Source organism: Diadema setosum, chromosome 4 (genome assembly GCF_964275005.1).
Source record: "Diadema setosum chromosome 4, eeDiaSeto1, whole genome shotgun sequence".
Classification (NCBI taxonomy): domain Eukaryota; kingdom Metazoa; phylum Echinodermata; class Echinoidea; order Diadematoida; family Diadematidae; genus Diadema; species Diadema setosum.
Genome location: NC_092688.1, coordinates 38,422,948 through 38,495,036, shown reverse-complemented (window position 1 = coordinate 38,495,036; position 72,089 = coordinate 38,422,948). Strand labels below are relative to the sequence as shown.

The 72,089-nt window shown below is 36.0% G+C and overlaps 4 protein-coding genes across 4 annotated transcripts; all 4 read left to right on the top strand.

Moving 5' to 3' along the window:
* Window positions 1–2,827: 2,827 nt before the first annotated feature.
* Window positions 2,828–12,896, top strand: LOC140227235 (sulfotransferase 1A2-like). The gene is made up of 6 exons (XM_072307661.1): window positions 2,828–2,978; window positions 5,911–6,170; window positions 9,297–9,429; window positions 10,261–10,358; window positions 11,561–11,753; window positions 12,787–12,896. Exons 1-6 carry the CDS (start codon window positions 2,828–2,830, stop codon window positions 12,894–12,896), a joined length of 945 nt encoding a protein of 314 aa, XP_072163762.1.
* A 9,083-nt stretch (window positions 12,897–21,979) lies between these two features.
* LOC140227234 (sulfotransferase 1A2-like) lies at window positions 21,980–29,592 on the top strand. Its single transcript, XM_072307660.1, has 6 exons — window positions 21,980–22,130; window positions 23,143–23,402; window positions 25,634–25,751; window positions 27,979–28,076; window positions 28,786–28,978; window positions 29,483–29,592. Exons 1-6 carry the CDS (start codon window positions 21,980–21,982, stop codon window positions 29,590–29,592), a joined length of 930 nt encoding a protein of 309 aa, XP_072163761.1.
* Window positions 29,593–34,000: 4,408 nt separating this feature from the next.
* LOC140227233 (sulfotransferase 1A2-like) lies at window positions 34,001–51,739 on the top strand. Its single transcript, XM_072307658.1, has 7 exons — window positions 34,001–34,084; window positions 44,274–44,459; window positions 46,217–46,476; window positions 48,786–48,903; window positions 50,014–50,111; window positions 50,821–51,013; window positions 51,520–51,739. Exons 2-7 carry the CDS (start codon window positions 44,309–44,311, stop codon window positions 51,627–51,629), a joined length of 930 nt encoding a protein of 309 aa, XP_072163759.1. The 5' UTR covers window positions 34,001–34,084; window positions 44,274–44,308; the 3' UTR covers window positions 51,630–51,739.
* Window positions 51,740–60,336: 8,597 nt separating this feature from the next.
* LOC140227232 (sulfotransferase 1A1-like) lies at window positions 60,337–66,743 on the top strand. The gene is made up of 6 exons (XM_072307657.1): window positions 60,337–60,487; window positions 61,583–61,842; window positions 62,464–62,587; window positions 64,418–64,515; window positions 65,251–65,443; window positions 66,634–66,743. Exons 1-6 carry the CDS (start codon window positions 60,337–60,339, stop codon window positions 66,741–66,743), a joined length of 936 nt encoding a protein of 311 aa, XP_072163758.1.
* Window positions 66,744–72,089: the final 5,346 nt, after the last annotated feature.

The following is a 72,089-nucleotide window of genomic DNA, read 5'->3' as shown; positions in this document are numbered from 1 at the left end:
CTGGATGCACACTACGTATTACCTTGATACCTTGATACATTAATCCCTTGAAACAGCTCTTACATTAAGCTATACTGGGATGAACTCGAGCTGTGTGTCGTGAGGGGGTGTCATTCACATTCAGTGTAAGATGTACAAGTGTCTCACATACAATAAAATGGGTCTAGGGCAATTACCCCCTGGGCAATTACCCCGGACCCTTCCCCTGTCCCTAATCCTAATCCTGAAACTAATCCTAACCATAACCCAAACTCCTAACACTAAACCCAACCCTAACCCTAATCGTAACTCTAACCTTACCACTAACCAGTATTTAGCCGGAGGGTAATTGCCCTCTGGGGGTAATTGCCCGGATACGCTATAATGTGAGTATGAGTGCTCAGTGCGAGTAAAAACAGTATTGTACATTGCATTATGTGTAGCTGTACTTACCTGATGTGCCTGAACTCGAATCACTAAATTCTGCATTTTTTTTTTTTTTTTTACACAACGACTGAATCACATCTATCTCGAGAGTTTTTATAACAATCAGGAGTTTCGATTTCTGTCTAGTGACTTTCTTAGTATCCTCCGAAAAAAAAAAGAAAATATCGCTGCCCAGGCAACGGGCCATGTAAGACGGCGAAACACTCCTTCAAAATATGGAATACTAGTATCATTGTCGTGGTGCAATGTGAAAGAAAATGGACCTTGATCAGGTACTCCTTCAGAATGCGAACAGTTCGTTTGTAGGCCGTTCGTATAGAACTCACATTTCATTCGCAGAAGTGAACATAGGAAGTCCCATATATCGACAGGTAAGTTTCAGGACAGCCAGGAGATACCAATATGCTCATATCATGTCTGTCAGTAGACATTATCGTGAGTCTACAATTTCAGAAAAAAAAAGCCAACATAATAAATTGACGTGATATTACTTTAAAGAACGCATCCTTTTTAGGCAGGTTGAAAGGTAGGAAACAACGCGATGGATATCTCGCGTAACACAGATGAGAGCCGTTTCCTGTACACATGCTTGCGCTAACATGTAAACTTCGCAGTTGCTTCTTATCCTTGCTTTATCCCTTTCTCCTGTATTTTTGCCCCATTCCTAAGTTTTCGACGGTCAAAAATCCGTCAGCAAATCCCTCCTTTACCATGAAACATTTCTTGCCACATGTCAATCCACTTTAGAAATGTTTGCCTTCGCTGAAATATAATAGATTATAAGATTTAAATCAAGTACACTCTACAATATTACGTATGTAATATTCATATGCGTGTAATTCATACCCTTTGGACTGTTGTAAAATCTGTGATTTCAAGTTCCGGGCTCCAGAGATAGTGTGAATATGAGTACCACTTACTTTTATAGTATTCGATGGCGCTTGTGTTTTTGGTGTTTCATTTAGTGTTTCTAATTGTTATCATGGTTATTGCAACATTACTTTCGGGACAACGCATATTCTAGTGTTCCTGTTAGCCTGGATAGTATACTCATCCAGTTTCAGCGGGAATATGGAAAGGAAATGCGTATTTAAAGTAGTGTCGCCTTTGAGAATAAATTAATTGATCGAGTGTTAATGATAGATTAATATGCGTCAGGCGGTGCCGTATCCCGTTCAGTTCGAGTCTACGTAGAGTGTATACAGTGCACCTCAAACTCTGTAAAATGTCCTACATATGTCCACGATGACACATCCCAAAGCACGTTTAAGGATATCGTGAACGCTTCAAGCAAGTCTTGATTTGCAGAAAAATGAAGAAATTAAGTTGAGAGAGAAGAAAACTATTAAACTATACCTGTGAATATACCTACGAGGTTGATATTTAGCAATTTTTTAGGTTATGTCGAGACTTTGTGCTGTTCACTTCAAATATAACTTTGACAGAGCTGAAGATGGGCGAAAAACTGCTAAATCTACTCTCACACATAGATTTATTCACCCCTGTCACTAAGATTTGAAGGGGAGAGCAGCTGCTGTTTTACTTGCACTAGCATTGCACATAGAGTAGTCCCTATATTTCTTTATCTTGCTTGAATGCACCGTTATGTACTACACTGACGAGCCAAACAGCACGTACATGTAATACAGAAGGTTGACTACTTCACAAGAAGAAGAAGAAGAAGAAGAAGAAGAAGAAGAAGAAGAAGAAGAAGAAACTTGTATGTTTAGATTAAAAGCAAATATTTACGTGGAAATTGGTGTCAGATAGATTTAAGATGAGGTACGTATTAAGGGTCCAGACCGGGTGTGTTTTCATTTCCCTGTACATCTCTTACTAGCTTTCAGTGGCATCGTGAATGAAAGAAATTCAAATATGATTAATATCAGTGGGTCCAAAGTTTATTTACTTCATCCCTGGTAGTACTTACAAAAACTGGGTTTTTGGCTGAGTCATGATACGGTAGATAAAAAAACCCCGATATTTTTGATTGGCAATTTAAACATGTAGATGTGATTTACTGTTTGACATATGGGTTTATGCCTATATATTTATATCTGTCCTTTTTGTTCAGAAAAGAAAAATAAACCAATTTGTAATTTACATTCCAAGTCTAGCATTTGAAAAACAAACATCTTGTAAATATCATTAAGATTATTCGCAAAATTAAAACAGTTTAAGATTTGAACGACTTGTTAGTTTGTACGCCAATATGGTTTGTCAAGAATGAAGACATTTTCTTTCGAAATCTCTTAAATGCTTGGTGAAACACAAGATTAATATTATGATGAGATATAAGATGGATTATTTCAATATACTTTCCCCTCATTTTCAAAATCATCTTCGACATTCTCTCTTTTGTTCAGTTTGCGTGATACAGAACTGAAGGACACTGACCAGAATGGCAGGAAAGGAACCTTCATATGCCTTAGGTATGCACTTATATAAAGGGATATTACTTCCCAATATTGTGCTGGACTCCAGTGTAGAAGCGCTGCAGACCTTTGAAGTTCGCCCCGACGATATCTGGCTCTGCACCTATCCGAAATCAGGTATACGATTTTTGTGATTCCATTCCATTTTACCTCCTAACACGATGAAAAATGTAGGTATGTCAGGATAGTGACTCTATGATGACGAGTTTCATTTGTTTAAATAAGTAGTATCCAGCCAAGACTTATATATTTTTTTGCTACGCATTTTTCAGGGTTATATGAAAATATCAAATCTTAATTTGACATTCTGGTGGCATTATGAGCCATTTCTGGAGAGGCCTCTGACCACAGGCATCATTGATGATAACTCATGTGCTCACTGTCAATGTCAGTTTTATTCCTAGCCACTCTCCAGCCAGATGAACCTTATCGAGGGACCATATGAGTGCATCCGACCTGGTGAAATCCTTTTACATTTTACGACAGAGAGGGAGAGAGAAAGAGAGAGAGAGAGAGAGAGAGAGAGAGAGAGAGTGTGTGTGTGTGTGTGTGTGTGTGTGTGTGCACCGAGTAATATCCAGCGTGCGCCATTGATGCACTACAATGAATCACAGTGATGGTGGCTCAATACGATATTGATCTTAAACAAAGAGGGATCGTGGGATAAGAGGATAACACCGATGACGGAAAGATCATTCTTTTTCATAGTCATATTCTTTTCAGGTGCACTGAACCATGCAAACATTTATTAGGTTTTGATTTACTCTATTGTGCAATGTGATTGAATTTCAATGAGTTTGACTTTCAGGGAGCAAATTTTTCAATTCTTTTCTTTCGCACATTGGAACACTTATATGACTATGTTCACTCATGCTTATACTTTGAATCTGAGTTCACCTACCCAAATAAAAGACAAATAAATTACCTTGGATTTGATTTATGATTCATTAATTGTTGTTAAAGACTTAACAAAAGCTGAACTTATGCTTACTTTTTTCATCTTCATCTTCTTTTACTTTTGCTGCGTCCTCACCAGTGCTTATTGTAAAAATTAAAAGAATGTGTGATCAGTCAGGCGTAAAATTCCTTTTTATGTTACCACAATACAATTTTCGTTGATTTGATATGCATTTCATTCGAGTTTATTTCAGTGTGGTAGTGGTGGTGTGAAATATCTCAACTCGAAATAGTGTCTACTTTCCGTTGCTTTCTGTTATTGCCGAATATGAGTATATAGTGGGATGATGCTGACATTTTTACCGAACGCTTCTGTCATCTTGGGAAGATTCAAGATTCAAGATTCAAGATTCAAGATAATTTATTGTCATGTATAAAATATACATAAAATTTGTTTTCGGACATACATAAAGATAGAGGTGCATAAATGAAGAATATAAATCATGAAATAAGTTAACATAAGTTTTATACCATACATACATAAAATATATACATTTAATACAAAAAAAATGAAATATTGCAGGAGAAAATAAGCGTATATAAAGTATGCATTTTTTTTTTCCCCCTTCGCCCTATTCACCCCATCCAGGCACTTCCATATGCTAGAGCACTCCTCCAGTTGAGACTTTAACACATGTTCTACACACCACTACCCCCCCCCCCCGACTCTCAAAGAGTACACTTCCACATACACACCCACACACACACGCACACACACACATACACGCACACACACATACCCCACACCCGCGAGTTACACCCATATAAACTTATACATACACACACACACATACACCAAAACTATCACCTAATCAACGTGAAAGAGCGCTCCAGCACACAAAAAGCCTGGGCAAGGATAGGAGACAGTAAATTATCTCAAAGAGAATTTGCTGCGTGACAAAGGCTATAAAAAAAAAGAGACATTCATACACCATACTAAAATATAACAGGCAGTGTGACGTATTGCAAATACTCAATAATGTTATCATATTTGTATTTTGTTGAAAAGTTCTCTTAATTCTTTTCCTTCTTTCCTTTTCTGCGTATGTTCCAGTAACAAATACAATATATAATAAATTAAAAATGTTTCATCACAAAATCTAAAACATTCAATTCAGTCATAGGTCATAGGGTTGGCAAGACATGCAGCTCAAAACTTCCCAGGTGTACTGTTGGCTCATCCACAATTACACTGCTGCTGTTTACAAATTTGTGTACAGTTATTTTGCAATGAGTCAAAAATATGTAACAATTCAACATAACTAATGAACAATACAATTGTCATCAAGTGCACACATACTGGACTTTCACACCACAAATACATTGCACAAAGGGTAGTTAAGCTCAACACATACAATCCATGTAGATAGGTCAGAGCCCTGCTTGGGCCGAGTCATCTGGCACTTGTCTTAAAAATACAACTCATGAATCATTAAAACAGTTCACATATTTTAAACATATAACATATACTATAAATAACAAAAAAAAAAATAACCTCATCTGTTAAATCTGCTATTGAAAACTTTACATGCTGCGATCAGAAATGACCGTCTGAACCTCTCCGTCTTTACTTTTGGAAGTCTAATTCTACCTGATCTGTTTACAGTCACCTCATCATGAAGCGGATGTGATTCATCTTTCATTACAATATCAAGTCTAGACACAAGAGCAGAATGATATAATTGAGACAATGAAGACAGTTAGATGTCGCGCGATGCCGCCGCGGCACGCCCGGGCTGACACGGACAGCCACAACACAACCCAGGAAACTTATACGCGTCTACCTATAGCAGACAAACCTGGCGAAGACCCGAGGTCGAAGGCTTCTACCACCAGCCGGCATCGTGCGGACTGTCCTCATTGTCTCAATTATTATCATTATTATATACATATATCTATGTATATATATATATATATATGTTCGTGTGTGTGTGTGTGTGTGTGTGTGTGTGTGTGTGTGTGTGTAGATGCTCTGTATTAGACATGTGTGTGTATTAAACAATATTAGAAATTCAAAAATCCATTTAAAACATTACAAAGAACACTCACTTTTTTATGTTCCTCTGAAACTCTTTTGTGCATCCTTTCGAAGGAACCCATTGGATGGGTGAGATTGTTGGTCTAATCCTCACCAGAGGAGTGCCAGAAAAGATCGACCGGTCACTCGCCACCAGTTGCGTGGAGATGATCGACATGAAGCAAAAGATGCCGGCTACTCGCGAGGAGGAGCTGAAGAATCCTATGGACCTTACTCCGTATATGGATAAGATTGCCGCGGCGCCGTCCCCGCGTCTCATCATTACCCACCTTCCTCTCCGTTTCTTACCACCAAAGCTGGAAGAAAGAGGACGGGTACGTCAGAGGAGGTCCAGTCTGTCAATTAAGCTGTTTGTTCATTTTCCATCTGAGTCCATCATAGCTGGTCTTCCATGAGGTCCATTTGGATGTGAGGCGGGACCACTTTACCGGGTTAAACACCCAGCTCTTTGCGATGAATGAATCAAGCCGGATTTGTGTGTGTGTGTGTGTGTGTGTGTGTGTGTGTGTCGTGTGTGTGTGTGTGTGTGTGTGTGTGTGTGTGCGTGTGCGTGTGTGTGTGTGTGTGTGCATTAGTTGTGATTCACTCACACACGGAACATCCATTTTATGTCCTATCCGAGGGACAGAGTGTTTTGCCTCTTGCTAGAGGGGACGGTATAGGATTGCACACCACGTTGCTCAGTGAGACTCGGGTCTCATTAAAATCTCAAAAGTCAATTTCTTAATAGCTTATGATTTATTGTGGTATCCTGATCACTGGAAAAGTTTATCTTTGTGCAGTCACAATGAAGTCCCGTTCAGGTGACTAAACATATTGTGGTTTTGTTTTGTTTTGTTTGTTTGTTTGTTTGTTTGTTTTAATAAATAGTGACTAAGCTTTGTTACCTTGGGTGAATCATCACTGTATATTAAATGGGTGAATAGTCAAATACCGCTTAGTGATTGGCTAAACACAGTCACGTGATGGAGGAACATTGGTTATGTTCGCCCATGGGAGAACATTTTTGCAATGTTCTACCATGGGAAAACATTTTCACGTAACAAATGACAGAAAGATCCGCTCACAGTGAATTTGGCTCTGCGCGATCGATCGAGTGCGTTGTGCTGGTGGTTGACGTTGACGTATTTGACTAACCCTTTTAATATTGCAGATGATGACTTTTGTCGTCGGGAACATGTACCAAACGTTCCCTCCTCAGGGTTTGAAATGCTATTTCGGGAGGCTATAAGTCCCTCAATAGCATTTCAAACCCTTCGGGTGGAACATTCGATATGTTCCCTCCCCCGCCAGTCATCATCTATTTAATAATTTTTAGGGCATCGTGTAATTTCATCACATCATTGACATTTGACTTTCATGCAATATCCTCCTAGTGAGAGGCAAAACACTCTGTCCCTCGGATAGGACATAAAATGGAGGTCCCGTGTATGAGAGAGTCACAACTCATGCACGCAAAAGACCCCCACTTCATTTATTCATCGCAAAGAGCAGGGTCTTTACCCGGTGAAGTGGTCCCACCTATCACCCAACTGGACCCTATGGAAGACCTGGTATTGCAGCTAAATATTGGCTATCCAGTCATCTTTTCAGACGAAAGTGAAACAAACAAACAAAATATTTGTTTTATATACATTTGTTTATGTTCATCATTTTTTTTTTGTTAAACTTCTCTCTTTCTCTTGTTTGTTTGTTTGGTTTATTTCTGCATTTTCTTTCTCCGAATACATTGCAAATGAAAACAAAATGATACAGATACATACAAATCAATACAAAGAAAAATCATTTGCGTAACAACATTCAGTCTGAAGTGGCATAATTATGAATCAAAATAACATATTAAGGCATACTGTATCTATTAACAAAGGAGAAATCAATACAGGGGACCGTCATCATAAGCAGAGCTTGACGTGGATGAGGCCCTATCTGAATATGTGATACCAATGTAATACAACACCAATTATATATGTACTCATAAAACTCTTAATCTTAATACACAAAACACATTTTGCTACAGAAAAAAAAAACAGAAAAGAAAAATAGTGACTTGGCGCTTTAGAACAAGAAAAGAAAAAAAAAACAGCACGCAGCACCATTGACTGCTGCATGGTATAGTAGACAATAAAAGTGTAGGTGTGTGCGAGTGACAGTGCGTCGTGTGTGCAGGTGACAGTGCAAGAGAGAATAAAGGCTGTAGCATGCCTATTTTGGGGGTAAGGTATACGCTTTAATGAATGTATGCAATATCATTGTCAAAGAAAGGAACGGGAGGGAATGAAAAAAAAACACTTTGCATGGATCAGGGCTGACTGAGACTTCAAAAAAAAAAAGAAAAAATACATTGATCAAAGACTACTAACTGGAAACATATTTCAATAATAAATACTTTTTTAAATGAGCTTTAAAGGAAAACAGTGAAGTACACTGGTTTAATTGATCAGGTAGGTTATTCCAGACATCGGGACCGTAATGTCTAATTGATTTCTGAGCTAAAACAGTTCTGGGGTTTACAAGGTGAAAATCTGTCGAACGGCGAGTTGGATATGTGTGTATATTCGAATTTAAGTGAAAAATATTATGAAATAAAGAGGGAAGTTGATTTGTTGCATACTTGTACATAAATATACCTGTTTGTAAGATGTGGATGTCTTGAAGCTTCAAAGTATGCAAACGATGAAATAAAGGATCTGTATGAGATAAATATGTGGAATTAGTAATAATACGAATAGCACGCTTTTGGAGTAAATACAATGAATTCAGTTTAGTAATACTACAATTTCCCCATACAATATTTGAATACAATATGTGAGGCAAAATTAAAGAATTATATAAAATAATCAGGGATCGTTCTGATAAGAGATCTTTCAACTTCCAGAGTACACCAATATTTCTTGATAGGGTCCTTTGTAAACAGGATATATGTTCGTTCCATGTCAAATGAGAATCGATTGTAATGCCTAAAAATCTAATAACCTGTTTCTCGCAAAGAGAAAACCCATCAATTGATATGTTGACATTAAGATCCTGTGAGTAGGTTTTTCTAAAATGAGCAAAATTTGTCTTATTAACATTCAAAGATAACTTGTTTGATTTAAACCAATTCAATATATTCAATAATTCAGTATTCAAACGATTAACAAGTGTCCCTATATCATAATCTGATGTAATAATGGATGTATCATCAGCAAAAAGTATAAAATTCAAAGATGGAGAAGAACCTATAATATCATTTATATAAATGTTAAACAACAGAGACAATTCTATGCCTTAAAATGACATAGAATTTCAAATATTATGTAATGTGGGATGTGGAACAATCATGAAACAGAAATGCCTTGCGCATCATAAAAGGAACATGCATTTTATGATCGTTCATGGAATTGCAAATGTGGCAGAGTAAATCTTCAGACATTTAAGACTCTTTTTGTTATTATTTACAGGTTATCTACGTGGCCCGGAACCCGAAGGATGTCCTCAACTCACTCTGCAGCATGATGGTGAAGGGTGATATCAACCCAAACATGCCAAAGGACGCAGGATGGATGTTCTTGCTGAGTTCATTCATGGAAGACAGTAAGTTTTAACACGGTGTTTTTCCCGGGCAACCTTGTAAGATGGCAACCAATGTCGTTTGCTGCCCTTTCGGCATCTCATTCTTCAAAGATCTATGACAGCATTACACTCAAGCTAAGTCTATCAGTGCATGACAACTGAGTACAGTCCGTGTGACACACTTTATCACGATCGTCCTCCGGGAAACTAGTTACATCTTGATTAAGAATGATTTGAATACACTGCGTGGCAATCGTCGTTATAACAGTCTTTTCCAACGGCTTATAAACGCTGGCCTAATTAAAATCAATCTTTGATCTTCCTATTTTGTCATCATTTCGCAGTTATATACTGTCAGACGAAAGGCGTTATAGTTGCTGATTTTTCAATCAAAACAGGATTCATACAATCTACACAATGATAATGATGATGATTATAAGAAAGACATACATACATTTGTATTTATTTATAAATACATTTGTAAAGACATATGTGCGTGTATTGTAAATAAAATAGGAATGTTCTAATGTAATCATTGCTTTCAAAAAAAAAAAAAAACTTCAACCACAGCACGTTTGCTATATTGATAGATGACATACATTATATTGACATTTTCTATTAGCATTTAATTCATAATGTTCACTTGTCTTTATCCTATAGCATATTATGGCTACAAATAATTATCATAGTGACGGCAGTAGGCACTACCTTAAAACGTTTATCACTACCCTTACCAAAGATATCAATTGTTAAAGTTATCTTACTTTAATTAGGTTTGAGAAAGTACCATTTATTCCTGGTGACTATTATTACAGTGTTTGTTTCATTTTCTTCTTCTTTTTTGTGCTGCAGAGGCCCATTTTGGACCCTGGCGTGATCACGTCAGGGAGTTCTGGAAAATCAGGGGAAAGAAAAACGCTGGATTTTTCTTTTATGAGAGTATGAAAAAGGTAGAAAAACAACTCGATCACTGTCATATCTCTAGTCCTCAATGGTTTATATCATATCCTCAAATTGTACCTTTAAATTATTATTCTTTATCATTAATGTACCGTGTAATTTGTATCAAACAATTGTCAGTATTTTGTATTCATCAAGTTTATCAATTCTTTTTCAAAAATTCTATAGCTTGTATGTATGTAAAAATGTATTTGTTTGTGTATTACGCTCGTCATGCTTGTCATGGAATTGCAGAAATGAATAAATATTAAATCAAATCAAATCAACTGGTGAGGAAATTGTGGACAACCGCTTTCCAGTTGGATATCGGCAAAATAAACAACGGAAATGTTTGCTGCGATGGCATAGATAGAGCCTAATCAAAATGCAAAACAACCACAAGCAAAGCGTTAATTGCGTTGAATAAATTTTGGACGATATTTAGTTATTACGTTTTGAGTGATCCACGTTTGATAAGACCTGCTTTTCAGTTGATTGCTTTTTCCATCGTTTTACATACTTTTCTGTCAAACTTGGAAAGTATGTATTCCAATTTAGTTTATTCCACTAAAGTGCACATTCGTTAGATGTATAGTTCATGATCTACACTGCAATATGTATTTCGTAACAAATTGAGAAAAAAGCGGTTTGTGTAATAAATGATTTGGGTTTTGTTTCACTCTTTGGTTTGATGCAAATAAACGAAAATGAATTGAATTGAACTGAATTGAATGTAAGCATGCAGTGTGGTACATAAGTATGATACTCCACACTTTAAGGCAAAAGGTTCCGGTTTAAATCTTTCTCATGTTCCATCCTCGAAAAAAAAAGTATTTTACCGTATTCATGGCCCTTGTAGAAGTAGGCTTAGATATCTGGCGTATACATTCGAGCAAAACAGGAGACGAGCTATCAAACAGCGAATATCAGAATTTCAGATTGTACCCACAAGTATAATACATTCCTTACCACTGTGGCAGTTTGGAATCTACCTATCATGCAATTAATCTTGAAGTAAAGGGATGGCAGCATTCAAACAAACAGTCAACTTTACCATGTTTACAATGTTTACCCTGTCACGACAAAACTTCATCTCTTTTCTCGCTTTTTGTATGTTTAGTTTGATCTGATTCGATACAGTACAGTAATTCTATAGACGAAAAATAAAGACAATAATTGAGGACATGCAGCAATGTGTTCATTTTGAAAATAGGATCCAATGGGCAGTGTCCGAGACGTGGCCGCCCTTATCGGCGTTGACCTGACCACGGAGGAGCTTCAGAAGGTTGTAGAGCACAGCTCGTTCAAAGGAATGAGTAAGACGTACGCGACCGGTGGGGCTGGCGCGAAAGAAGGCAACAAGGACTTCTTTGAACAGATCAAAACTTTGCCGTTCTTGGGCAAAGGTAAGCGCAGACCCCCATTACTGCCATTTCCCTAACCCTCTTCTTATCACCTCCTATGATGTGGCAGAGTTGATAAGACTCCCGTCTCCCAATCGGAGGACCACAGTTCGATTCCTGCCCAGTGCTCCTTGGACATGATGTTTTTACCCACTATGTCCCTCTCGACCCAGATGTATAAATTGGTATCTGGCAACGCTAGGGTAATAGGCCTAATAATGGCAGGGCCCTCTTGTAGAGCAGTGGCAACACTGAAGAGGCTTCCCTGGACAAAGGAGATCCTATTATGGGTACTGTTCGTTATTCCGATGGTTCGCTATTCCGAAGGTTCGTTATTCCGAAGGGTCGTTAATCCAAAACACGCAAATTCCCTATACCTAGAGGTTCGTTAATCCGAAAATGAAAAAGGGTTCGTTAATCCGAAAATTTGTGGCGTTATTCCGAAGGTTCGTTACTCCGAAGATTGGTTAATCCGAAAATGAAATTCGGAACAATGAACCTTCGGAATAACGAATCTTAGGAATAAAGAGCCTTCGGAATAACGAACCTTCGGAATAACGAGCTGTAACCCCTATTATTATCCCTCCCTTCTCTACGGCGTTGTCCACTTCTTCTTTTACCCTTTACTTGACACTACGCTTGTCTTTTCCCTTTCCTAATATCATTTTCTTTAGTATACTTGATCCTGTGTTTCACCTTATTCTCTCCTATGTTTATTGATTGTCACCTCTTAAAGTTGTTCATTATCTCTTCCCTTATTTCTGCTTTTCCTCCTCCCCTTTAACCACATTTCAGATATAAACAAACCTCTGAACAGAATCAATCTTACATAATGCTCTTTCTTCTCCTGTATATCTCTATCGTACTTTCATAATATCATATTTTCACTTAGATTTATCATCACCTCTCCAGTTTCAAATTTGTCTAGTCTTGTTATGAATTTAATGAGTTCAAAATTTCTCATATTCTGCATTTGTAAATCGCTCATGCCCATTGGAATTCACTCTTGACAAAATGTATTTCGTTACTCTTACAGGCTATGCTGGTCAGTGGAAGGATCGCTTCACTGTGGCTCAGAACGAAATGTTTGACAAATTTTACAATGAAAAGATGACAGCAGAAGACCCTACGTTTGAGTTTGAATGAATGTGCAACCTCTGTCAAAGTTAAAGCGTCTTGCGTCCCACGAATCTACAACATTGAGTTCCTGGCATCCGAATCATATGTCTTAGGCCAAAGACCTTTTCTTTTCTAATCTCTTTCTCTACTTCTTTTACTTTTAACTAATCATAGTCGACACATTCCAATTAATATCGAGTATTTGCATTCTTTTGACAATGGTATATACAACGCCAACTTTAGACAGTTCAGTTCAGTTTATTCGGCATTCCCTTTTCAATACAAGAATAACATATTGCAAAATTTGACAATATGTAATGAATTATATGAATAGTACCAACGCATTGATATACATTATAACTTTAAACGTTACAACCATTTAACATTGTTATTATAACATGATACATCTATAACCAATTTCATAAAACAAACAAAAATAATAAGTTCATCGGAGTCTCACTGTCTTATATAGATGGCTGGATAGCCCCAATTCAGCTGCAGTAGCTTGTCTCCAGCGGGGACGCAGTCGGGTGTGAGGCAGGGCAACTTATGCACCCTGCTCTTTCCGACGAATGAACGGAGCAGGATATCTTTTACATGCATGAGTTGTGACTCTCTCACACACGGCACTTCCATTTTGTATTCTATCCGAGGGACAGAGCGTTTTGCCTCTTACTAGATGTGACGGTATGCTTACACATAAATGCTCCTTTAAATTCGGGAATCGAACCCGAATCTTTTAGATCTTCATACATTCCATTTTTATTTCACAGAATGCATTAATCTGTTTTTATAAATAATGCCTCATTTTGTAATGGCTGCAGACATGAACATGTTATTCCTTGCTATCTGTGTATCATTTAGAATCAAAATGCCTGTTAATATATAGTAGATTTACGTATTTTTCTACATTCTGAAGTAAAAAATAAAATTTTGAATTTAAATTTAGATTTGATCAGGAGGCAGGTTAACCGAGTCAAATCACCACAGAACTGAGTGAAGTAACAGAACTGATATGTTTGAATATAGTTTTGAAGAATTTCTTAATAGGATATCTCAAGAAATTAAATTTACCTCATGGGGATTACAACATACCATTTTGTCTTATGCTTTTCATTCTCACATTGGTAATCTGACAAGAATATCTCAGATTCAAGGCTTTTTGGGATATTTTCCCCAAATAAATTGCAGAGATGCATTTTTAAGATAATGTAAATTTTGTTGATGATAGGATTTAATATTATGATATATCTAACCATGTACTTATATTTACTATTTTACAGTATCCAGCAGAGAATGTGAAAAGTGCTTATCAAACGAGATGTATTATGCATAGAAAAGAATCAGATTAAAGTATTTCATTCTTTTGACAATGATTCAGCACAGACTCGCAACATACATGTGTTCAAAAGATCGGAGATAAGTGTTATGATGTATGATATTTCTCGGTAAGTTTTTCAGTTTCAGTAAATTTTATTTCTCCACTTGTACATAACAGAAAATAAGTATGAAAATGTCAAAGATATTATTTACAAGTCGATCATGAAAATATAAACAAGATTTCACATTACAAGTATATAATCATGTGAAATAATACATGAATTTAATTACAAATCTTTAAGTGTACAGGTGCGGGAGACCGTTATCAATAAGCAAATTGCTTTACTCGGACAACGGCCTCTAAACATATATGTGCCGAGTAACTACCTTTTTTTTAAAACTAAAGGAACGGAACGCACACACGTAGAACACATAAGTTAATCTTTAAAGTATTTTAAATGTCATTTGAACAAAAAAAAAACAACACAAGGTGGAATGTATGAAGACGAACAAAAAAAAAAAAAAAAAACCGAGAATAGGGGACCCAAATAGGAAGAGTAGAGAGAAGAGAGGAGAAGAGAAGAAAAGTGATGAGATACAGTGTTCGGAAGTTGGGAGCTAACGAAAACGTAATTTCTTATTCGAGTGGTACATTGCGAGAAGAACTTTTTTTAGGATGATTTAAAACATTGTAAAGAAGAACTGCTTTTAAGGACATTTTCTTATAATGATTTTTAAATTGATATAAGAAAATGCTCTTAATAAATAAATAATGTTATTATTACAATAAATAAATACGGTTGGATCACCAAGGGAATTTGGTTTATATGTTACAGAGACATGGCCTTCATGGTTTAATGTTCTCATGGATTATCGATTACTTATCTTGTAGAAAGCAATAAAAGCTATGTATTATCTAAATCTTCGGAATATAACATTGTGTGTCTTGTTCCTCAGGGATCAATTTTTTGGCCCTTTCTTGTATCTTATGTAAATCAATGATATCGTAAAGTACTCCAGCATCCTTGGGTTTTGATTACTTCCCACTGATGCTAATATGTTTTATTCTCATGAGGACTTGAAACGTTGAATAATATCTTACAAACGGAAATAGATAAAGGTTCTCAATGGTTTGCATACAATATACAGTATGTCCCCCCCCCCAAAAAAAAAAATACAATTGGATTTTCGCATTAATAACATCCAATAAAATTAAACTGTCTAAATGCTACTTCATGGTCTTAAAACATAACATCTTAGCTCTATTTTTGCAGAATTTCTTCCAAGTTTTGATTACTTCCCACTGATGCTAATATGTTTTATTCTCATGAGGACTTGAAACGTTGAATAATATTTTACAAACGGAAATAGATAAAGGTTCTCAATGGTTTGCATACAATATACAGTATGTCCCCCCCCCCCCAAAAAAAAAAAATACAATTGGATTTTCGCATTAATAACATCCAATAAAATTAAACTGTCTAAATGCTACTTCATGGTCTTAAAACATAACATCTTAGCTCTATTTTTGCAGAATTTCTTCCAAGTTCACTTGGATGCTCTTGTGTGTGAACACAATGGACAGAACTTGGAGGGAAGAGATTCCTGGGGGGGTATTTCACAAAGCTGTTCTTAAAGTTACGAAGGACTTAAGAATGACTGGTGATCAGTTCTTATGTGCTATACTTCTCAGAATTTCAATAATTCAGCACAAGAACTGATCACTAGTCGTTCTTAAGTCCTTCGTAACTTTAAGAACAGCTTTGTGAAGCACCCCTGACATGCTCTACAAATTCCTCATTTCTCTTTGACTACTGAAGCAAATCGAATGGGGTTTTCTGTAAGATGTGGGCAATGAGTTATAGTTTCATAACCTGAAATTGTATTTGGATTGATTCAATATTTTTAAAGTTATCATTGCTGAGGGTCCCGCTGTAATTTTCTTTTGGGACATACGGTATTGCCCTAGAATATTTGCACAAGAAATTGTATGCGTTTGAAACATAATTTTTCACAAATCGATGATAATACTTATTATATTGTATGTATTGATGGAATCCCTTTAACTGAAGTGAAATTCAGGATTTTTTTTTTTGATTACAATTGACTCTAAGTTAACTTGCAATGGTCATATTCACAATATTCACACATCTTATTCAAAAGCACTGGGCAGTGATGGGAATTCTAGAGAACCCCCCCCCCCCTCACATTCAATTCAATTCAATTCAATTCAATTCAATCATAGTTTATTTCCATTCAACGAAAATCAAGAAACATAGTACAAATTTCCAATCAACAGAAATCAAAACATAGTACAAAGTATACATGTCATGAAATGATATTGTTCGAGCATTTGCAAAAGATTCATGTAATATGAATACATATATATATATATATATATATATATATATATATATACAATAATACATACATACTTCGTGGACGTGCGAAAAATAAATTCGGTCATGGAAAATAGTGATCCACTAAAAAGCAAAGCTTGTGGAACGTGGATCGCTAGATAAATAATGAGTAAATAATATATTATTCGAGGGTTTTTATAGCTATTATATTTGATATAGATTATTTCATAATTCCGGTATTATTTCATATAATGCTCTAACATTACCATAGCAAACTGTGATATTGCACAGGAAAACTGTGGCTCAAGTAGAATAAAGTTTATTTTTGTTCTTCAGAAACGTATTTTCCGATTAATCACTAAGTCCCTTTAGTCTCATCCCATTCGTTCCCATATTTTATCAATTGAACATACTGAAAATTAATGATATACATACTTTCGGACTTCAAACTCTGTGAAAAAAATACACAAATAACCGTCTTCCTTGGTGGGTTTTCACAGCAAATCCTGCAGTTCATTCATACCCAACTCGTCACTCATCAGATCGTCATCTCGAAAACCCTAGAATCATCATAGGTCAAAAATCATTATCAAACATCATGGGGCAGACATCCCGAATTCTCTGTCTCTAAATCTAAAATAGAGTTCGTTATGGAATATATTCTTTTTAAAAAGAATTAGAAGATATCCCTATATCTCAATATAAGTTTTTTGCTTTTATTAATTTCAAATAACGAGTTAAAGGTGATGAATCCGGCAGAAAGATTGTCTATCACCATATTTTTTTTTTATTGGCCTTAGAGATTTTAGCGTGTTTTGCGAGAAAAGATCTCGTACCGATTGATTGTTTTTCTTTTGATTAATCATGATAATGATGGCTGACTGTGTATTTTTTGCATACATTCGGGATGAACTTTTTATCATTTGAAATTATTGAAATTCATATAAAGATTATTTAAACACGAATATTGTGTGCATGCGTGTGCATATGTGCAAATAAATGTATGTATGTATGTATGTATGTATGACATTACATTAACATTTAATGTCCAGATATACTTCAGAGCAGTTAAAAAATACCATGGGTCATCTTGAAGTATGTATATAACTCTTTGATATGGCAGTATGGGAGTCTGTGGTTGAATTATTTTGGCATCTTTTCAGTGTGGTTGGTTTCTATATATTGTACCATGCTTTCACAGAGTGAGGGGTGTGTGATACTGATCCATATAGGCCTATATAAAGATTAGTAAATCTACCTATCAATGGGGGACAATGAAGCATACCAGCCGCCCTCGAAACTTCTTCAGAATTATGAAATCGATATTAAGGAGTCCGCAAACGATAAAGCAAACAATCAAATGGACAGTGTAAGACGGCCAAACACTATTTCCAAGTATGGAATTGTCGTGGTGCAATGTGGAAGAAACTGGACCTTGATCGGGCACTCGAGCAGTTTGCGTACAACCCATTTGTACTGATATACAAGCATTCGCAGAAGTGCAACACACGAAGTCATTCGCATCGACAGGTAAGCTTCGGGACAGTTAGACAGAGAGAATAGCATGCTGATATTATGCCTTTTAGGAGATAAATCTTGAGTCTACAATAAAAAAAAAAAAAGAGCCAACGTATAATCGGATTAAACAACGCATTCTTATTGGACGGGCGGAAAGGTATGAATAAATGTTATACAAGGAGAGAGCATTTGCAGTGCACACGCTTGCTCTTACAAGTAATCTTACCCCTTTCTCTCTTATTTTGGTCCCATTCGTATCTTTTACCCAATTTTCCTTCTTCCCTTTTTTATATGCTTACAATGGGTAAATTCATACCGATGTATAGCTGAAAAGAATCGCATGCTATGTGTATAGCCATTAGTACACTACGTGGTTATTTTCAATGGGAGTTGCTGTAAAGTTGAGAGGTACTTTAGTTGTTTGTATATCATATCTATCATGACATGGAACACTGTTCGCAGAGACAGCAATGTGACGAACTTTTATGGCAGAAATTTAGCAGCACTTTGTCACTTTTCGACGCCACCTCGTCAAGAAGTCCCTCATTTGCCGTGTAACATTGCTTACCACATACCAATCCATTTTCATGAATCTTCGTCAAAACTATGATCATGACGATCACAAGATCAAATTCAGGTTCTCTTCAGACTATGTGTATAATGTATGTATATAATGCGATCCATACCCTTTGGACTATTGTAAAGTGTGTATTTCATGCTCTTGACTCGGATGATATGAAACTCGTATAAGTGCCGAAAGGAGCTTAGTATGGTAACCTTTGTTCGATTGTGCTTGAAGGTTTGGTACACGTTTGGTGTTTTTCATCGCTATTGCACGAACTTTCGGGATAACGCATTCCTTCTTGAGTTCATATTGGCCAGGATAGTACACTCGTCCAGTTTTAGCAGGAGTATGGAATGGAAACTAAAATGATGTCACCTTTCAGAATGAACTGCTTGATTGTGCATTCACAACATTATCAGATTAACCTGCATCAAATGGTGATGTTATAGTTCGAGTGTACGTAGAATGTGCAGTGCACCTCAAATTCAATATAAAATTCCCTACATTTTATTTTGTCTGTAATGTGTCTTTTCATAAATACGTGGTTTTTTTTTAAGATATTGATATTACGACGATTAAGATAAGTGTTGCTTTAAAATGATATGAACATTATTGTTTATCTTTACTATAGAGATAACTTGTCATTTTATCCCTGACAAAGGGGGAGACCGCCGAAAATTTGGAATTTACAGTTAATGCATTTCTCTGTCGTGTATGTGTTATATTAATAAAATATGATATATAAATATATATATATATATATATATATATATATATATATATATATATATACATACATATATATATATATATATGGGCCGTGACGCCAGAAAATGGCCCTTAGCGCCGCTGCGCGCAAACGCTAGAAAACGGCACGGAAGTTTGACAAAGCAATACGCGCAAAAAAAGATCAACTAGCTAACTGCTCGCACATGCATAGACGCATCAAAAAGTGAAAAGATTTGGACAAAACATGCTGATTTGAATATCGTAATGGGGTCATTTAGGATTGGATTTTCAGAAAAAGGTTTGCATATCTAAGCACGTCAGAGTTCCTTCTACAACGTGGAGGTGAAAACTCATTTTCGGTATTTAATGCCCTAGGGGCCCTTTTCTCGCGTCACGGCCCATATATATATATACATATATATATATATATATATATATATATATATCCATTAAAAATGATAGAGTTAGCGCCTTTTGGAAGCAAGCTCTTCGTATATGAAATGAAGAAGCAAACTGAAGAAGAAGAAGAAGTAGGCGTATGACGCCGAAAATTTGAGTCGATTAAACTCGTGCTTTATTGGCCAAAAATGCATTACCGGCTTGATTCTTCATTTCTTTGTGGAGCCAATACGTGAAATGTCAACATGTTGATATGTATATATATATATATATATATATATACTCCTAGATGGGTCATTTGGAAGACATTTCCATTTGTTTCATATGCAAATTTTAAAATACATGTTCAATGGCAATTTACGCAATGGAGACACAAAAATTGTCTCCTTAATGACCAGTTGTCTCCCTAATGAAGACACTTCCCCCCAATATGTCTCCCTAAGGCGCCAACCAGGGATATATATATATATATATATATATATATATATATATATTATAATTGCTTGCATGGAAATTGATGTCACGTAGATATGGGTTTAGGGTTGAGGTATAGAGTACAGTTGTGTATACAGGGAGTGTTTTTATTTACCCTATACATCTTGTACTAGTGAGTAGCTTTCATGGACAATCTGTTGTAAAGGAAAGAAATTCATATATATATATATATATATATATATATACATAATATATATATATATATATATATACATATATATATATATATATATATATATATATATATATATAGGATTAATAGTAGTGGGTCCAAAGTTCATTCACTTCATCCCTAGTAGCAATTTGACGAGTTCAGAGGTGAAGTGTGTCCAAAATTTTAGCCCTTGCATGGACAGGAATATGCTGAATATACCAGAGAAGATGTACCAGAGGGCATGTAAATGTTACACGTCTGACACATGGGTGTGCGCCTCTCTGATCTTCCCCTTCGAAAAGGATAACAAACCAATTCGTCATTTACATTATGGGTCTATCATTAAAAAATGGAAAAAAAAATCAGTACACGTTAGCACACGTTAAAACTACGTCAATAGAGGGAGGTGAGTTTCCTCTCACCTCCCTGGTCAATACACGTTAAAACGTAAATACACGTTAAAACTACGTCAATATACGTTAAAACGTCGATACACGTTAATACACGTTAAAACCACCTCAATACACGTTAAAACTACTAGAATTTTTAGCATGTCTCCTCCATTTTCTGCAACTTTAGTTTTAATTCAATTTTCATTTGCTTTTGTAATGCGTAGTATTGTTAACTTCACGTATTTTTCTTTGTTACTACATTGTATTAATATTGTGTTATTTTGTGTCTAAAATGTTTTGCAAGGTTGGAAATGAAATAAACGAAATGAAATGAAATGAAATACTAGCGATCATTCACTCAATCAAAATAACTTCATATGGTTTAAAAGGGTTACGTGTTGGTAGACCAAAATAGGTTGTCAAAAATTAAGACTTTTTTTTTTTACTGAAATCACTTACTTATCACTGTCAGACGTGTAAAAGTTTGGTGAATATTTTGAAGGACAATTAATGCTCTCGAAGGGGATATTATTTTCCGGCCAGTATTAAGTGAAACGGCATTAGCAGATTTGAGAACATTTTGAAAGAGCTGTGGCAAACGTAAGTTGAGACAACATCTTAACACTGCATATATTTTCTCCTTTTTTTTTGTCATTACATTCAACTTATGCTTTTATGATTTTGTTATTATACAACAGATAGCAAAAACCTGAGACATTTACCTTCTTTTGCAAACGTTACTTCTCTCTTTTTCTTAGTATATCTATTACTATCAACTTGAACATGAGGCGGAGTTCATCTAAATATGAGCTCCATTTAAAAAACTTACTTGAATTTTTTCTATTGAATTGACGTAATTTCACTGGTAAAAGCGGAGTGTTAATGTGTGTAGAGCCTCTAATTTAAAAGCAAAGGAGCTTAGTATAGCAATATTAGGAATAAGGTAAGTTAGGATAAGATTTAGTTACAGTTCCACTTTGAATTAGTTTAGTATTACAGCTGCTTTAGATTAAGGACCTCAGGTAATTTTCAGGTTCGTGCCCTTTAAAGTACATATATCCACAATGAGACATTAACACAAGATTGATTGCAATGATGTGGTATACACACGGATTTTCAACATTCTCTCTTTTTTATTTTCAGTTTGCGTGATACAGAACTGAAAGACATTGGCCAGTATGGAAGGAAAGGAACCTTCATATGCCTCTGGTGTGCACATATACAACGGGATTGTGCTTCCCAATGTTGTGCTGGACTCCAGTATTGAAGCAATGCAGACCTTTGAAGTTCGTCCAGACGATATCTGGCTCTGCACCTATCCAAAGTCAGGTACAAGATATTAATGCGATTGCACTCCATTTGAACTCCTAATACAATGAAGAATTCAGGTGTGTCAGTATTCAAATTCTCATGACGAGCTTCATGTGTCCAGATTGATGGCAGCCAGCCAAGACTTGCTGAAGTATAATTGAAGAGCTTGCTTCCAAAAGGCGCTAAATCCATCATGTTCCATGGATTTAGCGCCTTTTGGAAGCAAGCTCTTGTATATCTACGTGTATATATATATATATATATATATATATATATATATATATATATGTATATATATATATATATATATATATATGCATCTATATGATTATATATATATGAAGAGTTTGTTCGCAAAAACCGATAAGTCCATTTTTGAAGATTTTGAAGTACGGTCTCTGTCATAAAGTACAAAATAATACCTTTTAAATAATATATTGGTCACTACATATAAAGGTACATTTTTGAAGTTATGGTCAAAAGAAGCAAAAATTTTCTTATTATTCTCTTTATTTTTCTTCACCTTTAATCGCAAATATCTCCATTTGGCAAATATGGACTTATCGGTTTTTGCAAACAAACTCTTCATATATATATATATATATATATATATATATATATACATGATAGAAAAACTTGTGTGATTATTCAGGCGTAAAAGCCCCCTTTATGTTATCAATATACCAAATATAAAAGACAATAAGATTTCCTTTGATTCACGCTATTCATTTCAATCGATTTCATGGTGTGTATGAAATAGTTGAATTTGAACAATTAGTGTCTACTACCTTTTTCGATGATTACCCGGTAGGGCCTATTACACAATGTTTGTGTGTGTGTGTGTGTGTGTGTGTGTGCGTGATATTTTAATTCAGAACATTACATTAAACACACATTTCTTTCATTCCTCTGAATCCCCCTTTTCAGCATCTGTTCAATATAGTTTATTTCCTTTTAAAAAAAAATAACATGATTCAAAGCAGTTCATGTGGTCAATTTGACTTTCATTCATTTGTGCATCCTTTCGAAGGAACTCACTGGATGCTCGAGATTGTAGGTCTGATCCTCACCAGAGGGGTGCCAGAAAAGATCAACCGGTCACTCGCCACCGGCACCGTGGAGATGATCGACATGAGGCAAAAGATACCGGCTACCCGCGAGGAAGAGCTCAAGAATCCTTTGGACCTTACTCCCTTTGCGGATAAGATTGCCAAGGCGCCGTCCCCTCGTGTCATTGTCACCCACCTTCCTCTTCGTTTCCTACCACCAAAGCTGGAAGAAAGAGGAAGGGTACGTCAGGGGAGGTCCAGTCTGCTAATCAAGCTGAACCTCTCTTACCAAGCATTGCTCATCAAAAACACATACAAATTCAAAGAAAGGCTACTAGTGGATTGGCGTGATCCTAGATATAAAGTGAAAAAAGCGTATTATTATCATAGTTGTTGTTTTTATTATTATCATTATTAGGGAATGACTTTATACGATATGTTGTCATTTAATCAAGTTAAGAAGGGAATGAAAATAGTCAGCCACTGAATTTCTTATACCAACAAATACCCTTCATTTTGGAATTGAATTAAATTCTGTTCTGATCCAATCAAGCTCTCTGAGGTCCTTGAAGCAAAATTTAATAGGCAATTCCTTAAAATGTTATGTCTCATTGTCCTACCCTGATCGATGGAAATATCTTCGTGCACTCACGATGAAGTCCCAATCGGGTGTCGAAATTTATTTACCCAATTGTGTCTAAACATTCTTACCTTAGGCTAATAATGTACACTATTATTATTAGTGCATTACGTAATTCTATCATATTATCGACATTTTTCGTTCTCGTATATTCCCTTATTTTTTGCCGTTAAAACTTTCTACTGAACACTTAAATTACCAATCATTACTTTAGAGCCTACATTCTACAAACTTCTGCTTTTAATCAGGTTGTTGATATAGGTTTTCCCGGTCAATTTCATACTTTTGTCATTCAAATTCATTTAACATGTTTAACGTGCATTCAGATTTACACAGCGCACGCCCGCGGAAATATTCGGACATTCAAATTCAGAATCCGAGCGATCAATTTCATTTATGGGCGTTATATTTCGTTTTCGTGAAATCAAATTCACGATTGGCCGTTCAATTTCCAAATGCGACCATTGCATTTCATACTCGTGCATTCAAATTTACGCGATAGTCATGTGATAGTCCCGATGAGCTTGTTTGGATCGTTTGATTCCATTTTCACGCGATCAAGTTCCTACTTCGTGCTATCAATTTAACAAGGAAAATGTAGTAGACTTTTTTTTAGAAAGGAGAAATGGCATACACGACCAATGAATGCTTGCATATAGTGTAGTGTTCTACATTGTTCTCTGTTCATGTAATCTTTGTTTTTCATCACAAACAATTCTCAATTTAAGGTCCAATTAGCAGTGCATCCAAACAACACAACGACAAACAATAACCACATAATGGCAATGCATCAATTTGAAGACAAACTGACACACAATGACCAGACATATTCCGCAAAAATTAAACCAATATGATAGTAATAAACAACAAATAAGACGTATACATTGTTCATGTTATCATTTTCAATGTAGGCCCAGTCGAAATTGCTTTTTTTCCTAAGGTGTAAACCAACCTTCCGTATCATGTTCGTCTGTAGGCATATACATGGCTTAATGTTTGCATGTTTGTTTGTTTCATTTTCCATCTAAGAAGAGGGCTGCAACAGCTGGTCTTCTATGGGGTCCAGTTGGATATAAGGTGGGAGCACTTCACTGGGTTAAACATTCTGCTCTTTGCGATAAATAACACATGGGACCTACATCTTATGTCCTATTCGAGGGACGTGTGCCTGTATATTATTCCTTTTCGTGAAGCCCGAGGTCAAATTTTTCAGTGAACAGGTGGACCTCTATACTGGTTTAATAACCTTCATCATAAATCCCAATATATTCAAAGCTAAACGAAAAAGACACACATGCACGGCCCCAAACGTACTAAAGCCAGGACTTCTTTTAAATTGAATGCACTTATTGGGAACATGGTTGCCTATTCACGAATTGCTGAAATACGTGCTCCTCTCTTAATTTGAATGCTCCCATAGTGAATTTGAATGATCCGACAGTTAATTTCAATGCTCCGATAGTGAATTCGAATCACCTGATTTTGAATATGATTGCTGATTCAGTGCTGCGAGCGCGGAATGCGTGAAATTGAATGCTCGGAATAGGAACTTGAATGACAAAAGTATGAAATTGACCGGGAAAATCTATATGTAATGCACGTCATCAAATCTGTTTTGTATTCATTTGTTTATGTTCATCTTAAATTGCCCATTTTGGTTGTACTTTTCTTTTGAAAGCAAATGTAATGTAAAATTGTATGAACTGTGCCAATAATATGAATAAAAAAGAAATAATATGCTTGTTTAAAAAAAAGAATGCATTTTATGATCATCCATGGAGTTCCAAATGCTGCAGAATAAATCTTCTGACGCTTTTTGTTTTCATTCACAGGTTATTTACGTGGCTCGCAACCCGAAGGATGTCCTAAACTCTCTGTACAACATGAGGGTTGAGACCAGGCCACCGGACTTCAGCTGGGAGTCCGTGCTGGGTTCATTTCTGGAAGACAGTAAGTGTAGGACTACTATTAGTGTCTGTCTCAAGCGACCTTATAAGATGGCCTCCAATGTTAGTGGTGCTCTTTGACCATGTCCTTAATTATCACCATCTTCTTCCGTATCATCTGTACTCATTAACAATCATTTCTTTTATAGGTTTTCCCGGCCAATTTCGCACTTTTTTCAGTCCAATTCCTAATTTGTGCATTCAATTTAGCACAATTTAGCCTAGATGGCATGTTCGGTATTTCAATTTTATAATCTTTTCATTCAAATTCATTTTGGAGCATTCAAATTACCTTTAACATCATTCGAATCAGCACTTTTTCAGTTCAAATTCGTAAGACAAGCACCATTTCGCAAATCGTTCATTCAATTTAGCATGATATAGTCACGTGATCACGTATACGCTGCGCTCGGTCATTCGAATTCATTCTTGGGCATCCAATTTCGCATTTACTGCAGTCAATTTAGCAGACACGTTGACGCTTTTATTCCTTTTTTCCATTTTCATTCATCATTGGTATTGTTTGCAAGCATCTTAAGATTTCATATTTCGTATTCATTCTTTATTCTGATATCACCTTTGCAACAGTACTGTCAAAATATGTGTATGTGTTTATAATGTTCGATAACATTATTTCATTCACAGATACATTAATCTGAAGTTTGTTTGGACATTAATTGGGAGGAGGTTTTAATTTACATCGTGGTTATTTCTTTCATCTGCATGTTTCATTATTTTCATTTGGTGGGTGCAATATTGCGTTAATCATCATTAAGAATAAAGTTCTTGGATCAGCTCTAGCCATCAGTTTGTAAAGGTTATTACCCTCAAATGGTTCTATGATTCTTTCAATGTCTTCTTGAGAGATACACCTGTATCTGACTCGTACTACCATGACTGGACATAAGAAAGTGAAGTGAATCTATGGTACTGGTGCATGTATAGTTCTGATGACGTGTATAAAGAAGAGGGGCGTGACAGAACAACAAACTTGAATTATTTATGGTCAAAGATACCTTTGCTATATACTTAACAGTGTGTGGATGAAGCAAAAATTCACATTTAAATACATATAAATTACAGTTCTCACCTTTTCAAAATAGAAATAACATTACGCCAATTTGAATGAACATGTTTGGAATTTGACTGCCCATACGCGAAATTGAATGACCGAAATACCATTTTCCGCTAGTGCTGGCGAATTTGAATGACTGAAGAGCACGTGCCAATTTGAATGCCCGTTTTACGAATTCGAAAGGCACATGTGCGAATTTCATTGATCGAAATGCTAAATTGAATGAACAAGTTGCAATTTTGAATGACAGAATGTGCAGTGACGAGGATTTTCGCTAAATTGAATGAACCTTTTATCAAATGGACTGACAAAAGTGCGAAATTGGCCGGGAAAACCTATATTTTATTTTTTCACAGTCGAGTTTACACCTACGATCATTCGTAATTATGTTACGTTTTGTAGGAAAAAGAATGAAAGGAAAATGGATCGCATTGAATTGAATCGAGTCGAATGCAAAGATATATGATGGCATAACACTGAAGGTAAGTTTGTCACGGCGGCGTGATGGTGATAAGACAGCTACAGTCTTTGTGACTAATTATTGCGATTGTTTATTTTGGAAACTTATTGTTATCCTTAATCTAATTCAAAACTTTCTTTCATCAACCTGTTTTATCATCATTCTGCAGTTATGACTAAAAGACGGAAGCCGATGTACTATATATATATATATATATATATATATATATATATATGTCATTTGTATATTGTATGTATGTATTATATATATGAGTTTTGAAAGAAAACTTATATATATATATATATATATATATATATATATATATATATATTTATATATATATGATCAAAAAACAAAACTAGTACAAAGTTCATGGTATTCACCAACAGTTTATTTCTGCACACAAATTTTCGAGGGATTCGCTCTTTCTCAAGTGTTGATACTGAGAGAACAATAACAATTAAGCCATAACAAAATTGCAACCGTAATTGTAGTAGAAAGTTTGAACATGGTTTATATGTCATTTCTGTGGCTACAGCGTAATAAAATTTACACCAACCTTCAATCACAGTCAGTCTCTTATACTGATAGATGATATTCCTGATGTCCAGATGTGTTTCAGAAAGCACTAATTATTCCTGATGTCTCGTATCATATAATATATTTCGCTTCAATTTCTTCTTTCTTGTGATGCAGAAGGCGTGTTTGGACCTTGGCGTGATCACGTCAGGGAATTCTGGAAAATCAGGGGAAAGAAAAACGCTGCATTTTTCTTCTATGAGAGTATGAGAAAAGTAAGCAGAAAAAAACAGCACCTCTATCACTACCATGCTTCATTAATTAAAACGGAATGGAAACTGAGGACAAGCTCTTTCCTATACGGATATTGGCAAAGTTGATAACAGAAATTTTGACTGCGATGGCATAGATATATGCAGATACAGTAGATCAATCGCGAGCAATTTCGGTATTAATTCCTTTGGATATAGAGGAAGTATCCAGTGAGGTAAACGTATGATATTCTAGACTTTAAAATAGGATGTCGTGGTTCAAATCTTCCCTCTTGCTTTCAACCAAGAACGAGATGTTTAGATGTCAGCTGTAGGCATAGGTATCTGGCGTAAATGTTCAAACGAAAAGGTGACGAGGTACCAATATAGCAAATGTTAGATTTCAGCTTGTACCCTCCCCTATAATATTTCCTATCGCTGTGGCAGTTTTCAATTTACCTGTCATTTCCGATTGTCTGATGGTGCATGCAGTTAATCTCGAAGTAAAAGGATAGCGGCCTAAAAACGTTCAACTTTTCAATGCCGACCCTGTCACGACAAAATTTTCTCATCTCTTATCGTAACTTTCCTCTGTTCAATGAACATATATATTCTATTCACAAACTTCACAGATGCTTTACAATGAATTTCTATGTTGTATATTTGATTTAAAGACAAACAACAATAATAACGACATTAAGGCCACGCAGCAATGTGTTCATTTCGCAAATAGGATCCGGTGGGCAGTGTCCGAGACGTGGCCGCCCATATCGGCGTTGACCTGACCACGGAGGAGCTTCAAAAGGTTGTAGAGCACAGCTCGTTCAAAGGAATGAGTAAGACGTACGCGACCGGTGGAGCTGGCGCGAAAGAAGGCAACAAGGACTTCTTTGAACATATCAAAATTTTGCCGTTCTTGGGCAAAGGTAAGCTAGGTCTACCTTTTCCCCAACCTTCTACTTCTCACTTGCTATCTCCACCTTCTCTATGACATTGTCCACCTCTTCTTTTACCCTTTACTTGACATTTCGTTTGTCTTTTCCCTTTCCTAATATCATTTTTCTTTGATGCACTTGATCCTTTGTTTTTACCCTTCCTCTGTTCCATGTTTCCTGATTGCCACCTTTTTCAGCTGTTTATCATCTCTCCTCTTGTTTATTCTTTTCCTACTTCATTTCAAATGAAAAAAAAAACAAACAAACATCTCATAACAGAATCAATCTTCCATGATGCTCTTTCTTCTCCTGTATATCTCTATTGTACTTTGAATTAATATTTTCATTTAGATTTATCATCAACTCTCAAGTTTCGAAGTTTTCTAGTCTTGTTATGAATTACATGAGTTCAAAAACTGTCAAATTCTGCGTTTGTAAATCGCTCATGCCCTTTGGAATTCACTCTTGACAAAATGTATTTCGTTTTTCTTGCAGGCTATGCTGGTCAGTGGAAGGATCGCTTTACCGTGGCTCAGAACGAAATGTTTGACAAATTTTACAATGAAAAGATGACATCAGAAGACCCTACCTTTGAGTTTGAATGAATGTGCAAACTCTGTCAAAGTTAAAGCGTCTTGCGTCCCACGAATCTAAACATTGAGTTCTTTGCGTCCGAATCATAATGTCATAGGCTAAAAACCGTTCATTTTCTAATTTCTTTCTCTACTTCTTTTACTTTTAAATAATCATAGTCCACATAGACAGACGCTAGTCCTCACATTGCAATTAATATCGGGTATTTGCAGTCTTTTGGCAATGGTATACACAACGCCAACATTAACAGTTCAGTTTCTAATTCGGCATTCTCTTTTCAACACAAGAATGCTATATAGCAAATTTGACAATTATTGTACCAACAGTACTTACAGTCTTATATAGGCCACCAAGTTTGTTTGTTTAATTTTTCCATCTGAGAAGATGGCTGGATAGCTCCTATTCAGCTGCACTAGCTGGTCTCCCGTGGCGCCCGGTCGCTGGTGGGTGTGAGGCGGGGCAACTTATCCGCGTGATGCACCCTGCTCTTTGCGACGAATGAATGGAGCAGGATTTTTTACATGCATGAGTTGTGACTGTCTCACACACGTCACCTCCACACCTATTTTGTCCGAGGGACAGAGCTTTTTGTATCTGGTTATATGCTTACACACAGCATTGTGTGTAAGCATCCTTTAGATTCCTCCTTTAGATTCGGGAATCGAACTCTGATCTTTTGTATCTTTATACACACTCCATTTTTTTTTCCACAGAATGTATACAAATGTTTTTATAAATAATGCCTCATTTTGTAATAAATACAGGCAATCCTTGCCTGTATTATTATTATCTAAAGATAATGTAAAATATTTTGATAATTGGATCTTATATCATGATATATCTAACCATCTATCTATATTTACCATTTTACAGTATCCAGCAGAAAATATGAAAAAACACCTAACGAGATGGATTATGATGTATAGAAAAGAATCAGATCAAAATATTTCATTCTTTTGACAATAATTAAGCACAGGAGGACTACTGGCAAGATGTATATATTCAAAAGACCGCTGATAAGACTAATCATGACTGTATTTCTTGATAAGTTTTGAAGTTGTTATAAGAAAATGTTCTAAATGAATAGGTGACAATTATATGATAATAAATAAATACCGTTGGATCACCAAGGGAATTCGGTTTATTATGTTACAGAGACATGCCCTTCGTGGTTTAACACTTTCATGGATTATTGATCACTTATATTGTAGAAAGCAATAGAAAATTAAGTATAATGTAAATCTTCTGAATCTGATATTATGTGTGTTGTTCCTCAGGAATCAATTTCTTGGCAATCTCCTGTTTCTTGTATAAATCAATGATATCTAAAGTACTCCAGCATTCTTAATGTTTGATTACTTGCCATTAACACTGACATTATTTATTCACATGAGGACTCTAAAACGCTGATTAATACTTTGCACAATATTGATGCAAATAGATAAAGTTTCTCAATGGTTTTCATGAAATACATTGTCCTAGAATGTTTCCTAAACAAATTTTATGCCTTTTAAACATAGTTTTTCAAAAAATGATGTTCAATAATACTTGTTATATTGTATGTATGAACTTAAGTGAAATTCAGCGATTTCTTTTTTGAATTACAATTGACTCTAAGTTAACTTGCAATGATCATATTCACAGTATTCACAAATCTTGTTCAAAAGTAATGGAAATTCTAGGATTTAAAAAAAATATTATTTCACATAATGCTCTGATATTAGCATAACAAACTGTGATATTGCATGAGGAAACTGTGGATCAAGTAGAATAAATTTGATTTTTATTCTTCAGAAACGTATTGTGCGATTAATCATTAAGTTCCTTTATCTAATCCCATCCGATCCCATATTCTTTCACTTAAAAATACTGAAAGTTAATGATATACATACTTTTCGGACTTCAGTCTCTATGTAAAAATACACATACAACATTACTGTCTTCCTACAAATCTTGGTGGGGTTTTCACTGCAAACCTTGCAGTGTATTCATACCCAACTCGTCAATCATCAAATTGTAATCTCGAAAACCCTGGAGTCATAGGCCAAAAATCATTAGAACATCACGGGCAGACGTCCCGAATTCTCTGTCTCTAAATCTAAAATAGTGTTCATTATTGAATATTTAAGAAAAAAAGTATTAAAAAATATTATCATATCTGAATATTTTTTCAAAACTTGAACATTCATGTCATAACTTTTTGCTTTTATTTATTTAAAATAACGAGTTGAAGATAAATCAGGCAGGAAGATTCTCTATCACCAATCTTTTTTTTTTTTTTTTTTTTTGTTAGTAGGCCATAGAAACTTTCGCGTGTTTTGTGAGAGAAGATCACGTACCGATTGGCTGTTTTTCTTTTGATTAATGATAGTTGTGCATTGTTTGCAAACATTCGGGATGAAAGTTTTATTATGTGAACTTCTGGAAATCAAATAAAAATTATTGAAAAAACAAAAACAAAACATGTGTGCGTGGAAATGTGTGGGTGTGTGTATGTATGTATGTTTGGTATTTCACTGACATGGAATGTCCAGATATACATCAGAGCAGTGAAGAAAACATGCCACCACGGGTCATCTTAAAGATGTACTAATATGGTACTGTATCATGTATCATAATTAGAATACAATATATGACTGTGGTTGAATGGTTTTGTTATCTTTTCACTTATCTTTGGTTTCTATTGTTCTATGCTTTCACAGAGTGAGGGGTGTGTCACCAGTGTGTAATACTAATCAATATAGGCCTACATGAAGATTAAACGGGGTTCCCACTATCACGACTGGCGCCACGATTGAAATCGTGGTCTTAATCGTGCAGCAAGCGTGATGGTCTTATCAGATTGTATAGATCTTAAGGTCAATCGTGGCAATCGCGTTAATCGTAGGAAAATTTTGGACGGTTCAAAAATTTTCTACGATTATCACGATTAGTTTTTGATCGTGATCATCTCATCAGATCGTCTAGGATCGTATCCAAACGCAGCAAATCTCTTCCAATCGTGCTTCTTAATCGTGTTGATCGGGAACGACTTTTTCACTTTACTTCCGCTTATCATTATTATTATTTTTTGCCCATTTGCCCTTATGTTACTCATAAATTGATTTATTTTGTATTCTGATAGGTGGTCGCCTGCATCTTTAGATTATTTTTTCCAAACGGTAAGTTCTATGACGGTGTGGGGTTTAATTGTCGTAATTTTTAAGGTACATTATCAAAATAATTTTTTTAATGATTTCATAAAATGAAAGTTGTATTACAGATTTTTAGATGTTTTCATACATTATGTTAATGATGTTTTCATTAATGAGTTGCTATTACCATTATACAGACACACAAAACAGGATATGGGATAACTTTTGTAACCAAAACAAAAAATGAGCAAAAATAAAATGGCAATTGTATGTCTGCACGTATTGACTAAAGTCAGTACAAAGATGAGAATAGTTTAAAGGCAGCCGGTCGTCGCAGGCGATTCGCAGCTCAGTAGAAAAGCACGACAAGCTGCTCCTCCCGTTATTGTACCCCCGTACGTACCGAATGCCGAACACGACGCTACGCAGCGCACCAGCGAAAACCTGATGGGGCACGAGCGCCGTGCGAGCTGTCCACTGTAATTTCAACATGGACGCCCGAATACCTACCGAATGGGGCCGAATGGGTGCATGCACAAAACCGCACAACAGCCATGCGCATGAAAATCTCTCCCGGTCCGCGACACAGCAAGTAGTGAGAGCTGTCGGGTGTACGTACGTACGTATCTGGCTCCAGTCTCTGTTTATATGCGCTATGGTGCCAATTTCAGCAATCTAGGCAATAATATTTAAAAATGTCTGAAAATATTATATAACAATATCATAAATTATTCATATATTACGTTGTTTAATATTTGGTATTTATAAATATGCTTTGATGAAGACATATTAAAACTCTAAGCTTCATGTATAGCAAGTTGCAATGCATATGGCCATATGGCAGGTTGCTATGATCTCATCGTGCAATGTTGTCTGCTGCGTCAGCTGAGCTGCATGTGTTATACGTACAGTTCACAGTACGTTGGGCCGGATCGTAACATAACAAAGTTGATAGAAAGTCGTCGGTACCGGTATGTCAGTATCAATATTGTGTGTGGTATGCGAGTACTGTTTGCAATAAAAAGTGCTGTACTGTTTCGGCTTAGCCTTGGCTTTGGTTTAGTAATGAAACCTCACAATGGAGATCAAACAGCCGTCCAACTCGAGGCAACGTATCTACTTGTTTGACGCTATCGACGAGTGGAGAACGCAGAGAGACGTGTTCTTAGCTGGAGGACAAGTAAGAGACCAGAGGGGGAGGCTTCCACTTGCTAGAGTTGCATGAACAGTTTTGCAGGAATTTTTATTTAGAATGTGCAAATTCGTGTTACGACATGCACGGTGGAATTGTGTTGCCACGGCTTACGCCAATCAAGCAACCCCAGCTGGCCAAGTCAACAACTTCAAGGAATCCAGATCCAGATGATGTGTAAGTAGAAGTCTACACATGAATCAGTGATTGAAGTGGAATGACTTTTTCTAATCTAGTATCAGTAACTTTAGGGCATTTGCGTTTGATCGACAAGTAGGCCTATTTTTCTATGTATAATTCCGCGTTCTCATTTATGTCAAATTATGATAATGCCGTAATTGAAATGACATTTGCTGGGTCAGTTTAATGTCATTAGTCCCATTAAATGAGAAGTTTTTCATATCAATCATGTTATGCAAATTCCCCAAGAATATGATTTAGGATTTGCAAATAAATTTAAAAAAAAAAATGAATAGATCTATCGCAAGCTCCATCATACATGTAGTCTAACCCAATAGATCTGGTAGAACTCTAACGTTTAAACAGGGGAACTAAAGGTTCAAAGATGATAGATCTAACAATAATAGATTCTAGTTTAGGCCCTACTTCGACTTGAAGGTATGTCGGTTGGTGCACGGCCCCCTTCTATCGCGGCCACAGTTACACTGTGCAGTGCAACTGTGGCCGTTGGCCCTGCACGGGCACAGTCGCTTCCCCGTCCTGAATTTACACACGCCAGGGCAAGTATGGTTGGACCTACTACTAATCGACCGCCTAATGTTTATCTGCTTGATAAGAATATTTAACACTGAAATTCACGTAAAAAAACTTGACCTACGTGATTGAGAAAATCCAGCTCTATCAAATGCCGTTGTTCCGTTTTCGATTCGAAGTTTCAGTGCAAAAATATCGCCGACGAACTTGCGTGGCCTCGTTTCAGCTCCCCGCGGTAAATCGCGTTAATAGAATCGACCGCTGTTTTTGCATTGACAATGCACGCAAACCGAGTTGTATTGAACACCGTGTTGTACGAAGCTTTTTAGAAGCCTTTTAGAAACTTCCATAGACATTACATTGTGCTGTCATTACGATTCGGTGAAAATATTCATTCGAAATTTTGTCCTTGATTAAAACCATTACAATGAATTATCGCGTTTTCCCACACCATCCTCATCTACATTCAAAGCCAATCCATTTTTATGTGCTTTGCGCGCAGAGAAGTGCGTACTAAGTGTTCAGTGCGCGAATTATACGCGGTCGGTTTCAATAAGGGTGGTCGATATGTAGTACTAGTAGGGCTACACAAGACACAGGGTCTCCGACCCAATCGTCCGCGTTCAGAATGGACAACTCAGCGGTAATATCCGCTACCCATGACGATGTGTCATCGTCGCGTCCATGATGGCCACCCTACCTATATATAATCTGATCTGACGATTACAGTGTAGTTAACGACTGACGACGATCGACGGTGCGATGAAGAGAAGGCGTACACTGTAGTCGTACAAGTATAGGCAGCTAGCTACTATTAGCTCATGCGAACATTGCATCACACAGTACATACAGTATACCATACATTCAATTCACATTATACAAAACGTACTCCCCGCGCTCAGATCAATCAAGCGAGCAAACGAGATACTATAGCGCGATACATTGCTTTAGGGATGTCTTGCGCACACACACATTTCGCTTCGTAGCAACTTCGGAAGCGAGTTTACGTGCTGCCGCCCGCGGCTGAAATATGTCCATGTATCCTCGCGACTGGGTGTCTTTAATGAATCGTGCTTGAATGGGTACATATCAAAGGCAAATGGTTAATTTTTAAAAGTATATTACAGAGTATTTTTTTTTTTGGGGGGGGGGGTGCAGTATCCTGCTGTTTGTGTATTGTGCATAGTAATTAAGAGTTGTTGTTTCATCAGCCATCGTTTGATCCCTTTACATCTATTTTGACACTTTTCAATGTCTTTTTTGTATGTTTGGTAGAACATAATTTTAGAGGAAAACGGTTATTTTTAACTCTCAATATTACTGCAAATGTAAAAGTGACCATTGTCGTGGATGTGATATCACTCGTATGATTATGACAATGAAGATCACTCTTATTATTTTTCACAGTTAGTTATTCAATAAGTGTAGCAATATACCCCTGCGAAATAATCTTGCGTAAAACCTCCTTTTTTGTTAAAAAGTGACATCATTTTGATTAGGGAATCACTTTTCTGTTATGTGTGTGTATCAGTTATGTTAAACGTTGTTAAGTAAAACACTAAATCAAGCCGAATAAACGAAACTTTTAATAACCCATGAGATAACGACATTTTGAAATAAAAAGGCATATGATACATATATTTTGCGAATATGAAATTGAACACATAAGCAATACTATCCATTCGGCCAACTTTCTTATATCGAGCGTATATAACACACAATACTATGTTACATAACATTCAAAATGATCCCATCTTCTTTCTTAGCTTCCATTTCATCATGTAATTATTTTCTTCATGTATTGGAGAAAGGTCATTTTGTCTTGCTGTTTGTTTTTTTTTTCTGGGGAAGAGGGGCAATCATCTGATCTTATGTATTTGGGTTCGTGTTCATTCTTTTTTTTTTGTGAGGGGGAGGGTGAGCATGTCGATTTAATAATCTATAAATTTCTTTACGCTTAATATTAGACGAGGGAATATCTGAGGTTATGGCTGGCCTGGGTGCTGCTTTCTCTCTGATAACATAATCGTTATTAGCAATACTGCAAAGGTTACGTTGTCATCATCGTCAACCTGTCAAGCCTTGCCATCATCAATGGTTGTGGATAAGATTAATAGGCCTAATCACTCTGCATGATTTAAGGGAAACCATGAAATCTATCGTCAGCTGGACTATAATATTCCCATTCGGGTCCAATCGCGTCTTAAATGGGGGTCGCTTCTGATCCCGATCGTAAAAGATATCGTATTTTATCTCAGCAGCCCGTATTGGTTCGCGGTATTCGTATTGGAACGTATCAGTATGTTGCTGCACGTACCAGATCGAGGATCCTGATCGTAATGGTCATGTTAGATCGGTACCAATCGTGAACTCAATCAGGACAATCCTGTCGGATCGTATTTGAACGGCAGACCAGATCGTGACAGATCGTATCGCTTGAAATAGACCAATCGTGACCATATCGCATCCAAGCGTATACAATCGAGGTACCAACACGTATTGACTCGCATAACCTCGTATCCAAACGTGAAATCCATACGAGTTCAACAAATTTTCCACGATCAGTTACGAATGTCCAATCGTGGCGTTCGCAATGGATCGCACGATAGTGGGAACCGGCTCGCTTAAGAAAATTTGCCTATCAATGGGGACAGTGAATCATACCGGCCTCCCTCGAAACTTCTTTAGAATTATGAAATCTATGTTAAGAAGCCAGCAGACGATACAGCTAGAAATGGACAGTGTAAGACGGCAAAACACTATTTCCAAATATGGAATTGTCGTGGTGCAATGTGGAAGAAACTGGACCTTGATCAGGCACTCCTTCAGAATGCGAGCAGTTCGTGTACAACCCATTTGTACCTATGGATATACAAGCATTCGCAGAAGTGGAACACACGAAGTCATTCATATCGACAGGTAAGTTTCGGGACTATTTAAGAGAGAATTGCATGTTCATGTCATGCCTTTTACGAGATAAATCTTGGGTCTGCAATTAAAAAAAAAGAAGAGCCAACGTATAATCGGATTAAACAACGCATTCTTATTGCACGGGCAGAAAGGTAGGAATAAATGCTATATTTCATATACGCAACAGGTGAAAGCGTTAACGGAGCCGTGCACATGATTGCGCTCACGTGTAAACTTCACGGTTGCTTCTTATCCGTTTTTTCTCTCTTATTTTGGCCCATTTTACCCATACACCCTTCTTTCCTTTTTATATGCTTACAACGGGTAAGTTCAAACAGCTATATAACTGAAAAGATTCACGTGCTATATATAGTCATAAGTACACACGCTTATTTTCAATAGGAGTTGTAAAGTTGAGAGGTACTTGATTTGTTTGTATATCATATCTATCATGACAAGGAACACTATTCGCAGAGACAGAAAGGTGACAAACTTTTATGGCAGAAAATGAGCAGTATTTTGTCACATTTCGACGCCATCTCGTCAGGAATCCATCAGCCAAGTCCACTATTTTTGCCTGCTACATTGCTCGCCACGCGCCAATCTATTTACAGGATTAAAATGCAATAATAAGATTTCGTTCAGATACCCTTCGGAATATATGTATAATGCATGTGTACAATGTGATCCCTGCTCTTCGGACAGTTGTAAAATCTGTGATTTCTTGCTCTAAACTAGGGTGATATGAAATTTGTATAAACACTGATTACTTGTATTGGTAACCTTTTGTTCGCTTACGCTGATAGGTTTGTTACACGTTTGGTGTTTTGCATTCTGTACGAACTTTCGGGACAATGCATTTTCTAGCGTTGCTGTTGGCCTAGATAGTATAATCCTCCAGTTTCAATAGGTATATGGAATGAAAACGTGTAGGCAAAATAATGTCGCCTTTGAGAATGAATTGATTGAATGGGTATTCACAACATTGACAGATAAACCTGCATCGGACGGTGACGTACCCCACATAGTTCGAGTCTACGTAGAACGTACAATTTCCTGCATTTTATTTTGTCTGTAATGTCGCATTTCATAAGCAAGTTTAATATAAGTGTTAATCTACAATAATATAAAAACATTTGTGCATCGAGACAAGGGTTGATAAACTGCGAGCAATGTTGATATTCAACAATTTTCGCCCATTACAGGGCTTTGTCAAGACTTTCGACTGTTCACTTTGAATAGCTTGACAACGCCCTTACTTTTACTTGCTGGCCGTTATACCTCCTGGTATGTGGGTAGCAACAAAAGCTCTAAACTCATGTCTGTCTTGGGCCATTTCCTGGAGTGATCCCCAGGTCTGGGGGAGGTTTACAGCCATTTCATTTTCCACGATCCGTCGCCATGTGTTCCTGGGGCGCCGGCGTCCCTTGACAAAGTTCAACGCTCAAAAAAATAAATAAATAAATAAATAAAATAAAATAAAAAAAAAAAAAAATATATATATATATATATATATATATATGTTTGATATCAATCTCACATAGAGTTTCATTTACACTTGTCACTTAAAGAAAAAAATAATATTTCAAAAAATCTGAGCAGAAAACCAGTTATATAATCGCTAGCGTGGAAATTGGTGACACAGGTATATTGGGGTGGAGGTACATATAGGTTTTCCCATTCATTCTCAAACTTTTTTCATTCAATTTCACAAATTTTTACTTCAATTTCGTCGCAGGATGTCGGGATTAGGCCAATCTTACTTTCAAATTCGTCTTTCGTCGTTCATTTTCAAATAAAGTCCATTCAATTTAGTCATTTGGCATACATTTTCGTCATTTACAGTTCAAATTCATCAGTCTCACTCGCAATACTCAAAACAGCAGGATCGATTTCGTCTTTTGTCAATCATTTTCGTTAAATTTTCATTCATATTCGTCTCATATCTCTATCCGGTGTGATTTTCCAGTCATTCATGTGTTGTTTTTTTTTTTCTGTATAAACCGTTCACATGTTACATTCAGGAGTTAAGATACATACAAGTGCCCCCCCCCACACACACACACAGAACCACAGCTACAGACACACACACAAGCAATCCGAGTACACACTGATACAAACAGACGTACTTTCCCGCAAACGAAAACACTGACAAACGATTTCTAGTCAAACATGATTTAAAGACAAAATTTAAGTGTAGAATTGTCGCCTGTTTAATGTCAAAGAATGGATAACATAATTATGTTTGCTGCTTTCCAGGGTACAAAATTTAAAGTTTGCTTCATGCATTATGATGCGAAAACCTGAACATGACGAGTTAAAGTTCAATATGTGACACAGAAATATTACTGTCCTGGGATATGATTTTCTACTGTCGTTTATCTATCAATAAATTTTGGTTGACACTCATGTTTTCGTGTGTATTGTCTAAGAAAATGGTTAGGGAATAATGTATAACAATACAACTTACGAGAGAAAGTAAAAATATGTCGGCTTAAAGTTGGTTCGCCATCAAAATAAAGAATCGACAGCATCTGACTAATTTGAATGAAAAATTCATGAAATTGTGTGAACAAAGACGAATTTGATCTTCACATTCTGCGATCCGTCAGCGGGAGGGACGAATTTGAATGACAATCGACGATTCTGAATGCTATGTCTTCGAAAACGTTTGGCGAAAAACGAATTACAATGACAATTGACGAAATTGAAGTTAGGATTTGCGTTCCACGTGCTTCTCGGGACGAAATTGAATAATAAATCTTTGAAATTGAATGACAAAAGTGCGAAAATGGACGGGAAAACCTATAGTATAATAGCTCGGGTTTGTTTTTACTTACCCTATATAATATCTCTTTCTAGCTCCCAGGGATAATCTACTGTGAATGAAAGAAAATCAATATTGACTGGTTCGAAGTTCAATCACTCCATTCATATAAAGCAAGTTCGGCGGGTTTTTTTCTCAGTCATGATAAGCAAGGTAAGGTCACGTTGTCCTCAAGCGAATGATAAAACAAACGGTATTTGGACTGAATAGGTAAATGTGTCACGTCTGATACATGGCTATGTGCCTATACACCTCTGGCACTTTTACTTTGCACAGGATAACAAACCAAGTTGTCATTTTACATTATGGTTTAGCATTTCAAAAACAAACAAGCACGTAAACAATATGTATACTAACGATCATTCACTCAATCAAAATAACTTTATATGGCGTATAAGAGTTACGTGTTGGTTGACCAATATGGTTTGTCAAAAATGAAGACAGTTTTGACTAAAATCACTTACTTATCAGACGTCTAAATGTTTTGGTGTATGTTTTTGAGGGAAAATAAATGCCATCAAAGGTGATATCAATTTGCGGCCTGTATGCAGTGAAACGGCATTAGCAGATTTGAGAATATTTTGAAAGAAATGTGACAAACGTAAGTTGAGACAACTTACCCACTGCATTTGTTTTCTTTTGTTTTTGTTTTTGTTGTCATTACATTTCGGTGTGCTGATTTGTGATTATGCAAAAAAATTGTAAAAAGCTGTGAAAATATACTTTTTTTTTTTGCAAACGTTACTTTTCTTTTCTCTTATAGTAAGCCCTAAGGGCCCTTTTCTCGCGTTATATATATAGTTTGCAATTTACCATTGCAAACAACTGTAAATATTTTTAAATTTACTGATATCAGTGTACAGTTTGTTGAAAAGGAATTGACTTGTATTGATTGTTCAAAGGCCGATGGCCTAAATGATTTGCATCCTAAACTACTCAAGATTGCCGCACCTTACATTGCTGGCCCACTGACTGTCCTTTTTAATCGATCGCTTTCATCAAGAAAATTTCCCAGTGACTTTAAAGTTGCTAAAATAATACCAATTCCAAAAACCGGACAATCATCAGAACTTTCAAATTTTCGACCAATCTCGCTGTTACCATTAATATCGAAAATATTAGAGAAAGCTATTCATGAACAAATTTACAAATATTTAATGCACAATTCTTTATTATCTGAACGACAGTCCGGTTTTCGGCCTAAGCATTCAACCTCAACATGTCTGACAGACATTAGTGACTTTATCTTAGACAATATGGATGCTGGCTTCGTCACAGGGGCAATTTTTCTAGATCTGAAAAAGCCTGCGATATTATATCTCATTCTTTCTTATTACAGAAATTGTCTTTCTATGGTATTCAGGATATGGAGCTAGAATGGTTTACATCATACCTGACCGACAGAAGTGTGTGTATTTTATGATGGAGCACTGAGCAGTTTTCTCAAAGTTAAATCAGGCGTACCACAAGGGTCAATACTTGGACCGCTTCTGTTTTGTTTGAATATAAATGACTTGTGCAACATTGATTATAATAAAAAAAAAGTATCTTTATACGCAGATGATACGGCCATTTTTGTGAAAGGGAAAAATGCAAATGCTGTTCAAGTTACATTACAGAATAATTTTGATTTGATGTGTAATTGGTTTAATATAAACAAAATACAAGTTAATGTTAATAGGACTAAATTGATGCTGTTTGGATCAAAGAAACGCATCAATAAATGTCAATTTAGTATTTGTTACCAAGGTCAATATCTAGAGCGTGTGTCTGGTGTAAAATACTTAGGTGTATATTTTGACGAAAACCTTAACTGGTCACCACATATTTCCCAAATCATAAGCAAAATCTCTCGAGATTTCATGATCGAGATATCATGTATAAGGAGGATTCGAAAATTCTTACCGAAATATATGTTGATACAGTTATATTATTCCCTGATCTTATCTCACATAGATTACTGTGCAGTGGTATGGGGGAATTGCACGAAAGGCAATATATTAAAGTTACAAAGGCTTCAAAACAAATACGCAAGACTAATTCTGAAGACTGATTATACTACTCCAAAAGCTGTTTTACTAAACTCATTGAAGTGGCAGTCTGTAGATGGGAGATTAAAATACCAGTATTGTGTTACAGTTTTTAAAATCTTGAACGATTTAGCTCCTCCGTACTTTAAACCCTTTAGTTGAAAGACGCCCTGTGTTGTATCATACCAGACACGCCCTCAATAGTCCACTATTCATTCCGCACCCGCGTACTGACTATAAGAAACGCTCATTTTCGTACATAGCATGCTCTTTATACAACAATCTACCAAGTACTGTACAAACGTGTCCATCACTGTCAACATTCAAAAGGCAGATAAGATCAATGTTTCAGTAAGTTTATTTGGCAGTAGTGTATATTGTAACATGTTCATGAAACGCAATACTTGTTATTATGGATCTTCTAAAGACAGTGTGTGTGTGTGTGTGTATGATGTGCATGCGAGCATGAGTTTATGCGCTTGTGTGTATATGTAAGTTTTTAATATGTCTATTTCCTTAATCTTTTGTATTTTGAATTGTCATTTGTTGTATTATCTTCTATTTCCCTGTATTATTTTATCATAATATGCAAAATGTATCTGTACAATTACAGGGCTCTCTTGAAAAGCAGGCCTCTGGCTTGAATGAGACTTACCCTGTATTTTTAAAGAAAACGTGAATAGATAAATAAATAAAATATCTATTACAATCAACTATCAACTTGAACATGAAGCAGAGCTCTTCGAAAGATGAGCTCCGTTCCGTTTCAAAAACTTTTGCTATAGAGTTGCCGTAATTTCAATATACAGTTTCAAAGGTAATTAGCTGGCAATGTTTCAAATTGTAAAATTGAAACTGAAATTGAAAGGGTATTTTATTGAATAATGTCCATTGCAGCCCGCAGGCTGGATTGCAGACATTTTATAGAAATAAGCACGATTACTATAAAATATGTACAAGATTGTATAAATACATAATATGAAAAAAAAAAAACATCAAACATATTCGTTACACAATATTAACATTTAAAACGAAACAAACACATATTATACATGTACAATTTCTAACATGACTATTCTCATTACCATAAATAATCACGATTACTTTAAAAATACCTGTAAATTCAACTTCTTTCTCATTTTCCTCTGTTTTCCTTTTTTTTTTTCTTCTTTTTGTGTTCTTCTTATTCTTCATTTTCTCCCTCCTTTTTTTAGCTTTACATTATCCAACTTTCACTTTTTTTTACTTCAACTTCATTTTATCCACTAACAATATCCAAAAGTAATTATCATGTATCATTATCACTATCATAACCACACATTTAATACCATTGCAACAAAATCCCCGTTTACAGTATTACTACAACAATAATCAATATCACGTTGATCCCCCCCCCCACAAAAAAAAATCCTTATATATTATCATTGTTAATTAAAACAGTGAGTTCATATATCAAAACAATTGTTCCAACATAAAGAAGAAAAAAAAATTCATATATCACAGATCACATAACACAGAACATAAGAAGGCGGGTATTGCACTATTGTGTACGGCAGTATTGCACTGGCGGAAAGCGGAGTGTTGATGCGGATGGGACCTCTGACTTGTAAAGAAAAGGAGATTAATCCAGGAATAAAATACGTTAGGATAAGATTGAGTTACAGCTCTACTTTTGATTATTTTAGCATTGCAGGATGCTTATTACAGCCCTCAGCCGTTTTTCATCGGGTTCGAACAATACAAAGACCTACACCCACCAATGAGGAATAAACACAAGATTGCTTATAATGATCAGATATACATACAACATACGGATTATTGTAAGATATACGTTCCCGTAGTTCGGAAACATTTTCAACATTTTCATTTTTTTTCCCATTTTCAGTTTGCGTGATACAGGACTGAAAAACATTGGCCAAAATGACAGGCAAGGAACCTTCATATGCCTCTGGTGTGCACATATACAAAGGGATTGTGCTTCCTAATGTTGTGCTGGACTCCAGTGTTGAAGCAATGCAGACCTTTGAAGTTCGTCCAGACGATATCTGGCTCTGCACCTATCCAAAGTCAGGTATACGATTTCTCATGTGATTGCATATTGATTATTGATTGCATTATATAGGATATTGGAATGACGAGTTTCATGTGTCTAGATTGGTGGCAGCCAGCCAGGACCTGCTGATTATATGAAGAGTTTGCTTCAAAAAGGCGCTAAATCCATTGAAACATGGTGGATTTAGCGCCTTTTGGAAGCAAGTTCTTCATATATACAGATATGTATACTTGTTTATATATATATACTCCTAGATGGGTCATTTGGTAGACATTTCCATTTGTTTTATATGCAAATTTATTATATACATGTTCAATGGCAGTTTACGCAATGGAGACACGAAAATTGTCTCCTTAATGACCAGTTGTCTCCCTAATGAAGACACTTCCCCCCAATATGTCTCCCTAAGGTGCCAACTAGGGATATATATATATATATATATTTATATATATATATATATATGTATATACAAATATACAAATACAAATACAAATACAATATAACTATTGTGTCAGTGTGTGTGTCTTATTGCGTATTATGGATGACTGTGAGGAATTATAGGAGAGATTGAGTGAGGTATATACACCGATTATACCTACAAAATATAACGACAGTCAGCAGTGGAAATATATATAGGCCTAGTACTATACCAATTTGTGCATATACATATAATTTGTAGCTAGCTAGATAGATGGATAGATACACTAAGGAAAACCATGCTTCTTATGCACGCCTGTAATAGAATCAAATAAAATATCAATATATCATATTAAAGGAAATTTTACCTAATTTTAGTCATATATGATAACATAAGATGAATCTTACGCCCAAATGATCACACACGTTTTTCTCTTTGACGGGAGAAAGGTGTTTACCTATTCTGTTTCACCCAATGGCAAAAACCATTGTGTATATGTTTTGTTTATTATAGTATATTGTTGTGAAGCATAGTTCTCGTTGGCGCGTTATTGTGTTTTTTTTTTCATTTTTTTTTTACCTTTGAAGGGAAAAAAACCTGTGATCATTTAGGCGTAAAAGTCCTCTTCATGTTATCCTCCCAATGTAAAAGAGAATAAAATCATTATGTAAAAAAAAAAAAAATACATATTTCATTCGATTCTACTATAATGTATATGATATGTTTGAATCTTTTTCGATGAGTACCTGATATATATACATATATATATATATATATATATATATATATATATATTGAAACAAGGAAGGAAAAACTGACCAGAAACAATTGTAATAATAAATAGCGAAAACCCATTTTCTTTGCTCAAAGTTTTCGCTATTTATTATTACAATTGTTTCTGGTCAGTTTTTCCTTCCTTGTTTCAAGATATATTACAAAAAGCTGCATCGCTTCGGCGATCCCTCACATTTATTCCAAAGTTGATTTACATCATTTGGGTTTATGTCAGGTTAATGTGTGTGTGTGTGGCACACATGCACACAATATAGCTTCTGACCACACGAGCAAAGAGAATTAAGGGTTTGGGACGAACACCGATCTAGGGCTTTCAATAGCTCAGTCGGTAGAGCACCGGTCTAGTAATCCGGAGGTCTCGGGTTCGAATCCCGATGAAAACCCATTTTCTTTGCTCAAAGTTTTCGCTATATTTATATATATATATATATATATATATATATATATATATATATATATATATTGTGTGTGTGTGTGTGTGTGTGATATCTTATTTCAGAACATTACATTAAACGCACACCTCTTTCTTTCCTCTGAATCTCTTTTGTGCATCCATTCGAAGGAACCCATTGGATGTTTGAGATTGTTGGTTTAATCCTCACCAGAGGGGTGCCAGAAAAGATCAACCGGTCACTCGCCACCGGCACCGTGGAGATGATCGACATGAGGCAAAAGATACCGGCTACCCGCGAGGAAGAGCTCAAGAATCCTTTGGACCTTACTCCCTTTGCGGATAAGATTGCCAAGGCGCCGTCCCCTCGTGTCATTATCACCCACCTTCCTCTTCGTTTCCTACCACCAAAGCTGGAAGAAAGAGGAAGGGTACGTCAGGGGAGGTCCAGTCTGCTAATCAAGCTGAACCTCTCTTACCAAGCATTGCTCATCAAAAACACATACAAATTCAAAGAAAGGCTACTAGTGGATTGGCGTGATCCTATAAAGTGAAAAAAGCGTATTATTATCATTGTTGTTGTTTTTATTATTATCATTATTACTGTTATCATTATTGATATTATTATTGTAGTGTCTACATTAGGGAATGACTTTATACGATATGTTGTCATTTAATCAAGTTAAGAAGGGAATGAAAATAGTCAGCCACTGAATTTCTTATACCAACAAATACCCTTCATTTTGGAATTGAATTAATTCTGTTCTGATCCAATCAAGCTCTCTGAGGTCCTTGAAGCAAAATTTAATAGGCAATTCCTTAAAATGTTATGTCTCATTGTCCTACCCTGATCGATGGAAATATCTTCGTGCACTCACGGTGAAGTCCCAATCGGGTGTTGAAATTTATTTACCCAATTGTGTCTAAACATTCTTACCTTAGGCTAATAATGTACACTATTATTATTAGTGCATTACGTAATTCTATCATATTATCGACATTTTTCGTTCTCGTATATTCCCTTATTTTTTGCCGTTAAAACTTTCTACTGAACACTTAAATTACCAATCATTACTTTAGAGCCTACATTCTACAAACTTCTGCTTTTAATCAGGTTGTTGATATAGGTTTTCCCGGTCAATTTCATACTTTTGTCATTCAAATTCATTTAACATGTTTAACGTGCATTCAGATTTACACAGCGCACGCCCGCGGAAATATTCGGACATTCAAATTCAGAATCCGAGCGATCAATTTCATTTATGGGCGTTATATTTCGTTTTCGTGAAATCAAATTCACGGTTGGCCGTTCAATTTCCAAATGCGACCATTGCATTTCATACTCGTGCATTCAAATTTACGCGATAGTCATGTGATAGTCCCGATGAGCTTGTTTGGATCGTTTAATTTCATTTTCACGCGATCAAGTTCCTACTTCGTGCTATCAATTTAACAAGGAAAATGTAGTAGACTTTTTTTTAGAAAGGAGATGTGGCATACACGACCAATGAATGCTTGCATATAGTGTAGTGTTCTACATTGTTCTCTGTTCATGTAATCTTTGTTTTTCATCACAAACAATTCTCAATTTAAGGTCCAATTAGCAGTGCATCCAAACAACACAACGACAAACAATAACCACATAATGGCAATGCATCAATTTGAAGACAAACTGACACACAATGACCAGACATATTCCGCAAAAATTAAACCAATATGATAGTAATAAACAACAAATAAGACGTATACATTGTTCATGTTATCATTTTCAATGTAGGCCCAGTCGAAATTGCTTTTTTTCCTAAGGTGTAAACCAACCTTCCGTATCATGTTCGTCTGTAGGCATATACATGGCTTAATGTTTGCATGTTTGTTTGTTTCATTTTCCATCTAAGAAGAGGGCTGCAACAGCTGGTCTTCTATGGGGTCCAGTTGGATATTAGGTGGGAGCACTTCACTGGGTTAAACATTCTGCTCTTTGCGATAAATAAATGAAGTGGGATCTTTTACGTGCTCGAGTTGTGACTCTTTCACACATGGGACCTACATCTTATGTCCTATTCGAGGGACGTGTGCCTGTATATTATTCCTTTTCGTGAAGCCCGAGGTCAAATTTTTCAGTGAACAGGTGGACCTCTATACTGGTTTAATAACCTTCATCATAAATCCCAATATATTCAAAGCTAAACGAAAAAGACACACATGCACGGCCCCAAACGTACTAAAGCCAGGACTTCTTTTAAATTGAATGCACTTATTGGGAACATGGTTGCCTATTCACGAATTGCTGAAATACGTGCTCCTCTCTTAATTTGAATGCTCCCATAGTGAATTTGAATGATCCGACAGTTAATTTCAATGCTCCGATAGTGAATTCGAATCACCTGATTTTGAATATGATTGCTGATTCAGTGCTGCGAGCGCGGAATGCGTGAAATTGAATGCTCGGAATAGGAACTTGAATGACAAAAGTATGAAATTGACCGGGAAAATCTATATGTAATACACGTCATCAAATCTGTTTTGTATTCATTTGTTTATGTTCATCTTAAATTGCCCATTTTGGTTGTACTTTTCTTTTGAAAGCAAATGTAATGTAAAATTGTATGAACTGTGCCAATAATATGAATAAAAAAGAAATAATATGCTTGTTTAAAAAAAAGAATGCATTTTATGATCATCCATGGAGTTCCAAATGCTGCAGAATAAATCTTCTGACGCTTTTTGTTTTCATTCACAGGTTATTTACGTGGCTCGCAACCCTAAGGATGTCCTAAACTCTCTGTACAACATGAGGGTTGAGACCAGGCCACCGGACTTCAGCTGGGAGTCCGTGCTGGGTTCATTTCTGGAAGACAGTAAGTGTAGGGCTACTATTAGTGTCTGTCTCAAGCGACCTTATAAGATGGCCTCCAATGTTAGTGGTGCTCTTTGACCATGTCCTTAATTATCACCATCTTCTTCCGTATCATCTGTACTCATTAACAATCATTTCTTTTATTTTATTTTTTCACAGTCGAGTTTACACCTACGATCATTCGTAATTATGTTACGTTTTGTAGGAAAAAGAATGAAAGGAAAATGGATCGCATTGAATTGAATCGAGTCGAATGCAAAGATATCTGATGGCATAACACTGAAGGTAAGTTTGTCACGGCGGCGTGATGGTGATAAGACAGCTACAGTCTTTGTGACTAATTATTGCGATTGTTTATTTTGGAAACTTATTGTTATCCCTCTGTTAAAAACTATTTTGTATGCGATACTATCATCTTAACCCGCCCTCCACCCGTTTATAAGCCTTAATCTAATTCAAAACTTTCTTTCATCAACCTGTTTTATCATCATTCTGCAGTTATGACTAAAAGACGGAAGCCGATGTACTATATATATATATATATATATATATATATGTCATTTGTATATTGTATGTATGTATTATATATATGAGTTTTGAAAGAAAACTTATATATTAATATATATATATATATATATATATTTATATATATATATATATATATATATATATATATATATATATATATATATTATATATATATATATATATATATATATATATATTATATATATATATATATATATATATATATATATGATCAAAAAACAAAACTAGTACAAAGTTCATGGTATTCACCAACAGTTTATTTCTGCACACAAATTTTCGAGGGATTCCCTCTTTCTCAAGTGTTGATACTGAGAGAACAATAACAATTAAGCCATAACAAAATTGCAACCGTAATTGTAGTAGTAAGTTTGAACATGGTTTATATGTCATTTCTGTGGCTACAGCGTAATAAAATTTACACCAACCTTCAATCACAGTCAGTCTCTTATACTGATAGATGATATTCCTGATGTCCAGATGTGTTTCAGAAAGCACTAATTATTCCTGATGTCTCGTATCATATAATATATTTCGCTTCAATTTCTTCTTTCTTGTGATGCAGAAGGCGTGTTTGGACCTTGGCGTGATCACGTCAGGGAATTCTGGAAAATCAGGGGAAAGAAAAAGGCTGCATTTTTCTTCTATGAGAGTATGAGAAAAGTAAGCAGAAAAAAACAGCACCTCTATCACTACCATGCTTCATTAATTAAAACGGAATGGAAACTGAGGACAAGCTCTTTCCTATACGGATATTGGCAAAGTTGATAACAGAAATTTTGACTGCGATGGCATAGATATATGCAGATACAGTAGATCAATCGCGAGCAATTTCGGTATTAATTCCTTTGGATATAGAGGAAGTATCCAGTGAGGTATACGTATGATAATCTAGACTTTAAAATAGGATGTCGTGGTTCAAATCTTCCCTCTTGCTTTCAACCAAGAACGAGATGTTTAGATGTCAGCTGTAGGCATAGGTATCTGGCGTAAATGTTCAAACGAAAAGGTGAGGAGGTACCAATATAGCAAATGTTAGATTTCAGCTTGTACCCTCCCCTATAATATTTCCTATCGCTGTGGCAGTTTTCAATTTACCTGTCATTTCCGATTGCCTGATGGTGCATGCAGTTAATCTCGAAGTAAAAGGATAGCGGCCTAAAAACGTTCAACTTTTCAATGCCGACCCTGTCACGACAAAATTTTCTCATCTCTTATCGTAACTTTCCTCTGTTCAATGAACATATATATTCTATTCACAAACTTCACAGATGCTTTACAATGAATTTCTATGTTGTATGTTTGATTTAAAGACAAACAACAATAATAACGACATTAAGGCCACGCAGCAACGTGTTCATTTCGCAAATAGGATCCGGTGGGCAGTGTCCGAGACGTGGCCGCCCATATCGGCGTTGACCTGACCACGGAGGAGCTTCAAAAGGTTGTAGAGCACAGCTCGTTCAAAGGAATGAGTAAGACGTACGCGACCGGTGGAGCTGGCGCGAAAGAAGGCAACAAGGACTTCTTTGAACATATCAAAATTTTGCCGTTCTTGGGCAAAGGTAAGCTAGGTCTACCTTTTCCCCAACCTTCTACTTCTCACTTGCTATCTCCACCTTCTCTATGACATTGTCCACCTCTTCTTTTACCCTTTACTTGACATTTCGTTTGTCTTTTCCCTTTCCTAATATCATTTTTCTTTGATGCACTTGATCCTTTGTTTTTACCCTTCCTCTGTTCCATGTTTCCTGATTGCCACCTTTTTCAGCTGTTTATCATCTCTCCTCTTGTTTATTCTTTTCCTACTTCATTTCAAATGAAAAAAAACAAACAAACAAACATCTCATAACAGAATCAATCTTCCATGATGCTCTTTCTTCTCCTGTATATCTCTATTGTACTTTGAATTAATATTTTCATTTAGATTTATCATCAACTCTCAAGTTTCGAAGTTTTCTAGTCTTGTTATGAATTACATGAGTTCAAAAACTGTCAAATTCTGCGTTTGTAAATCGCTCATGCCCTTTGGAATTCACTCTTGACAAAATGTATTTCGTTTTTCTTGCAGGCTATGCTGGTCAGTGGAAGGATCGCTTTACCGTGGCTCAGAACGAAATGTTTGACAAATTTTACAATGAAAAGATGACATCAGAAGACCCTACCTTTGAGTTTGAATGAATGTGCAAACTCTGTCAAAGTTAAAGCGTCTTACGTCCCACGAATCTAAACATTGAGTTCTTTGCGTCCGAATCATAATGTCATAGGCTAAAAACCGTTCATTTTCTAATTTCTTTCTCTACTTCTTTTACTTTTAAATAATCATAGTCCACATAGACAGACGCTAGCCCTCACATTGCAATTAATATCGGGTATTTACAGTCTTTTGGCAATGGTATACACAACGCCAACATTAACAGTTCAGTTTCTAATTCGGCATTCTCTTTTCCACACAAGAATGCTATATAGCAAATTTGACAATTATTGTACCAACAGTACTTACAGTCTTATATAGGCCACCAAGTTTGTTTGTTTAATTTTTCCATCTGGGAAGATGGCTGGATAGCTCCTATTCAGCTGCACTAGCTGGTCTCCCGTGGCGCCCGGTCGCTGGTGGGTGTGAGGCGGGGCAACTTATCCGCGTGATGCACCCTGCTCTTTGCGACGAATGAATGGAGCAGGATTTTTTACATGCATGAGTTGTGACTGTCTCACACACGTCACCTCCACACCTATTCTGTCCGAGGGACAGAGCTTTTTGTATCTGGTTATATGCTTACACACAGCATTGTGTGTAAGCATCCTTTAGATTCCTCCTTTAGATTCGGGAATCGAACTCTGATCTTTTGTATCTTTATACACACTCCATTTTTTTTCCACAGAATGTATACAAATGTTTTTATAAATAATGCCTCATTTTGTAATAAATACAGGCAATCCTTGCCTGTATTATTATTATCTAAAGATAATGTAAAATATTTTGATAATTGGATCTTATATCATGATATATCTAATCATCTATCTATATTTACCATTTTACAGTATCCAGCAGAAAATATGAAAAAACACCTAACGAGATGGATTATGATGTATAGAAAAGAATCAGATCAAAATATTTCATTCTTTTGACAATAATTAAGCACAGGAGGACTACTGGCAAGATGTATATATTCAAAAGACCGCTGATAAGACTAATCATGACTGTATTTCTTGATAAGTTTTGAAGTTGTTATAAGAAAATGTTCTAAATGAATAGGTGACAATTATATGATAATAAATAAATACCGTTGGATCACCAAGGGAATTTGGTTTATTATGTTACAGAGACATGCCCTTCGTGGTTTAACACTTTCATGGATTATTGATCACTTATATTGTAGAAAGCAATAGAAAATTAAGTATAATGTAAATCTTCTGAATCTGATATTATGTGTGTTGTTCCTCAGGAATCAATTTCTTGGCAATCTCCTGTTTCTTGTATAAATCAATGATATCTAAAGTACTCCAGCATTCTTAATGTTTGATTACTTGCCATTAACACTGACATTATTTATTCACATGAGGACTCTAAAACGCTGATTAATACTTTGCACAATATTGATGCAAATAGATAAAGTTTCTCAATGGTTTTCATGAAATACATTGTCCTAGAATGTTTCCTAAACAAACTTTATGCCTTTTAAACATAGTTTTTCAAAAAATGATGTTCAATAATACTTGTTATATTGTATGTATGAACTTAAGTGAAATTCAGCGATTTCTTTTTTGAATTACAATTGACTCTAAGTTAACTTGCAATGATCATATTCACAGTATTCACAAATCTTGTTCAAAAGTAATGGAAATTCTAGGATTTAAAAAAAATATTATTTCACATAATGCTCTGATATTAGCATAACAAACTGTGATATTGCATGAGGAAACTGTGGATCAAGTAGAATAAATTTGATTTTTATTCTTCAGAAACGTATTGTGCGATTAATCATTAAGTTCCTTTATCTAATCCCATCCGATCCCATATTCTTTCACTTAAAAATACTGAAAGTTAATGATATACATACTTTTCGGACTTCAGTCTCTATGTAAAAATACACATACAACATTACTGTCTTCCTACAAATCTTGGTGGGGTTTTCACTGCAAACCTTGCAGTGTATTCATACCCAACTCGTCAATCATCAAATTGTAATCTCGAAAACCCTGGAGTCATAGGCCAAAAATCATTAGAACATCACGGGCAGACGTCCCGAATTCTCTGTCTCTAAATCTAAAATAGTGTTCATTATTGAATATTTAAGAAAAAAAGTATTAAAAAATATTATCATATCTGAATATTTTTCCAAAACTTGAACATTCATGTCATAACTTTTTACTTTTATTTATTTAAAATAACGAGTTGAAGATAAATCAGGCAGGAAGATTCTCTATCACCAATCTTTTTTTTTGTTTTTTTGTTTTTTGTTAGTAGGCCATAGAAACTTTCGCGTGTTTTGTGAGAGAAGATCACGTACCGATTGGCTGTTTTTCTTTTGATTAATGATAGTTGTGTATTGTTTGCAAACATTCGGGATGAAAGTTTTATTGTGTGAACTTCTGGAAATCAAATAAAAATTATTGAAAAAACAAAAAAAAAACATGTGTGCGTGGAAATGTGTGGGTGTGTGTATGTATGTATGTTTGGTATTTCACTGACATGGAATGTCCAGATATACATCAGAGCAGTGAAGAAAACATGCCACCACGGGTCATCTTAAAGATGTACTAATATGGTACTGTATCATGTATCATAATTAGAATACAATATATGACTGTGGTTGAATGGTTTTGTTATCTTTTCACTTATCTTTGGTTTCTATTGTTCTATGCTTTCACAGAGTGAGGGGTGTGTCACCAGTGTGTAATACTAATCAATATAGGCCTACATGAAGATTAAACGGGGTTCCCACTATCACGACTGGCGCCACGATTGAAATCGTGGTCTTAATCGTGCAGCAAGCGTGATGGTCTTATCAGATTGTATAGATCTTAAGGTCAATCGTGGCAATCGCGTTAATCGTAGGAAAATTTTGGACGGTTCAAAAATTTTCTACGATTATCACGATTAGTTTTTGATCGTGATCATCTCATCAGATCGTCTAGGATCGTATCCAAACGCAGCAAATCTCTTCCAATCGTGCTTCTTAATCGTGTTGATCGGGAACGACTTTTTCACTTTACTTCCGCTTATCATTATTATTATTTTTTGCCCATTTGCCCTTATGTTACTCATAAATTGATTTATTTTGTATTCTGATAGGTGGTCGCCTGCATCTTTAGATTATTTTTTCCAAACGGTAAGTTCTATGACGGTGTGGGGTTTAATTGTCGTAATTTTTAAGGTACATTATCAAAATAATTTTTTTAATGATTTCATAAAATGAAAGTTGTATTACAGATTTTTAGATGTTTTCATACATTATGTTAATGATGTTTTCATTAATGAGTTGCTATTACCATTATACAGACACACACAACAGGATATGGGATAACTTTTGTAACCAAAACAAAAAATGAGCAAAAATGAAATGGCAATTGTATGTCTGCACGTATTGACTAAAGTCAGTACAAAGATGAGAATAGTTTAATGAATCGTGCTTGAATGGGTACATATCAAAGGCAAATGGTTAATTTTTAAAAGTATATTACAGAGTATTTTTTTTTGGGGGGGGGGTGCAGTATCCTGCTGTTTGTGTATTGTGCATAGTAATTACGAGTTGTTGTTTCATCAGCCATCGTTTGATCCCTTTACATCTATTTTGACACTTTTCAATGTCTTTTTTGTAAGTTTGGTAGAACATAATTTTAGAGGAAAATGGTTATTTTTAACTCTCAATATTACTGCAAATGTAAAAGTGACCATTGTCGTGGATGTGATATCACTCGTATGATTATGACAATGAAGATCACTCTTATTATTTTTCACAGTTAGTTATTCAATAAGTGTAGCAATATACCCCTGCGAAATAATCTTGCGTAAAACCTCCTTTTTTGTTAAAAAGTGACATCATTTTGATTAGGGAATCACTTTTCTGTTATGTGTGTGTATCAGTTATGTTAAACGTTGTTAAGTAAAACACTAAACAAAGCCGAATAAACGAAACTTTTAATAACCCATGAGATAACGACATTTTGAAATAAAAAGGCATATGATACATATATTTTGCGAATATGAAATTGAACACATAAGCAATACTATCCATTCGGCCAACTTTCTTATATCGAGCGTATATAACACACAATACTATGTTACATAACATTCAAAATGATCCCATCTTCTTTCTTAGCTTCCATTTCATCATGTAATTATTTTCTTCATGTATTGGAGAAAGGTCATTTTGTCTTGCTGTTTGTTTTTTTCTGGGGAAGAGGGGCAATCATCTGATCTTATGTATTTGGGTTCGTTATTTCATTCTTTTTTTTTGTGAGGGGGAGGGTGAGCATGTCGATTTAATAATCTATAAATTTCTTTACGTTTAATATTAGACGAGGGAATATCTGAGGTTATGGCTGGCCTGGGTGCTGCTTTCTCTCTGATAACATAATCGTTATTAGCAATACTGCAAAGGTTACGTTGTCATCATCGTCAACCTGTCAAGCCTTGCCATCATCAATGGTTGTGGATAAGATTAATAGGCCTAATCACTCTGCATAATTTAAGGGAAACCATGAAATCTATCGTCAGCTGGATTATAATATTCCCATTCGGGTCCAATCGCGTCTTAAATGGGGGTCGCTTCTGATCCCGATCGTAAAAGATATCGTATTTTATCTCAGCAGCCCGTATTGGTTCGCGGTATTCGTATTGGAACGTATCAGTATGTTGCTGCACGTACCAGATCGAGGATCCTGATCGTAATGGTCATGTTAGATCGGTACCAATCGTGAACTCAATCAGGACAATCCTGTCGGATCGTATTTGAACGGCAGACCAGATCGTGACAGATCGTATCGCTTGAAATAGACCAATCGTGACCATATCGCATCCAAGCGTATACAATCGAGGTACCAACACGTATTGACTCGCATAACCTCGTATCCAAACGTGAAATTTCATACGAGTTCAACAAATTTTCCACGATCAGTTACGAATGTCCAATCGTGGCGTTCGCAATGGATCGCACGATAGTGGGAACCGGCCCGCTTAAGAAAATTTGCCTATCAGTGGGGACAGTGAATCATACCGGCCTCCCTCGAAACTTCTTTAGAATTATGAAATCTATGTTAAGAAGCCAGCAGACGATACAGCTAGAAATGGACAGTGTAAGACGGCAAAACACTATTTCCAAATATAGAATTGTCGTGGTGCAATGTGGAAGAAACTGGACCTTGATCAGGCACTCCTTCAGAATGCGAGCAGTTCGTGTACAACCCATTTGTACCTATGGATATACAAGCATTCGCAGAAGTGGAACACACGAAGTCATTCATATCGACAGGTAAGTTTCGGGACTATTTAAGAGAGAATTGCATGTTCATGTCATGCCTTTTACGAGATAAATCTTGGGTCTGCAATTAAAAAAAAAGAAGAGCCAACGTATAATCGGATTAAACAACGCATTCTTATTGCACGGGCAGAAAGGTAGGAATAAATGCTATATTTCATATACGCAACAGGTGAAAGCGTTAACGGAGCCGTGCACATGCTTGCGCTCACGTGTAAACTTCACGGTTGCTTCTTATCCGTTTTTTCTCTCTTATTTTGGCCCATTTTACCCATACACCCTTCTTTCCTTTTTATATGCTTACAACGGGTAAGTTCAAACAGCTATATAACTGAAAAGATTCACGTGCTATATATAGTCATAAGTACACACGCTTATTTTCAATAGGAGTTGTAAAGTTGAGAGGTACTTGATTTGTTTGTATATCATATCTATCATGACAAGGAACACTATTCGCAGAGACAGAAAGATGACAAACTTTTATGGCAGAAAATGAGCAGTATTTTGTCACATTTCGACGCCACCTCGTCAGGAATCCATCAGCCAAGTCCACTATTTTTGCCTGCTACATTGCTCGCCACACGCCAATCTATTTACAGGATTAAAATGCAATAATAAGATCTCGTTCAGATACCCTTCGGAATATATGTATAATGCATGTGCACAATGTGATCCCTACTCTTCGGACAGTTGTAAAATCTGTGATTTCTTGCTCTAAACTAGGGTGATATGAAATTTGTATAAACACTGATTACTTGTATTGGTAACCTTTTGTTCGCTTACGCTTATAGGTTTGTTACACGTTTGGTGTTTTGCATTGTTATTGTACGAACTTTCGGGACAATGCATTTTCTAGCGTTCCTGTTGGCCTAGATAGTATAATCCTCCAGTTTCAATAGGTATATGGAATGAAAACGTGTAGGCAAAATAATGTCGCCTTTGAGAATGAATTAATTGAATGGGTATTCACAACATTGACAGATAAACCTGCATCGGACGGTGACGTACCCCACATAGTTCGAGTGCAAAAGAAAATGGTTAGGGAATAATGTATAACGATACAACTTACGAGAGAAAGTAAACATATGTCGGCTTAAAGTTGGTTCGCCATCAAAATAAAGAATCGACAACATCTGACTAATTTGAATGAAAAATTCATGAAATTGTGTGAACAAAGACGAATTTGATCTTCACATTCTGCGATCCGTCAATTTGAATGACAATCGACGATTCTGAATGCTATGTCTTCGAAAATGTTTGACGAAAAAACGAATTACAATGACAATTGACGAAATTGAAGTTAGGATTTGCGTTCCACGTGCTTCTCGGGACGAAATTGAATAATAAATCTTTGAAATTGAATGACAAAAGTGCGAAAAAGGACGGGAAAACATATAGTATAATAGCTCGGGTGTGTTTTACTTACCCTATATATCTCTCTCTAGCTCCCAGGGATAATCTACTGTGAATGAAAGAAAATCAATATTGACTGGTTCGGAGTTCAATTACTCCATTCATATAAAGCAAGTTCGGCGGTTTTTTTTTTTCTCGGTCATGATAAGAAAGGTAAGGTCACGTTGTCCTCAAGCGAATGATAAAACAAACGGTATTTGGACTGAATAGGTAAATGTGTCACGTCTGATACATGGCTATGTGCCTATACACCTCTGGCACTTTTACTTTGCACAGGATAACAAACCAAGTTGTCATTTTACATTATGGTTTAGCATTTCAAAAACAAACAAGCAAGTAAACAATATGTATACTAACGATCATTCACTCAATCAAAATAACTTTATATGGCTTATTAGAGTTAAGTGTTGGTTGACCAATATGGTTTGTCAAAAATGAAGACAGTTTTGACTAAAATCACTATCTTCATACTTATCAGACGTCTAAATGTTTTGGTGTATGTTTTTGAGGGAAAATAAATGCCCTCAAAGGTGATATCAATTTGCGGCCTGTATGCAGTGAAACGGCATTAGCAGACTTGAGAATATTTTGAAAGAAATGTGACAAACGTAATTTGAGACAACTTACCCACTGCATTTGTTTTCTTTTGTTTTTGTTTTTGTTGTCATTACATTTCGGTGTGCTGATTTGTGATTATGCAAAAAATTGTAAAAAGCTGTGAAAATATACCTTTTTTTTTTGCAAACCTTACTTTTCTTTTCTCTTATAGTATATCTGTTACAATCAAATATCAACTTGAACATGAAGCAGAGCTCTTCGAAAGATGAGCTCCGTTCCGTTTCAAAAACTTTTGCTATAGAGTTGCCGTAATTTCAGTATACAGTTTCAAAGGTAATTAGCTGGCAATGTTTCAAATTGTGAAATTGAAACTGAAATTGAAAGGGTATTTTATTGAATAATGTCCATTGCAGCCCGCAGGCTGGATTGCAGACATTTTATAGAAATAAGCAGGATTACTATAAAATATGTACAATATTGTATAAATACATAAAATGAAAAAAAAAACATCAAACATATTCGTTACACAATATTAACATTTAAAACGAAACAAACACATATCATACATGTGCAATTTCTAACATGACTATTCTCATTACCATAAATAATCACGATTACTTTAAAAATACCTGTAAATTCAACTTCTTTCTCATTTTCCTCTGTTTTCCTTTTTTCTTCTTTTTGTGTTCTTCTTATTCTTCATTTTCTCTCTCCTTTTTTTTAGCTTTACATTATCCAACTTTCACTTTTTTTTTACTTCAACTTCATTTTATCCACTAACAATATCCAAAACTAATTATCATGTATCATTATCACTATCATAACCACACATTTGATATCATTACAACAAAATCCCCGTTTACAGTATTACTACAACAATAATCAATATCACGTTGATCCCCCCCCCCAAAAAAAAAAATCCTTATATATTATCATTGTTACTTAAAACATTGAGTTCATATATCAAAACAATTGTTCCAACATAAAGAAGAAAAAAAATCATATATCACAGATCACATAACAGAGAACATAAGAAGGCGGGTATTGCACTATTGTGTACGGCAGTATTGCACTGGCGGAAAGCGGAGTGTTGATGCGGATGGGACTTCTGACTCGTAAAGAAAAGGAGATTAGATATTATAACAATATAAGGAATAAAATACGTTAGGACAAGATTGAGTTACAGCTCCACTTTTGATTATTTTACCATTGCAGGATGCTTATTACAGCCCTTAGGCGTTTTTCATCGGGTTCGAGCAGTACAAAGACATACATCCATGCACCAATGAGGAATAAACACAAGATTGGTTATTATCAGATATACATACGGATTATTGTAAGATATACGTTCCCGTAGTTCGCAAACATTTTCAACATTTTCATTTTTTTTCCCATTTTCAGTTTGCGTTATACAGGACTGAAAAACATTGGCCAAAATGACAGGCAAGGAACCTTCATACGCCTCTGGTGTGCACATATACAAAGGGATTGTGCTTCCTAATGTTGTGCTGGACTCCAGTGTTGAAGCAATGCAGACCTTTGAAGTTCGTCCAGACGATATCTGGCTCTGCACCTATCCAAAGTCAGGTAATAGGATTTCTCATGTGAATGCATATTGATTATTAATTGCATATATATGATATTGGAATGACGAGTTTCACGTGTCTAGATTGGTGGTAGCCAGCCAGGACCTGCTGATATATATGAAGAGTTTGCTTCAAAAAGGCGCTAAATCCATTGAAACATGGTGGATTTAGCGCCTTTTGGAAGCAAGCTCTGCATATATACAGATATGTATACTTGTTTATATAGGTATGTAAACATATATATATATATATATATATATATATATATATATATATATATAAATATATATACAAATATACAATTACAAACACAAATACAAATATTGTGTCAGTGTGTGTGTCTTATTGCGTATTATGGATGACTGTGAGGAATTATAGAAGAGATTGAGAGAGGTATATACACCGATTTTACCTACAAAATATAACGACAGTCAACAGTGGAAATATAGTACTATACCAGTTTGTGCATATACATATAATTTGTAGCTAGCTAGCTAGATAGATGGATAGATACACTAAGGAAAACCATGCTTCTTGTGCACGCCTGTAATAGAATCAAATAAAATATCAATATATCATATTAAAGGAAATTTTACCGAATTTTAGGCATATATGATAACATAAGATGAATCTTACGCCAAAATGATCACACACGTTTTTCTCTTTGACGGGAGAAAGGTGTTTACCTATTCTGTTTCATTCAATGGCAAAAACCATTGTGTACGTGTTTTGTTTACTATAGTATATTGTTGTGAGGCATGTTCTCATTGGCGCGTTATTGTGGTTTTTTTTTCTTCATTTTTTTACCTTTGAAGGGAAAAAATTGTGATCATTTAGGCGTAAAAGTCCTCTTCATGTTATCCTGCCAATGTGAAAGAGAATAAAATCATTATATAAAAAAATACATATTTCATTCGATTCTATGTGTATGAAATGTTTGAATCTTTTTCGATGAGTGCCTGATATTATATTGTACGTGTGTGTGTGTGTGTGTGTGTGTGTGTGTGTGTGTGTGTGTGATATCTTATTTCAAAACATTACAGTAAACGCACACCTCTTTTGTTCCTCTGAATCTCTTTTGTGCATCCATTCGAAGGAACCCATTGGATGTTTGAGATTGTTGGTTTAATCCTCACCAGAGGGGTGCCAGAAAAGATCAACCGGTCACTCGCCACCAGCGCGGTGGAGATGATCGACATGGGCCAGAAGATACCGGCTACCCGCGAGGAAGAGCTCAAGAATCCTATGGACCTTACTCCCTTTGCGGATAAGATTGCCAAGGCGCCGTCCCCTCGTGTCATTATCACCCACCTTCCTCTTCGTTTCCTACCACCAAAGCTGGAAGAAAGAGGAAGGGTACGTCAGCGGAGGTCCAGTCTGCTAAATCAAGCTGAACCTCTCTTACCAAGCATTGCTCATTAAAACAGACACAAATTCAAAGATAGACTACGAGTGGATTGGTGTGATCCTAAAGAGTGAAAAAGCGTATTATTATTATTATTATTATTATTATTATTACTACTATTACTATTACTATTACTATTACTATTACTATTATTATTATCATTATCATCATCATCATCATCATTATTATTGTTATTATCACTGTAGTGTTGGGAGTGACTTTATACGATATGGTGTAACCCCATCAATGCCCTTCATTTTGGAATGGAGTTAGATTCTGTTCTGATCTAATCAAGCTCTCTGAGATCCTTGAAGCACAATCTCAAATTAAATTTCTTAAATCTTGTGTTTAATTGTCTTATTCTGATCACTGGAAGTATCTTTGTACACTTACAGTAAAGTCCCAACCGGATGATGAAATTTATTTACCAAATTGTGACTAAACTTTCATATCTTAGGTTAAGAAATGTCATGCTTATCTACACAAAAAAAAAAAATGCATTTTTATGATCATCCACGGAGTTCTAGATGCTGCAGAATGTACCTTCAGCCGCTTTTTGTTTCGATTCACAGGTCATTTACGTGGCTCGCAACCCGAAGGATATCCTGAACTCACTCTACAGCATGGTGATGAGGGTTGAGACCAAGCCACCGGACTTAAACTGGGAGTTATTGCTGAGTTTATTTCTGGAAGACAGTAAGTGCACTCTACCATGATAATGACAACAGGAATACATTTTAACGTTTACCTCTCCACTACCCGAGACATGGCTGGCGCCACATTTTTAAAAGTGTGTATGTGTCTGGGGGGGGGGGGGGGGCAGTTCATATATCTGGTGCCACTCACGGATTCAACTGACAAGCAGAAAAAAAAAAATAGGTAGATTAATATAGGTTTTCCCGGCCAATTTCGCACTTTTTTCAGTCCAATTCCTAATTTGTGCATTCAATTTAGCACAATTTAGCCTAGATGGCATGTTCGGTATTTCAATTTTATAATCTTTTCATTCATATTCATTTTGGAGCATTCAAATTACCTTTAACATCATTCGAATCAGCACTTTTTCAGTTCAAATTCGTAAGACAAGCACCATTTCGCAAATCGTTCATTCAATTTAGCATGATATAGTCACGTGATCACGTATACGCTGCGCTCGGTCATTCGAATTCATTCTTGGGCATCCAATTTCGCATTTACTGCAGTCAATTTAGCAGACACGTTGACGCTTTTATTCCTTTTTTCCCATTTTCATTCATCATTGGTATCGTTTGCAAGCATCTTAAGATTTCATATTTCGTATTCATTCTTTATTCTGATATCACCCTTGCAACAGTACTGTCAAAATATGTGTATGTGTTTATAATGTTCGATAACATTATTTCATTCACAGATACATTAATCTGAAGTTTGTTTGGACATTAATTGGGAGGAGGTTTTAATTTACATCGTGGTTATTTCTTTCATCTGCATGTTTCATTATTTTCATTTGGTGGGTGCAATATTGCGTTAATCATCATTAAGAATAAAGTTCTTGGATCAGCTCTAGCCATCAGTTTGTAAAGGTTATTACCCTCAAATGGTTCTATGATTCTTTCAATGTCTTCTTGAGAGATACGCCTGTATCTGACTCGTACTACCATGACTGGACATAAGAAAGTGAAGTGAATCTATGGTACTGGTGCATGTATAGTTCTGATGACGTGTATAAAGAAGAGGGGCGTTACAGAACAACAAACTTGAATTATTTATGGTCAAAGATACCTTTGCTATATATTTAACAGTGTGTGGATGAAGCAAAAATTCACATTTAAATACATATAAATTACAGTTCTCACCTTTTCAAAATAGAAATAACATTACGCCAATTTGAATGAACATGTTTGGAATTTGACTGCCCATACGCGAAATTGAATGACCGAAATACCATTTTCCGCTAGTGCTGGCGAATTTGAATGACTGAAGAGCACGTGCCAATTTGAATGCCCGTTTTACGAATTCGAAAGGCACATGTGCGAATTTCATTGATCGAAATGCTAAATTGAATGAACAAGTTGCAATTTTGAATGACAGAATGTGCAGTGACGAGGATTTTCGCTAAATTGAATGAACCTTTTATCAAATGGACTGACAAAAGTGCGAAATTGGCCGGGAAAACCTATGTAAAAAAAAAGAAGGCCTTCAGCGCAACTTTCTGCTGCGCCACTTCCGGGTTTCTTTAACTGATAAGCAAAACATCACACACAAAAAAAGCGTATCCACATTTTTTTTCCTTGTGCAAATTCCTTGGTTTAAAAAAAAAAAAAAAAAGGTAGGGGCCATGTGGTTAGACCATTATGTGTTACTATGTATTATCCCCCACCCCCTCTCCACCAACGCTCCCCCAAACCCCCCCCCCCCCCATCCGCTGGCCGTGCGAGAGATCATTAGATTAATTTATCTTCTTTTCGTTAGGATTCAAAAAGTACTATTTCTGATAACTCGTATCATATAATATTTTACTTTATTTTTTTCTTCCTTGTGCTGCAGAAGACGGGTTTGGACCTTGGCGTGATCACGTCAGGGAATTCTGGAAAATCAGGGGAAAGAAAAACGCTGCATTTTTCTTCTATGAGAGTATGAGAAAGGTAAGCAGAAAAAAAAAACCAGCAGCTCGATCACTACCATGTTTCGTTAATTCTTAAGGGATTAGCATTTCTTTAAAGTGGCATGGAAACTGAGGAAAATCTCTTTCCTATACGGATGTTGGCAAAGATGATAACAAAAATTTTGACAGTAGATCAATCGCAAGCAATTACGGTTTTAATTCCTTTGGATAGAATGGAAGTATGCAGTGAGGTATAAGTATGATATTCTGGACTTTAAAAACAGGATATCGTGGTTCAAATCTTCCCTCTTGTTTTCAACCAAGGGTGAGATGTTTAGATGTTCCTCGCTACCCAGCTGTAGGCGTAGATATCTGGCGTAAATGTTCGAACGAAAAGGTGGCGAGGTACCAATATAGCAAATGTTAGATTTCAGCTTGTACCCTCCCCTATAATATTTCTTACCGCTGTGTCAGTTTTCAATCTACCTATTATTTCCGACTTGCTGATGGTGCATGCACACGATGTAATTAATCTCGAAGTAAAGGGATAACTGCCTAGAAACGTTCAAATTTTCAATGCCGACCCTGTCACGACAAAACTGCTCCATCTTTTTTTTTCTTTCTTTTTTTTTTTTAATATCGTAGCTTTCCTCTGTTCAACGAACATTCATTCCAATCATAAACTTCACAGATGCTTTACAATGACACTGGATTAAAAGACAAATAACAATAACAATATTAAGGTCACGCAACAACGTGTTAATTTCTCAAATAGGATCCAGCGGGCAGTGTCCGAGACGTGGCCGCCCATATCGGCGTTGACCTGACCACGGAGGAGCTTCAGAAGGTAGTCGAGCACAGCTCGTTCAAAGGAATGAGTAAGACGTACGCGACCGGTGGGGCTGGCGCGAAAGAAGGCAACAAGGACTTCTTTGAACAGATCAAAACTTTACCGTTCTTGGGCAAAGGTAAGCCAATACTCCAGCGACTGCCATTTCCCTATAACCTTCTTCTTCTCACCTGTTATCTCCCTTCTCTCAATCGTCCAGTTTCTTCTCAGTCTGCCACATGTCCACTTCTTCTTTTACCCCCTTTTGCCTTTTATTTTACCCTTCTTTGACATTCCGCTTGTTTCTCTTTTTCCTAATTTCCTTTATCTTTACTTGATTGTTTGTTTTCACCCTTCCTCTGTTCCATGTTTCCTGATTGTCATCTCTTTCAGCTGTTTATCAGCTCGCCCTTCATTTTTTCTTTTCCTCCTCCCATTCAATCCAAATATATAAATCACATTGAGTGATAGTTTTAGTTTTGATTTGTACGCATGTGTTTCACTTGTTAAGCTGACGATTACGATGATTATTGTTTAAGAGGTCAAAGGTTTAGAGTTGGCTGCCGGGTGGAAATCCAGGAATCTGCTAGATTAATGTTGAAGTTGTATTTTAAAAATTAGTTTATGTATGATTATAAATGAAGTTAATGGTTGGATGATTATATTGGAATTTTATTGTGTTTTTCATGGTTTGAAGTTTGATGTGAGTCATGGCGTTAAGGGGTGGGGATCAGGGGTGGAGGGATAATTTTAAGTTTGTTTGTTTTTTTAAGTTTTTAATGATTGTTAAATGTTTCTTAGGGGCAACATGTGTAGGTTCACATGCCTACAGTCAATAGTAAATGTCTTGACTTTTGTGTGCCCTGACCCTCATGTTGTCTCCATTTATTTCATATTCATTTTGTGTAACGTGTATAGTACAGTGTATTCCTTTCTAATTTTCATTCTGGTTTTTGTTTCATGTTTGTAATGTTTATGATATGTATCCTATATTCTTTGTGTTATATTCCTTACTTGGTCGACTGAATAATGATAATAATAATTACAATAATAATGATAATAATTACAATAATAATAATAGCAATAGTAATAAGCATAAACAAAACAAAAAACAATCTTCCGCAAATCTCTTTCTTTTCATGAATCTCTAAGATCCTTTGATTTAACACGTTTCTCTCTTTTTAGATTCATCACCAGTCCAATCTTTAAGTTTTTTTATAGTCTTGTGCAGGAATTACATGTGTTCAGAATTTCTCAATTTCCCGCCATGTAAACCGTTTGTGCCTTTTGGATTAACTCTTGGCGAGTTGTATTTTGGTGTTCTTACAGGCTACTCTGGTCAGTGGAAGGATCGCTTCACCGTGGCTCAGAGTGAAATGTTTGACAAATGGTACAATGAAAGGATGACAGGAGAAGACCCTACGTTTCAGTTTGAATGAGCACGTCATCTCATATCGGAGTTAATGCGTCTTTCTTCCCATCTACAACACAAAGATCTTAGCATCCAAATTATATGTCTCATGTCTAAAGGCAGTCTTTCATTTGGAACTTATCATGGTGAGTTCACTCTTTATGATTTAATTTGTAATCTGAAAAAAAAATATGCAAACACCAACTTTAAACAAAAAACTATCATGTGACTGTCAATTCAAGTACACAAGTCAAAAAACTATCAAGAACAAACGTTACAAGTATGTTCATAATATCAATGAACTTTCCTTAAATGCCTGATAACGTTGAATGAAAATGAAAGTGTGTGTGATTCAAAGCAAACAACGAGTAAAGCAAACGCACACAATACATGATATATGTATAAATTATGTAATGTATATATACGAAAATGCCTGAGACTTAAACAAAATATGTGAATATCTAAATTGGAAAAGAATGAAGACCATGTTTAGAATATGAGGACGCCAGAAAGATGAAAAAAATACACAATAGCACGGTATTCTATAAAGCTTTAATTGTGCCAGTGCCCCAAGCTCTGTTGCCGTTATGAGCAAGTTATCAGTTATAACACCAACAGTGACTACAACTACATCTCCACTTTTTGAGAAAAAAGAACACCCCTGACGTCGTCCCCTTTTCCTTGGACATATCAATTTCTGTCATTTCCTGTGTAAAAGCGTCGAGTCAAGATAGCTTGATGTTTTTCTGTGGTAATCTCCTTCTTCACGTTTGACACGATCTGTGATAATGATTTTGACGACTTTATGTATTTATGAAGAGATATAGCATGTCGGCAATTTCTGCTGAAAGGTGGTACAAAGCAGGATACGAGAATAAATGTCAGGGGTTCAAATTTGAGACGAGGGAATGTGACTCTGATGCTCTCGACAAATTTGCATCCACCTGTGGTTCATATATTATAAGCCACACTTTCCCCTTTTCAAAAATAAAACGTTTTTCGTCACTTAGAAATGCAATACCCTTCTAAATGTACATGGCAAAGCTTTTGCCATTCTCAGGAAGAAATGTAAAAGGAAATACAAGTTCATTGGTATATGGTAGATGATTGCCATTGTTGCTTAACAACTGCTTCCAATGAAACAGACTTTCTTAGAAGAACGTAAAAAGAGTTTGTCTAACCGCGTTACTGATTATGGCTCTTTGTTTGCTTACGTTTGATTTCCTGCTTGTGTTAAATACAATGCTTCTTGACAGCAGGCTCGAAATATGAACTGCAGGACTTTTAAAATTGCAATTAAATGGATATGATTTTTTTTTGTGGTGCAATTACAATGCTCTCTGGCATGTCTGGGGAATTTTATCATCAGTGTCCAAAACATTTATCGGTTTTTAACTGTTTTATTTCTTCTGCCCATTCTTATCTCCTTTTCGATAAATTGAAAGCATGAAGCGTTGGAATTGATTAAATTATACTTACTGAAGTAAAGTTCACAAACTTGACGTATTATAAATTGATATTCGCATAGTTACACGTACTTTGAAGGATGTAATAGGGGACTTATTTTTTCGACTCAGAACATGGTGTTAAAAACAAAAACTTATCCTTATTTGGGTGCACGTCACGAGACCGACATCCACGAGTCATACAGCCCACGAGTCATAGAATGAGCTGTATGGCTCATGGACCTGTTTTTAATGTCGAACTCGTGGGCTGTATGACTCATGGGTGTCCGTCTTGTGGGATAATCCCCCCCCCCCCCACCCCGGGCCCTCATTTCGACATAATATTGTTTGTCTTCGAGCGTTTCGTGTTAATTCTTCCAGCCATGGTTGAGTCTGCATTAATGTCTCTTGTCACTAGTTGATATTTTGGTTAACACGCATATATATGTACTCACACACACACACACGCACGCACACACACACACACACATACATACCATTCCAATACTATGTTACATTAAATATATTACTATTTCCTCGTTTGTATAATAATGTATATTGTTATGAAAATGAAATGAATGAATACACCGGTGTGTATTTAATCGTGTACATTGCTGTCTCCTTCTTCTCAATATGGGGTATATATTATATATAATAGGTGAGAATAAAGAAGAGGTGGTAGACGTAGCTTTTGAATCCTCACAATTTGATTTTACTTCTCGAGCTCTCGGGCCCTGCCCTTTATCAAGGGATGTGAGATGCACAGTTCACAGTAGGGCTGGTTGCCAGTCGGCAGTCAATTGGCAACCGGTTGCGGGAAACCGAAACATTTGTGATGATGGGTGGAGGTAAGCGTGGTGAAATAAGGTGTGTATGTGATAGCAGCTCAGTGAGGTTGTAAGGCCAGCCTTACAACCTCACTTACCTCCACCCATCATCACAAATGTTTCGGATTCCCGCAACCGGTTGCCAATTTATTGCCGGCTGGCAACCAGCCCTAATGTGAACTGTGCATCTCACATCTATTGATAAAGGGCAGGGCCCGAAAGCTCGAGAAAAGCTACGTCTACCGCCTCTTCTTTATTCTCACCTACATACTACTAAGATGCGACGGCCTCGGGGTTTAGCAACTGAAAACACACATTTCACACACACACACACACTCTCTCTCTCTCTCTCTCTCTCTATATATATATATATATATATATATATGTTTATATATATCTATATATATATATATATATATATATATATATATATATATATATGTGTGTGTGTGTGTGTGTGTGTGTGTGTGTGTGTAATTCCGGTAAATAATAAAACACGTATTTCACCTTTAAGGGACTGTGTCTGTACAGTACTGGTTGAGGTAGGGATTCATGTTTTGAACATTCCTAAGTCAGATGATGAAAAGCCTCTTATGAAATATGAAAGAGCATGTAATTTTAAGAAGAATTCAATTTTCGAATTTTCGAAATTTCGAATGGCTGTACACACCCTTTAAAACTGCACTGAATGAATCATTCGCAACCGAGTAAGATCTAACCAACCAAAATCCCACTTATAGGAGACGTCCTGTCTTTCTTGTCAACAAGAAAACCACGAAATATTTTCGTGATGAGTTAACTCGCTTTGTCTTTGTATCTAATTTACGTTTATTACGTTGTATCCACCACGAATGGTTTGCATTTGAAGTCATATATCTGGGTTTTTTTTTTTCAATAGATCGAAGCACCATTTTACCAACTGTATCTCTGCTCAGAGAATCAGTGAGAATCAGTGTGTTCAGTGATATCAAAAAGGACAAAAAATTGCAAAAAAAAAAACTGCGACGATTTAAAACAATAGCGTACGATGTACGTTAATTGGTTAATTGGTGCATATTATATATTGTGCTAACCTGACATATTGCTTTTCTGACTTAAAAGATATCACAGAGTATTTTTTCATGTTTTTCTCTTGTCTCATGAACCGTTAAATCATTTTAATGCATATAATAATCAGTTTAGAAAAAACAAGTTATCATCTACCTCTGATAAACAAGTGATATTGACCAAGCGAATGTCGATCATGCTTCAATATAATTCCAATGGTGTCAAAAATCGTCGTAAGAATATTAAAGGAAAATTTAACCACATTGAATAAGATATTGTAGAAGTTCATTTACTTGAGAATGACAAAACAAACAACAATCAGTAGGTTACGTATGAAAGGTTCATTACTAGATGCCTCAGACCAGGACTACCCGTGAACACGAGTAGGTCCTACATGGATAAAGCAACCTTACTGCAGAGCTTCTTCATAAACTTGTATACTATTATACACATTATAGAAATACAGATTTTCTTTGAAGAAGTTCAGAAGTACATACGCTCGTCAGATGATATTCTTGGCGGACAACCGTGCGCACATGTTTCCAGCGAGTGTGTGTGCGTGTGTGTGTGTGTGTGTGTGTGTGTGTTTTCATGTTAGTGTGTGCCCGTCAGTTTGAACGCTATGTGACCTTCCACGTTTTGACGATGTATTTCCTCCCTAAACACACCTCAGACATGTTCGATGGATTTTGACACCATCAAAGACTCGGCCGTTTCTTTAGCCAATCATCTTTCATCATCTGGCCCGACCTCAATGGCTAATGACTCAACGGCGATGCGCCTTTAACTCTTAAAGTGCCACCGTTTTGTTGCTTTTTCACCCAAACACCCATCCCAATCGACCCTTACCGTCGTTGAAGTAGTTAAGAAATAAATCTCCAGCGTAAATACGATGACTGGCCATATTTTGTGAATCTATAGTTAATGGTAGTCTTGTGTAGTCCAATGTGTTTTTGAGTTGAACATCCTTTTAAATATTAGAGTGAAGACAATAATGAGGTACTTGAGCCTGTCAACATTGATAAGTATTGACGTACAAACAAATGCATAATATTAATGTCTCTGGTGTACGCATGTGTGTAGTATGTATATATTATGATTATTTATGACTGTATTCATATATATATATACATATATATATATATATATATATATGTGTGTGTGTGTGTGTGTGTGTATATATATATATAAGGGGGATAGAGAGGGTTGATTGCACTGGAACTCCCTTTGATAACATTGTTCACGTACGAAGAACAAACTTTGATGATAAGGGGCTGAGTCGTCTACGGGGGATTTCCAAATCTTGCAAACCGCTTCGAATGATTTAATTTGTTGCCAAAAGAGCTTTATGCGTCCATCCAAACTGACGACGATGATAAAGATTCGAAAGGAAACACGGCGGTTGGTCCTTTAACCTCAAAGTTATGGTTGGCAGATCACATGCAGACCAACCATCAGCGAATCACAAGTCACAAATGAGAAAAGCCACAGTTTAAAGGCGAGGTCGCCAAACACTCATGCCCGGGACGGATGGAGCTATTTTTACGCCGAGCTATTTTTTACTTCCCTTCGCCGCCGATCTGCGATATGATTATTTCCCTCTGCTTCATGAGTGTCCTATATCGACTGTCATCAGTTATTTCTGTCCTGAGACATGACAAAAGAAAAACTTAGAAAAAAAAAAGAAAAAAGGGGAGACTGATTCACGAAAGATAACCGTAGGGTGGGGTTGGTTTAAGGCTGGAAAGTCGGTCACTTTAGGGCTAGCTGAGACAGCAATTTTTGCTGACGAAGATTTTGTAGCTTTTAATTAGTGATCTTGCATTCCTTTTACAGTTGTGAAGTATACATATTAATTACATAATATAATGGAGCTCGTTGTCAGGTGGTTGGTATATCTCCCTTTATCCTTGCTAACAAAGTTGGTCCTTAGGTCGAAGTCTTAGTACATTGCAGTGGATTGTTCTGAACTTTTAGCCGTGACTGGTCATGATATCTGTACAAACATTGCAATGATTGCACAATTTACATTTCAACTGAAGTGCTAATGAATGT

Excerpts from the sequence above, each read along its gene's own strand:
- LOC140227235 (XM_072307661.1), top strand. The coding sequence starts at position 2,828 with ATGGCAGGAAAGGAACCTTCATATGCCTTAGGTATGCACTTATATAAA. Across the intron at positions 6,171-9,296 it reads AGCTGGAAGAAAGAGGACGG|GTTATCTACGTGGCCCGGAA; the intron begins GTACGTCAGAGG and ends TATTATTTACAG. Across the intron at positions 10,359-11,560 it reads TTTATGAGAGTATGAAAAAG|GATCCAATGGGCAGTGTCCG; the intron begins GTAGAAAAACAA and ends TTTTGAAAATAG.
- LOC140227234 (XM_072307660.1), top strand. The coding sequence starts at position 21,980 with ATGGAAGGAAAGGAACCTTCATATGCCTCTGGTGTGCACATATACAAC. Across the intron at positions 23,403-25,633 it reads AGCTGGAAGAAAGAGGAAGG|GTTATTTACGTGGCTCGCAA; the intron begins GTACGTCAGGGG and ends TTTCATTCACAG. Across the intron at positions 28,979-29,482 it reads TTTGCCGTTCTTGGGCAAAG|GCTATGCTGGTCAGTGGAAG; the intron begins GTAAGCTAGGTC and ends TTTTTCTTGCAG.
- LOC140227233 (XM_072307658.1), top strand. The coding sequence starts at position 44,309 with ATGACAGGCAAGGAACCTTCATATGCCTCTGGTGTGCACATATACAAA. Across the intron at positions 46,477-48,785 it reads AGCTGGAAGAAAGAGGAAGG|GTTATTTACGTGGCTCGCAA; the intron begins GTACGTCAGGGG and ends TTTCATTCACAG. Across the intron at positions 50,112-50,820 it reads TCTATGAGAGTATGAGAAAA|GATCCGGTGGGCAGTGTCCG; the intron begins GTAAGCAGAAAA and ends TTTCGCAAATAG.
- LOC140227232 (XM_072307657.1), top strand. The coding sequence starts at position 60,337 with ATGACAGGCAAGGAACCTTCATACGCCTCTGGTGTGCACATATACAAA. Across the intron at positions 61,843-62,463 it reads AGCTGGAAGAAAGAGGAAGG|GTCATTTACGTGGCTCGCAA; the intron begins GTACGTCAGCGG and ends TTCGATTCACAG. Across the intron at positions 64,516-65,250 it reads TCTATGAGAGTATGAGAAAG|GATCCAGCGGGCAGTGTCCG; the intron begins GTAAGCAGAAAA and ends TTTCTCAAATAG.